The sequence below is a fragment of the Cibotium barometz genome, chromosome 35 (assembly GCF_041138505.1).
Source record: "Cibotium barometz isolate CiBa-2024 chromosome 35, ASM4113850v1, whole genome shotgun sequence".
NCBI classification, from domain to species: domain Eukaryota; kingdom Viridiplantae; phylum Streptophyta; class Polypodiopsida; order Cyatheales; family Cibotiaceae; genus Cibotium; species Cibotium barometz.
Window position 1 is genome coordinate 31162487 of NC_141080.1, and position 72089 is coordinate 31234575.

Consider the following 72089-nt stretch of genomic DNA (forward strand, 5'->3'; position numbering starts at 1 on the left):
CAAAAGAAGGCTACTATTTTAAAAACTTCTATAAATTTTACACAGGATTCGGGAAAAGATAGGTTAGCCTCAGCCTAGAACTTGTTCAACTTTAGGAAAAATATTTTCAAAATTATGGGAGAATGAGAAAAACCTCTTCAAAAATTTTAAGATCTACTTATATTTTGGAGAAAATATAAAGAAAATGCGTGCTCAAAATGATAATTTCTCCCTCAATCAACCATGGGCAAAAAGGATTCATATGTAAGGTTCAATAAAAAGAGTTCCCAAACACTCACACCACAAACATATATATTTTGAAGCTCAATCTAGTTTATAGCTTTTCAATTGAAGGTTAGGGTAGGCCTTCCAATTTTAACCCTATCGTTGAGGGCCCCTAGTTTTGCCATGTTCTTGGTTGGACTTGTTATTAGCTATGCCACATCAGTAAGTCTCTCTTTAACAAAAAGGACTTGTGATCTTTTGGAACCTAGGTGAAGTTTGAAATATGTACCAGTGTGTGTATGTTCAATCATCCTGTACATGTGTGCACATGTTGCAAGTTGCAACGGATTTACCCGAAGCAAAAGAGAGGCATAACCAGTGTTTATTCCTGCAAGTAGGGTATCCTTTTTCTTAGGAAAGATTCTTTCAAATTTGTCCTTCAGTGTTAAGGGCATATTTGTTTCTTTGTCCTTCAAGAGAAGGCCAACATAAAGGTTACCTTTCAAACTCCTTCATAAAACATTTAGAAATGAAATGAAATGAAATTGCTAAGTCATTGACCCATTAAGGCAACAATATGTCATGAAATGAATTGTTAATCTATTGACCCACTACTATCAGATTAGCCCATTGTAATCTTTTTGCTTATGAAGTTTGTTTTTCTCGATCACCATGGTTCTACTATTAAAGCTACATCGGCTTTCTCAATAAGCTATCAACGAATATCTTTAAAAAAAGAAAAAATTAATATGCGATGTGTAGCCAATCTAACTTAGAACTCCATTTTGATAAGATTTCAAGTAAGCTTAAACAAGTTTGATTAATCTTTAGTACTGTGGTAAGCGTAAACAAGTTTGATTGATCTTTATTACTGTGGTAACCTTAAACATCAAGTTTGATTAATCTTTATTATTAGTATTTATTTATGTTCAAATACATCTATTCAAGCCAATGTATCGAAAGAAGCTAGAGATTCGAGAAGACGAAATGGTACACGCTGCACAATGCAGGCGATCATAGCGCTCTGTGCTAGTCTATAGTTGGTGGGCTGCGGGCAAGGGCCGCAGGCTTGCAAGATTCAATGATGCAGCCGACGGAGAGTTGCAGGTTCCCGGTACACGATCACGAGTTCGGCGTCGATCGAGAATCTCCGGAGCAAGGAGAGTTGCAGGTTCCGTGTACACGATCACAAGTCTCAAGGAGGTCTGAGGCTCAGTCTTTGACATGTGCGCTGTGACCGTCCAGTGAGAGGATTTGACGACCATCTGCCCATCCATTGTCCTCTGACACAAGGCACTTTTGTTCATTCCCTATATAGTGAACTTTACCATATATGGGAAATGTTGAGAGATTTCTTGGTTATGTTGATGGAAATTGGTTATGTTGATGGAAATTTCCTATATATATCTAGACAATCCTATTCCCCATTTACTCAATCCTCTATATGTAGGAAATATGGGCTTATATCTAGGTAATTCAATTTCATATATAAGAAATATGGACTAGTATCTAGGTAATTAAATTTCCTATATAGAGAGTATGAGCCAATATCTAGGTAATTCAATTTCATATATAGGAAATATGGACTAGTATCTAGGTAATTAAATTTCCTATGTAGAGAGTATGAGCCAATATCTAGATAATTCAATTTACTATATACACAATATGGCCAATATCTAGGTAATTCAATTTCCTATATAGAGAATGAATAAGAAATATAGGCTATTATCTAGATAATACAATTTCCTAGAGAATGAATTGCATATGTGGGAATTGAACCACAAATGAGTAAATGGTTATTTAAAAAATTAGTTATTTTTAAAAATTAGTTACTTTAAAACTTTTATACTTAATTATTCAAACATCAATATTATTACAAATTGAAATACTTAAATTCTTCTTCTTCTTCTTCTTCTTCTTCTTCTTCTCTCTCTCTCTCTCTCTCTCTCTCTCTCTCTCTCTCTCTCACCTTTCTATCACCCAATGTGTGGTAGATTGGTTAGCTCATATATGGAGTTGTTATTCAACACGTCTTGTGTTCGAATCTCACTCCCGTCGGATAGATCATATTTCGTCTCTTGGGATTGTTCCTACGATGTTAAAAGAGCTTCTTCTTCTTCTTCTTCTTCTTCTTCTTCTCTCTCTCTCTCTCTCTCTCTCACACACACACACACACACACACACACAAAAACTCAATGTAACATACGTTAAAATGTAGGTATGTCCTCTCATCTTATATCAAAAAGTAAGAGAATTATTTTACCAATACTAGCATGCCCATATTCAAGCTAAACGACCACCTATCTTAAAAACTAAGGTTTTCTCTCTCCTCATCAAACAGACAGATATTCTCTCTCTCTCTCTCTCCCTCTCATACGTAATCCAAAACCTTAGATCATTATCTCTCTCTAATGTGTCGCAGTAGTAATTAATGATTATAGTAAGGTTTTACACCTTAGTGAAAATGTCTCCCTCTCTCCCCCTCTTAGTGTGTTCATATCCATCTCTTTTTCTCACTTTGTGTCAAACGTCTCTTTGAATGTAAATTGAAATTAAAAAAACATATACAATAGCCTTTATCTCTCTTTCACTAGGTCATTGCCCGACAAGAAAATACTACACACAATGTATTTAAAGCCTCTCTCCGAACTCTCCAAAATATAAAAACCTCTAGAGCTCCGAACCTCCAGCCTTCCACACGTCAAGATTTCATCTCTAAGGATCTCTAAGGTTAGCTCTCACCACTTCAAATTGATTAATCGAAAAATAAATTGAGAAACCATACTAAGCTAGTTGCACTAAGTTAAAATATATACAAATAGGACAAAAGAATTGTATTGATATTGCGAAACAATGGGAAAGAACATTTTGCATGGGAATGGTGAGAAAGAGTGAGTGTTTTGTTAGAAGCTACGTACATAGCTTTCAAAGTGTAGCTATAGAACCTCTTAAGATCTCATAATACCATATCCATGAGTTCATGATCTTTCTTAAGATCTCATAATTTATGTAAGATCTCATATAATTTCATAAAATCTTGTTAGAGATCTAATGAGATCATAAGATCCATAAGACTTCCTCTATGAGCCCATAGGATCACATAAGGGTTGAGAAGGGCTCATCAAACTTAGCCTGGTCCTACTGTTTATAATATTTTAAGATGATCAAAGCTAAGTTCCCTAGGAATGTACCCAGACAACAAATTTTCTCCTAGTCTTAGGTATACTAGCTGTGAGAGAAACATTAAGAGAGTGATGCTAGTGTCCCACTCATTAGATTGCTACTTTGTGGAGATACAATGTTTCTTGTGTCATCTAAACCAATCACCAACCCAATCTCAAAACTAGGAATCTTTGGCACTAACATAGGAGATGCCAAGATAGGAGAGCAAGAGATAGACACTAGCGCTACACTAGCGTAACTATAGCCATGATAAATTAATCCGCCAAAACCAGTGCAGCTATAGCTCTAATAGTGATATTTTTTTGCCCCCAATTGTCAATGACTCCGTGTCACTTAGATGAGAATAAGTTTTTAGCATTCAAAAAAACGTTATTATGCTACCCAAGTCAAACCTTACAAAAACACATATGCAAGTGACAAGTTAAAGAAGCAAGGAAGTTGCTAGGAAATAGAATTATATTTAAAGACTTGAGTCTTAAAGTAAAGATATCATGCCATGAGTGCTTGGCCCATAAATAATTATAATAGTTCAAAATAAAAGTGGACACAATAGTTGCTTTATGCTCATAAGAGAAGTAAAAGTGGACACAAGAGTTGCTTTATGCTCATAAGAGTTCTTTAAACTTAATATACATTTGCCATTGTGCTTCTTCCTTTCCATATTAAGGCGGTAGTCATAAACATGATTTTTCTTGCATGACTAGGAATCATTTGAGAAGTAAAAGTGAACAAAAGAGTTACTTTATGCTCATAAGAGTTCTTTGAACTTAATATACATTTGCCACTATGCTTCTCCCTTTCCATGTTGAGGTGGTAATCTTTACCATGATTTTGCTTGCATGTATACAATTTAGATTAATGTGATCACCTTATAATGTCTAAGGTTGGATTTTATGACCACATAGTGTATGGTAGAAGCTCTTAAGATCTCATAAGACCATATATGAGGTCATGAAATTTCCTAGATCAATGTGATCATCCTTTAATATCTAGATTAGCTTTTATGACCACAGTGTGTATGGTAGAAGCTCTCAAGATCTCATAAGACCATACACGAGCTCATAATATTTCTTAAGATCTCATAATTTATGTAAGAGCTCATATAATTCATGTAAGAGCTAATATAATTTCAAAAAATCTTGTTAGAGATTGAATGAGATCATAAGGACCCATAAGACTTCCTACGAGCACATAAGTTCACATAAGGGTTGAGAAGAGCTCATAGAACTTATCTTGGTCCTTTCACTTATAGAATCTTGAGATGATAAAAGCTAAGGTCACTAGAAATGACTAGGTTTCTTCTTTAATATCTTGCTATCATAGTCTTTCACGATTTCTAATCTATTGGAAACACTGCATTGTTTTTTCTAAAAGCTTTGTTCTTATGATTCCTTGGGATCTCCCTTATCTGATTTAAATCAAGACTTAGGACAGGGTTACCAAATAAGGATAGAACTTGTGAATATTTCTCTATGGCTTTGGCACTTTCTAGTGGTCTAGCTAAGGGTTTGATTCACTACATGTTTTATATCCATTCATGCTCTCCTTGTTTCAGCAACATGAGCCCTCATGTGCTTTCAGGTTGTCATCTCAGAGAGGGTAATCACAATAATGGCATCTAAAACAGGCTCGTCTCATTTTGGGTACCTCCATTTCTTGGGCTTCCCATGCTAAGGCGATATTATCACACAAAGCACGATTTTCATACCGATCATGGGCTTAGCTTTGAAGGGGCCAACCTGAGGCAATTGATGGATGCAAACATACTAGTCAAATCCTCACCTCTATTCAAAAATGGTGACCTTGCATTATAAGGTGTACCACCGAGAGCCCATCAATCATGAGCTTTTGATTGCCTTCGCTCGTGGTTTTGTTTATGAGCATAGCACAACAGCCCCCTTTACTACTGTTGACATAAAAAAGTATAGGGTTGCATGGGCTGAGTTTGCAGAGTCTGTTGATGCAAATGTTAAATAGACTCCACATGAATGAAATATCACCAAGTGCTTTGATGGCCATGGTCACAAGTTGAATTTGTCGTTTGATTTGAGTGGTTCAAACAATCAACATATTCATATTCTAGAATTCTAATCATATCAATGTAAGATTATCTATCAGGCTCATGATTTAAGGCCTAAGATGATTAATACTAAGATATTGTATGATCATACCTAAAACATTACCTCTTTTGATCTAATATTTAGGGATTGGAAGATTTCACATAAGACTAGTTATATAAAGAGCTCTTATGAGCTATCATACTTTATAGCTTTTAAAAAGATCAATAGTATGCTCCAATATCAATTTGATAATCTATCTTGTGAGCTATATGAATTATATAATATGAGCTATATTTAAATTTTAGTATCTTTAATTACAACACTTTTTACTCCTTTATTATATAATATAAGCTATATTACAACACTTTTTACTCCTTTATTTTGTTTTACACCTCCACTAACGTATATGGTGGTGTATCAATATCACTCTTAGCATAGGCTAGAGGTAAGGCCATCATCGATCTTCCATATAAACAACACACAACCAAAAAAGGACCCTTTCAAACCAAAGAACCAAAAAAAAAACCCTAGCCAGTAAATCTCGGTCGCCTTCTTCGATGACCAGCTATCTCCCGCCTCTGGCCATGGCCGTCCCCTGCTCAGCCTTGCGACCGGCATGTGAAGCCTGTTGCCGTTGGAGCTCGATGGCGGAGGTCCAACGTTGCTTGCTGCTGCTGCCGGATCAAATTCACGGCAATTCCCAGCTTCGATCCGTTGGCAAACCGGTCGTGAAGCCTAGGTATTCTTTTTGATGTTGTTTTTATGGTTTGGGTGTTGGTGCTTTTATGGTCTTCTGTTGCGTATGAATCAGAGGGTAAGAGGGAATTGTGAGGACGAGGGAGTATGCTGAATTCTGGATACGCAAGAACTAGGGTCATGGATTTTGTGTTGAGACCCATGTGTAGACATCTCTCTTGCTTGAGAAGCCCATGGCTTATGTGTATGTTTGCTTCTCCTGCACAAGACCATATGTACCCTATGTAGGACTGTAAGCATGCAGCCTACAGTCACATAGAATAGGCATGTGTGTGGAGGATCAGGTAGGTGCACAAGAGAGCCACGGAAACCTACATAGGAGGTGGCAGTTTAGCTTTAGTCGGCAGAGAGAGGGAGAAGATGGTGTGCTGTTTTTTCTTCAAACCTGTGTTTTTTATTCATTGTTCAATCAGCTGATCGTTTTTTAAAACAAAAAAGCACATGGCCTGAATAACGTGCTGTTTTTGACCAAAAAGGCTGGGGAGGCCATTAAAAAAAAGCATATCAGTAGAAGTTTTTTTTTTTTCTAATGAAACTCAAAAGTAAGAAAGCTTTAGAAACAAAAAAAAACAAAAGCATACTCAGCCTACATATAAAGAGCAAGTTTATTCTTCTCTCCATCATCATGCATAGCAAGCGTTAGCAACCTGCAATTCTCCATAGTTTTTGGGAGATTTGGACACTTTTACTTGACTAGGACAGCATACTACCTTCTTTTTTGTGCAATTACAGATGCTCTATGCTTTGTTGATGATGTGTTAGATCATGAGGATGACCACCTTGTGGAAGAGGGCCATGCACCGGAAAGGGGAGATGACTTTGAACAGGAGGCCAACACATATCTTGACCGCCAGTTAACCAATATTTGGGCACAGATCCTGGCTGTGAGGGAGACGCTCTCTCTCTCCTGCAGAAGGCGGTGTCGTGAAGTGTGCGGTACAGCCAGGAAAGTACGAAACTTCTAGCTGTGAGAGTGAATGTCAAATCCAACAAGGAATCTCACGCACAAAATTTCCCAAGGAGTATTGAACATCATTATTTCCAGTGACAAATACATGTGTCAACTTGCCTCAATACATCCTTGAATTCATCCAGATGATTGCACAGAATTGCATGAAATCCTTTGAACCATTCACATGTGTGCATAACAAAGCCTTCCAATTTTTCCAATATACATGTGATCAATTTCATCCTTTACATCCAGTGCCATCAAGACCATTATATCATGATGCTCTTTTTCACCTGAAAAACCTACCTTAATATTCTAACATTTCACAAGCAAAAGATAGAATACGGCATAGCTATTTCATGTACATAATTTCCAAATCTCAGTTAAGCAGAAACAAGGCCATCTTCCGTGGTTTTACAAAACTCCAAGTTCCCCAAAATTCTATCATATTCACAAGCTTTTTCCCATATATTCCAATTTTTTTTTAAAGGGCTTATATGTCATGCCCTTTTTCTAAGGTAAATAAAGTAGTTTAAAGATTAAACTTATCTGAATGATTCAGCGAGTGAGCACTTCGATTTATTTATTTTTGGTAATCCATAAGGGTCGCTTCGGCGCTGATAACATGATGGAGAAAGAAATGGCGAAACAGTCGCCTCTGCGCCGACTGTAAACTCTGATTTTCCAAAAAGCACATCATTGTATAGCACTTAAATTTCCCTTCATTTCTAGCACCTAAAAGCTATGCGCAGAAGGTAGGGTCTTCAAATGAAATCCTCTGGTCGCCATCGACACTGTTCCCTTAACTCTGCAAATTTTCTCCCACACACTGGTTTCGCCGTGAGCCTCCGGTGCCTTTTGCATTTTTCCCGCGGTGAACTCGGCGCTCCCACTCACCACCTTTTGCCAGCTATACATGCCATTAAAAAAAAAGCTGCGCATTTCGTTTCCACGCTTTCTAGAAAAATCCCAAATAAGCTTTGTTAACCTTAGCACTAAGGTTACAAGGCATAACCTTAGCATTAAGGTTATGCCACTCATTATATGTTTCTTCTAACCTTAGCATTAAGGTTAGAAGTCTCATTGTAAGACATAACCTTATATTCCCTTCTTTTTAACGGTCACAACAATTCCCTCAAGCACTTCAACATGGATCTTTGTATTTTTGTTGCTTCCAGAGGGTGTATATAAAAAAATTTCTTGTCTGGCCTCCACATGACATACATTCACCCATAAGGCATTTTAGCCAATGATACTTTGAATTCTCTGCTTTGGCACAAACACAAGATTCCCAAGGCATTCTCACACCTATGAAGACACAAGCCCCATGTTTTTTATCTCCATATTTTCCCCATATTCAATGAACTCCTCGGCACTGTGATACTCATTAAATCTCCATTTCTCTTGATACCTTCATAGTTTATAAATCATCATGTCGGCCCATATGATTTATAGAATCCCCAATTGCTCATTCAAGTATTTCTCCATGCCTTCATAAATGCATTCCTTTGTGCATTGGTATGCCCTCATGCCATCATATATAACTGGATGCTTCTAATCTGCCCATGAGCTCTGAGTAACAGCAAAAACATCATCCTCCATACTCATATACAAAAAACTCCTAAATCTGACTCAGCCTCAGCTTGTCTTATTGAACCTCATATACAATATGAACATATGTACATGGCATCATATAATGACTCGTCATGGCACTTAACCCATGCATCTGGATGTGTATTTGATGAGCTCACATGCACGGTTTCACATCATAGACGTGCCATGGCACGACATCCACCCCCTCTAAACCTGCACATCGTCTGGTATGTGCCAAATCATCATCAAGGTCCACATATAGCTGAATGTCGTCTTCATCTTCAGCAGTTCCAGGAAGATTATCTTCTTCCTCTTCAATCATATCCATACTACCACTGTCAAACCTCTCATCCTGAATCTCTTGTGAATCAAAAGGATCACCATCATGCCTTCTTTTAAATATCTTGATTCTTTTGCCAGCCACAAGATTCTTTACTTCTGTTCCATCAAGTTCACACAGAGTATACGTAGCATTCCCATGCACATGCTTAACAATGTAAGGGCCAAACCATCTTTTTGCAAATTTTCTTTGAACAGTGAATTGGTTGTCAAGGCTACTATCATACATTAGAACCCAATCACCTTCTTCAATAGGTTTTGGCCGGAGTCTGTGTCTACTATCAAATCTTTCTTTATTTTTCAGCCTTGCATCTTTCAAGCGAGCTTTAGCAAGCTCTACATCTTCAGGCCTCCTCTCTAACTGTCTTATTCGCAATGCAAGGAGGTCATCTCTGCTCAATCCTTCCACCCAGGGCAATACATTCCAAGTTAGAATTACTTCTTCAACTGGCATCACTGGCTTCTGACCATACATTAATTCTGCAGGCATGTATCCTGTCACTGAGCTATGAGTTGTACGGTCAGCCCACAAGGCATATGGTAGCAGCTTTGGCCACTCTCTCATCCTTTCTCTGCATGCCTTAGCCAAAGCTTTAATGATTGGAGGATGTCCTCGCTCACTTTTCCCATTGCCCTCAGGATTGTAAGCACATGTTAGAGACAGTTTGATACCAATTCTAGAGAAGAATTCCCTTGCTTCTTCAACATCTAGCTCTCCCCTATCAGTTGTTATTTTCCCAACACAACCATATCGGCAGATCACATCTTCCAAGAGAAATTTGCATACTGTTTCCGTACTCTTTGTTCTAAGAGCACGCCCTTCTACCTGATTTGTCAAATCTTCTCTTGCAAGTGCTATATACCGCATGTGCCAAATTCCCAAAGGCATTGTAACTAGATCTACTACCCATTTGTAGTGCATGGCAGGTGGGTAGGTTGGTTGCAAGCCATCACGATGCCTCACATTCGAGTACATTTGGCATACTATGCATGTTTCCACATATTGGGAAATATCCTTGTACATTCCTCTCCACCAATATTTTTCCTTTATTTTGGTAAAGGTGGCCCACACACTTCTATGCCCAGCCCAGAGACTCTCATGGAATTCTTTCACAAGCTTTCCTTGAGTCTCTTTATCACATATGACTCTCTGTGGCATAGCATTCCTCTGTTTAGGATGCTTCCAGAGATACCCATCCTTTAGAAAGTAACCATATGCTTTTCTGCGGATCCTCTTAAATTCTGAGTCAGACCAATTTTGTTGCCTTGTTAGAGTGCTCAAATATTGACCAATAAGCAACCAGTCTCCTTCATATATTTCCTCAATAAAAGACTCGAGTGCATTTGATAGGCAAATATGATCCCCTTTTGCATATGCTGTAGTATAGAACTTTGTACCCACATCATCAATGTCACTAATCATCTCTTCCTCATCTTCATACCTGGCTCGTGATAGCATATCTGCAACTGGATTATCTTTTCCCGCAATATGCTCAAACTCAGGATTTAGTGACTTGATATAAGCAATCCACCTAAGCATAGAAATATCTGGAGTGGTACAACTTGCTATCATCCCAAGAAGTGGCAAGCAATCAGTCTCCACAAGTACAGATGCCCCAATAAGATATTCTTTTTCACATTTTAGAGCAGTGACTATCCCCCATAATTCTCTCTTGATCTGTGGATACTTTCGCTGCCGAAAGCTTAATACCTTTGCTCCAAATCTAATTACATACCTATGATCATCCTCATCATCTTGCCCTACTGCCCATCCTATCCCAGTAGGACTAGTATCAACTGTAACAATCACAGGCCTGCCACACTCATAATCTGCCTTTCTCAAAATGGGTGATGATTGGAGCAAATATTTCAGCTTCCGCATAGCTTTAATATGTACTGCACTCCACAAAAATTTTTGATTTTTCCTCAAAAGCTGATAAAGAGGATCTGCTACATGTGCATAATGTGGGATCCAAATAACATAAAAGACACATGCTCCAAGAAATCTCCTCAGCTCTGTAACATTAATGCATGTCTCTTTCATTCTTTGTATTGCATCTATTTTGGCTGGACAAGGACGGCATCCACTAGTACTACAAAGATGTCCCACTATTAGCACTTCACCAACCCCAAACACTGATTTCTGCCCAGATAAAGTAAGATTCACTTCTTCAAGCCTGGATAGAATCATGTCACAATCCTTTATATGATCTGCCACAAACTTGCGGCACCCTTTTGAATCCAAATTCCCATCTTTGTCTTTCTCATCATAGCCCTTTATTGGCACATCATCCAAAAATGGCATAGTTTTTTGTGGTATGAAGTCCCGTAAGACTTTATTCATTCCATTCATCATATGTGCCACTGAGTTAGTGGCTCCCTGTGGTAAGGTACACATCCTTACTAATCCCAAAGGAGTTCTCATTGTGGTCAAGTCCCTGCTTTGTATATCCAGCTGGAACTGATCATATCCCGAATACAGATCACCCATAGAGTATATAGCTTTCCCTGCAAATGCTTCTGCAAACTCATCCACAATTGGACCTGCTCCAACATTCCTGATTGTGACTTTGTTTACAGGTTGCATGTCTTGAATAAAGCGCAATGTCCCATTTTTCTTTGGTACAGTAAACCATCTGTTGGAATATGGGGCACATGAAGGCTCCAAGATTCCCATCCTGATCTTTTCCTTTAGTAATTCCATCAACTTTGGCAAGAGAGCCTTTGGCACTGGAATTGGCCGCAGGTTCCAGGGCACATGTGGAACAGTAAAGATCACCATTGGTGCTGTTACACTTGGATCAACACAACCTATCTCATGCGGCTGAAAGGCAAAAGCTTTCCCATGTTTTACAAGCATCTCCTCAAAGCATTTCCTTTCAACTGGCAACAGAAAATCCTTCTCACCAATCTTCAGCTCTTTCAGAGTTTCTTGAGTAAATTTATGCCCAATTTTCTTCGGATCTCTAAGATTTGGCTGCATAGAAGCTTCATCTATCTTCTCCTTGCTTCCTGGTGGCAAGGGCAAGGCAACTGGTTTCACCTTCTTTGCAACCGTTTTGTACTTTGTATCAACATGAGCATCCATCTCACAATTCATGTTTTTACATTCCACCCCCTCAAATTCCTGGATTATATCATACATCTCCACAGATGACACCCTTATCATTTCATTTCCACCCTGTAAGCATGCTCTTCTCATATCAAAAAGCACATCCATAGTATCTATAAATGACACCTCATCAAGCACCCCTGAAATAAATTCATTCTTCTCCAAAAGACCACACTGCTCAAAACTTTTTTGTTCATTTTGTATATGTTTTTGCATGCCACGCTTTAAATCCTTGCTTTTTACAAAAACCAGTGACCCATAGCTGGAGAATCCCTGAAAATTTGCTGAAAAACTATTTACATTGATTGAGTCCTGCGAGAACTCATTCCCCCTTGTACCATTGGAATCCCGCTTTACAATGGCACCTGGCCAAAATCCCTCATCTCCCTGTAATTCATGAACTCTCTGTTTATCTTTGGGAGTGACTGTGCCCGAAGAGATTCACGATTCCTTTCATGATTAATGCAAACTGTCAAAAACTGAACAGCTTTTTTACCATCTTTACTCCTTATTCTTGCATAAGCTGAACCATCATCCAAAACCTTTGTTTCCATCCTTACAGCTGTAATGTAGGGTTGCCCAAGAATGAGGGGATATGATGACATCTCCTGAACAAAGAAATTCTGATCATCCTTCACATCCCCTATAGTTACCCTTACATTTGGACATGCTGCATAAAGCTCTCCAGATGAATTATTAGCTGCTTTAATCATCCACCCATGATCCACATCCATTGGCCACTTACATTTGTTGTAGAGATTTTTAGCCATAAGATTTATTTTAGACCCATGATCAATTAGAGCGACATATGGCTCTTCCAAATCACCTATCTTGACAAGGGTTTCAGTGGTTGCTCTTGCCCAATGACTCCTGGAGTAATGACTCTTTGTAAGAACTTCTTTTTCATCATCCTCTTCCACAAAACGCACTTGTCGTGACCCATCAGCAGAGTGATTACATTCCACCACATTTTCTCTCTCTTCCTTTTTCTGTACCTGTACACCATGAGTCTTGGAAGTGCTTGCTTCCCCTTGTGATGGAATAGATTCAATTATGGACTGCCTTTTTCTTCGTATAATATCAATTATCTCATCATGAAATTCTTTCTTTGCAATCCCCAAGACTTCCCCTAGTGTGAATTCCACCCTGCTGTTTAGAATTCTCTCTTCAAGCACCTTTTTGAGATCTGTTGCAACTTCAATATCAGATTGAAGCTTGTAGAGTGGACTTTTCCCTTTACCCTTCTCCTTCATTTTTGCTGGCACTTCTTCCATTGAAACATCATGTGGAGGTCTGCTATGCTGTGGAGGCATATGTGATGGCCCAGGATCCTTCTTTTCACTTCCACGTGTAACTCTTTTTGATGGCCCTCCTTCCTCATTTTCCCTTTTACGTTTCTCCTCTACCTGTGCCTCATTATTTTGGCATTTGGCAATATAGGCATGAATGGATAAAGAATCCACAGGCTCCTCCCAACCAGTCTCAAGACGTATACAATCACCTGCCTCATGCAAAGCTTGCTTTGACACTTTCTTTGATGCAATTAATTCCATTGTTGACGGCCAAAAATTCTCATTCTCATAATCCTTATCATTCTCAAATCCCTGCTTTTGTTGACCAACCTTTAATCCATAGGTTGCTGCCTCAACCATAGAAATGGCATGACTAGCAGCCATATCCTCTACCAGCTTTTTCATCCCTCCTTTCCCAAAGTTTGTACTCAATGGAAGTCCAGTCTCTGTAAGATGGATTTTCCCATCTTTGAAGAACACAAGTTGATTTTTAAGAGCTTCTTTATAACTGGTACAATCCTTCTTTGCATGCTCTGGGTCATCACACCATATGCATCTATATGTAAACCCTTCTTTGGTTTGAGGCCTTTGCATAGAAGCCTGCCCCAATGGTAGACCTTTTTCTTCAATCCTGGACATCTTCAATTTTAAATCACGCATACCCTTGATAAGCTCATCCATCGGCCCATCTATCTTAGGAATTGTAGCAGCTGGCTTGGATAAATTCTCAGGGGTAACAGCAGCTATGGGGGTTGCAGAGCCCATCACCATTTTATCCCTCCTCCGCTGCCGCTTTGCTAACATAGTGACTGCATCCTCAACATCATTCCAATCACTCTTTAATCCCTGTTCTGTATTCTTATCCTCAAGGAGGATTTCCAATTTCTCCTGGAGATCTTTCCCAGCTGCTTGCAAGAAGAGCTCTGTCTTTTCTCTGTCCAAAGTTGCACGCTCTATTCTTGACAACTGGGCATAACGCTTCTCAAACTCCCTTAGCAATTCTGTGGCAGAAATTCCCATTTTAGGTTTTGTGACCCATTCCAAAAAAGTTCGTTTGGTCACTCGCTCAGAATCCTCCATGAAGTATTCATCCTTTAAAGCAAGCTTGAACTCTTCCCAATTTCTGCCACCCTGTGCTGTCTGCAATCCTTTTATACGCTCTCTTATTTCAGGAACGCATACCAGCTCGAAACTTCGAACCATATCCTCTTCAGTCACCCTGTTTAGCTCCATCTCCTTTATATAATTGCGCAGATACTTTGTAATGTCCTTCCCATCAAATTGATCCACCTTTTTCACAATTGATTGTAAGGCTTTGGTCGTGGAAATCTGTCCCCTCTCAGCAGCTTGTTGCTGTTGCATGTACATGGTAAACATTTGGAACATCTGCATAACTCCGGGGTCAAAATGAACCCCCTGGCCCTCAGAATTCTCAGCCATAGCTTCCCTGTATATTTCACCACACTCTCACCCCAGCAGTTTCACGTCGGGTTCACCAAAAGAATGTCGTGAAGTGTGCGGTACAGCCAGGAAAGTACGAAACTTCTAGCTGTGAGAGTGAATGTCAAATCCAACAAGGAATCTCACGCACAAAATTTCCCAAGGAGTATTGAACATCATTATTTCCAGTGACAAATACATGTGTCAACTTGCCTCAATACATCCTTGAATTCATCCAGATGATTGCACAGAATTGCATGAAATCCTTTGAACCATTCACATGTGTGCATAACAAAGCCTTCCAATTTTTCCAATATACATGTGATCAATTTCATCCTTTACATCCAGTGCCATCAAGACCATTATATCATGATGCTCTTTTTCACCTAAAAAACCTGCCTTAATATTCTAACATTTCACAAGCAAAAGATAGAATACGGCATAGCTATTTCATGTACATAATTTCCAAATCTCAGTTAAGCAGAAACAAGGCCATCTTCCGTGGTTTTACAAAACTCCAAGTTCCCCAAAATTCTATCATATTCACAAGCTTTTTCCCATATATTCCAAATTTTTTTTAAAGGGCTTATATGTCATGCCCTTTTTCTAAGGTAAATAAAGTAGTTTAAAGATTAAACTTATCTGAATGATTCAGCGAGTGAGCACTTCGATTTATTTATTTTTGGTAATCCATAAGGGTCGCTTCGGCGCCGATAACATGATGGAGAAAGAAATGGCGAAACAGTCGCCTCTGCGCCGACTGTAAACTCTGATTTTCCAAAAAGCACATCATTGTATAGCACTTAAATTTCCCTTCATTTCTAGCACCTAAAAGCTATGCGCAGAAGGTAGGGTCTTCAAATGAAATCCTCTGGTCGCCATCGACACTGTTCCCTTAACTCTGCGAATTTTCTCCCACACACTGGTTTCGCCGTGAGCCTCCGGTGCCTTTTGCATTTTCCCCGCGGTGAACTCGGCGCTCCCACTCACCACCTTTTGCCAGCTATACATGCCATTAAAAAAAAAGCTGCGCATTTCGTTTCCACGCTTTCTAGAAAAATCCCAAATAAGCTTTGTTAACCTTAGCACTAAGGTTACAAGGCATAACCTTAGCATTAAGGTTATGCCACTCATTATATGTTTCTTCTAACCTTAGCATTAAGGTTAGAAGTCTCATTGTAAGACATAACCTTATATTCCCTTCTTTTTAACGGTCACAACAATTCCCTCAAGCACTTCAACATGGATCTTTGTATTTTTGTTGCTTCCAGAGGGTGTATATAAAAAAATTTCTTGTCTGGCCTCCACATGACATACATTCACCCATAAGGCATTTTAGCCAATGATACTTTGAATTCTCTGCTTTGGCACAAACACAAGATTCCCAAGGCATTCTCACACCTATGAAGACACAAGCCCCATGTTTTTTATCTCCATATTTTCCCCATATTCAATGAACTCCTCGGCACTGTGATACTCATTAAATCTCCATTTCTCTTGATACCTTCATAGTTTATAAATCATCATGTCGGCCCATATGATTTATAGAATCCCCAATTGCTCATTCAAGTATTTCTCCATGCCTTCATAAATGCATTCCTTTGTGCATTGGTATGCCCTCATGCCATCATATATAACTGGATGCTTCTAATCTGCCCATGAGCTCTGAGTAACAGCAAAAACATCATCCTCCATACTCATATACAAAAAACTCCTAAATCTGACTCAGCCTCAGCTTGTCTTATTGAACCTCATATACAATATGAACATATGTACATGGCATCATATAATGACTCGTCATGGCACTTAACCCATGCATCTGGATGTGTATTTGATGAACTCACATGCACGGTTTCACATCATAGACGTGCCATGGCACGACAGCGGTTGTTGGTACTACTTCAACATCAGTGTCAACACAGCGTCCTCTTTCACCCCGGATGTCTTTGGGGGGGGGAGAAGAAGAAGGAGCGGACTCAGGAGGTTGTTGACTCCTTGCTGAACCGATGGAATGTTCACTTTGAGTTTCATCCTTTTCTAGATGCCCGGAAGATCCAGATGGTTTGGTTCGAGGTCTCTTTAAGGAGAAGGCTTTGACTTGGTGGTGGGTGGCGGAAGTTGCAAAACAAACGTAGTACTTGGGCAGATTTCGAGAGACAGTTTAAGAAGAGTTCCTTCAGGCGGAGGATGAATTTTGATGTAGTGGCCAAGTTTGGTAGATAGAGTTTATGCAAGATTTTGACAAGGAAATTGGATGGGGTTGCTAGGATTGGGTGGGTGAATCTTTCGCCCAGTTTTAGTGTTGACTCGGATGATTCCCTGAGAGGGCTATGCCAGGTTGATGGGCATTTCATTTGGTATGGTAGTAGGTCTAGGCCGGAGGCTCCATTGATTTAGACCAAGACTGAGGGATCATTCCACCTACTAGAGTGGGAGGTAGTCAGTACCACATTCGAAACCATTTGTTGTTCCGGGATGGTATAGTCTATGCACTGGATTGTGCTGGGATTAGGAGAGGAATACATTATGATTGTTGCAATGCTCCTACAACAGGTCATCCGGAGATTTGACTGATGTGTTTTTTTTATCAATCTGATGGGCAGATAGGAGGTTTGGAGGTTATGCATTGTGCATACGGCTCCAGGTAACCGTTTGTAGGGAGAGGTACATCACTTTGGTCTCATAGGCCCATTGGGTCTTTAGTAGACGCTTGATATATCTTCCTTCCTTTCTCTCTCTTTTAGACACACACACACACACACACACACACACACACACACACACATTCACAAGATTTTGTATTGCATAAGTCCCACTAGACTATATTTTGGTCGTTTAAGCTCCCACCATAGTCTGTGCGTGTGTGTGCATGCATTTATGCCTCATATCAGTCATATTTTTGTAAAGTGTAAAGCTTACGACTAGTAGAACCTTACATGAAATTTTAGCAATACTTGTACATGTGCAATTAAATTGAAACTATAAAGCCTAAGTATTGTATATGTTTTTCTGTACTCTAGGAGGAACTATATGCACAATGTGCTATATTCAATGAAAGAATCAGTCAGAAAATGGAAGCATTTTATGGAGATAAGGCGCACAAAGGGAATGAATAAAGACGTAGTGGTGAAATTCTGGACAAAGTTCTGGCTGAAAACTGCAATAGAAGGATGGAGGATAGTTCTGCAGAAAGGAAAGCTTAAAAGGAAGCTGCTGCTATTACCCAAACAGATGTGGAATAAAGAGAGGAAAACCAGAGCATTATGCTAGAGAAACTAGCATTATTAGCTTGGACCCAGGTGCATGCTGTCCAACAGGAGCAGACCAAGCAAGAGTTGTTGAACATGCAACAACTCAAAAGATGGTGGGTTTTAACAATGCTGTTCTATTGGAAAACAGTAGCCCATAAATACATTCAAGAAAAAGGAAAGCTGTATCAAAACAGACGCTTGATATATGAAAAGGAAGATGAAGATATCCTCCAAAATAAAGGAACAGTTGCACATAGGTCAGTTCAAACTTGTCGCCATTCTTGAAAGTCTTTGGCTAGTGTCATCATCGCAAAAAGAGTAGCATCATGGGGGATCCTGTATGCCTACATTTTGGGCTTGAATTTACACTTAACTCGCTTTTTGGGTTGTTTGCAGAATGAAGCAAGAAATTCAGATTTGAGGCAAAGGAGTAGACATGTAAATCAAGGCCAGGTTAAGAAGAGGACATGATGTCTCTGTGGCATTCAATCCTGATACCTTAAGACTCAATTCTTTTCGATATCTCTGTAGCATTTAGTCCATTGTTTTGGACATATCATGTATGTATTTATAAATTGCTTGCTTAGTATGCACAAATGTATGAATTAATTGCTTCCTTAGTATGCATGCATATGTGTGAGTGGGTGGGTGGGTATTTCTACATGCGTATGTGGTAGGTAGATATTTATGTGTGTATATATGCATGTTTTTCATGGGCAGCATGCACAGGTGGGTACCTTGGAGTGCAGCATGAGCAAGGCTTGTGGGCATAATAGAGGGGTTGTCTCAACAAGAAAAGCTGGGTTTGCTTAGGAAGGAAGAGTGCTGCAAGCAAATAGCTTTAGTAGGAGCAGCCTCTTCACAAACCTCAATGCAGCAGATAGGAGCCATTCTATAAAAACAAGGCCCAAGTACTCTTTCTATGGCCGCCTCCAAGCCCATAATGGGCCTGCGCTTGTGTGCACAATAGCAGCAGCTCTTTGACTATGCTTTAGTGGCTCTATGGGCCTAGCCACAAGGACTGGCTGGGGTTGGCTTAGCTGCCTTGGCTAGGCCCACCTACTAGTTCTCCCTCTCTATTTCCTCTTTATGGGTACCATGGCTGTCCCTTTGTTACACACATAGACTGCCATCACTCGATCGTTCTCTATTGAGATAAAAAGCCTATGGGTACCTTATCTCACGAATATAATATTGATAAAAGCACAATTTGTGCATGTGGTAGCCATCAATGTGAGCACATAGAAAACCATGCCTACCTGATGGAATATGTGAAGAGCCAAGATCAAGAGGGTGGAAATGATGGCATCTTGGCTGATGTGTGTCAAACTATTAGTGTAACTAGGCAAAGGTTGAGAGAAAACTATCTTGCATAGACGAGAATACCCAAACAAGTAGCTACACAGTTGGAGATATGCTACTCTATTCTTAGCATATGGAGACAATGTATTCACTATATAATTTCTTGGGTACAAAGAAGGATATCTAGGGAAAGTGCAAACTAGGGAAAATAGAACACTTTCCTAGATAGACTAACTAGGGAACGTAACGCATAGATTTTCCTACATAGAATTTTTTCCCTATGTAGGCAAATTTTCCTTTCTCTGTATAGGGAAATTTTCCTACATAGGAAAATATCTCTATGTAGGAAAATTTTCCTATATAGAGAAATCTATGCACTATATTTCCTAGTTAACCTATCTAGTAAAGTGTTTCATTTTCTCTAGTTTGCACTTTTCCTAGATATGTTCATTTATATCTAGGGAATTATATGGTGAAGTCTTTTTTTTTCCTATATAGGGAATGAACAAAAGTGCCTTGTGTATAACCCATCACATGAAAGCCAAGTTAATATGGAAAATTTCATTTGAAAAGCTAAAATGCTATCAGACAATAGGTTGTGTTACATCATCTTGAAAATTGATTAGGTTCACAAACAAAGTTTAAACCTCTTGGTTTGTTAGGAGGAAAAGCATATCCCCCCTAAAAGTCTCGAGAATAGAACTAGCCTTGGAAATGGTTAGCAAGGAACCATCTAGTTTTTCCATGAGCAGTCGAACGATAGGCATGCTACCATATAGGCCTAACCAAGAAACATGTGGAATTTTTAAAACTATAATGCATATCACATCGTTCTCTTCTGGGCTAGGTATGGCTCACCATATGATGAAATCATACCCAATCTAAGATTTTGTTTTACTTTTTTGCTCCAACACTGAAGATTTTGCCTCATTGTGCCTACATCTAATAGCTTGAGCCACTGTTCCCATTCACTCTGCTACCCATTATGCAAGAGATATGATATTAGTGTGGAAAGCATGCTGAGTCAGAGTTGACAATGCAAAGCTTTGCTCAAGAGTTCTATCGAACATAAGTGGCTTGGCCTCTAAAAGCTACAATGCTTTCTCAACTTTGCATATGCAAGGGGTTTAACCCTAATGCTGGTATTGACAAGGCAAGGTGCAACAAGACTGTGATGTGGTGGACCATGTTGATAAAAGATTTCAAGACATTCAGCTTGTAGGGATATATTTTGTAGGTGTCTGTGTACAGAGGGTATTGATTCATAGCTGAACATATGTAAAAGTCATCGGATGCTTATCCAATATATATATATATTTCCAAAAAAAAAGACTAACACGGCAAGTCTAAATTTATCAAAAATCCGAAGTAGGAGATAGTGCAAACTTCAAAGTATAGTTCAATTTCCTAGGCGGTATTTGAGTCGTTCAAAGCAACACACACACATTCTCCGTGTCCGATCCGATATATTATGCGGGGCGTTAGCAAGGTTGTAGCATCATGCGCTTCAACAGGCCGCAGTCTGAGTAAATCTGGTGCAATATGGAGAGATGCGGAGAAGGCAATTGTGGGGAGCCAGGCCGAGTCTGAGCATGACGCCTCTACAACACTCGTTTTGTTATTTTAGAAGGTGGTGAGGGTATTATTAGCGATGGTGGGAGGCTCCATGCACTGCCTCTTCCCTGGCTCTCCACACTCTACCCCCTCTGCATCTCTCCACGCTGCAGTAGCAGCTCTCGGCCAGGAGTACAGTAAAGCTACGTAAGTACTTCTCACATTGATTAATTTTCTACTGATATGTTGCTGCTGCTTATTCACGATCAGCTTAGAGCTTTTGATTTTTGCTACGTCTACCGTAAGCGGCCAAGACCAACTTTAGCCAACCCCCACCTTCTTTCCTCCATAGATTTAATCCAAGGCCATTCGGGTCAACCGGGACACCACCTCATCCCGCTCCAAGAAAGCTCCCAACACGCCTGCAAAAAACACGGCCTGCAGCACCCTCTCTCTCTAACACGACCTGCAGCACCCACTCCAGAGAGAGAGAGAGAGAGAGAGACCCTAAACACGAGAAAGCATTAGCCCCCTCGGACCTGGACCATCACGGACAGAGAAAAGAGGGAGAGAATCGGCCTGAAGTGCTGGGGTCAAGGCCGCAGAAACCCGAGTGCGATAAGATACACACAAGTGCAAAGAGGCCGCAAGCGGAGAGAGAGAGAGAGAGGTGAAGGCCGCAGAAACCCTAGTGCGATACGATGCACACAAGCGCAGAGACAGACAGAGAGAGAGAGAAAGAGAGAGAGACAGAGAGAAACAGAGCGCGTCGTTAAAGCCGCAAGCGCAAAGAGAGACTCGTCAAAGCGGTAGAAGAGAGGTTTACATCTTGCAAAATTTTGCAGTGAAGATTTTTTTTTAAGTGCTTTATTGTAGAATTATTTTTTTCATGTAGCTTCTTCAATTCAAGTGTGCTAGAGGGTCAAGAATGGTTCAACATGCAACACCCAACATGTAGCTTCTCGAACTCGACGGGTCTACAAAGGACAGCCCACTTGGTTTTCATTAATAAAAAATTTGGTGTTAGCCGGTTTTATAACTAAATATATAAAAATTTCATAGGTTTTCTTAAGGATTTATAACTAAATATGTAAAAATTTCACCGGTTTTCTTAAGGATAAAGTTAAATTCTTGTTGAGAAATTTGAATTTCAGCCGGTTGAATATATACTAAAGGCTAGTTTTCCGTGAGCACTGGTGTGAGATATTCCTTATATTTATTATGCACATTGAAGTAACTCTATTAGTTTCGGTGTGATAAGTTGTCAATTTAGTTTGACCATTTTTCAAAGTCGCTTGTTGATGTTTTATAAATATTGCATTTGATATTCCAATTTGGCTTTCAAGAGTTTTGCCACATGGTTACATAATGTTCTTTTTTCTAGAAGTTGCCTTCATATGTTAGATTTGTGTCTGAAAGACATTTACGTCTTCACACAATAGAGAGTTGATTTTTCATTAGGATTTTTTGGGGGATATGCAATCAAACATGGAGCTTTCTTTTCAAGGATTCTTCTTGAAGTATTTCCTTGTCCCTTGTAATAAAAATGTTCATGTGATCTCACCGATCACACCTTTTTTTTTAGCTTACACATAAGTCGGAACTCAGGCATGCTCGATTTTCAAACAAGGGGAGTCTTTTGATGTAGCTTACTCAATTTGTTGGCATTGTTTAAACCCTCCACACACACACACATACTCATGCATGCATGTATGCTCACAAGTATGAAAGGATAAGAGAGTTATTGGGTATCATCCCCATAATGATGGGGAAAACAAAAAGAGAAAGATTGCACTCATAATGGAGTACCATATGCACCCATCATGGAGTACCACATGCACTCAAGCTGGAGTACCACATGCACTCAAAGGCGTACCACCATAGCCATAGAAGCATGGAGCTCCAAGAAGTATGATTTCATTACTAAAAGTATGTTATGCCCCTAGTTACAATATTCACTTATATACTTGCCCACCTTTTCACACTCATTAATGTTGGGCCTCCATACTTGCCCGGCCATATCTATGCTCATGGGCTCTCTTTGAGTCTAACTCCAAGACCCCTTCATTATTACAAACCATCCCCACCCAAAGGTTTCATCCTCGAGACCATGTATAGAGCAATGTATGGGCTGTTGGGAATCTTCTTGACTTCCCTCATGAATGCGGAAGTACATTTGTTGCAACTCCAAAAGTGCCTCACACAAAAGAACTTCACATAGAGCTATCCACTTATTTGATGTACATATGGACTGCTCTCTATGATACCCATAAGCCCACGGAGTTTTGTTGAGCATTGATTGATGAGTGGTGAAGTAAACCAATGGGCATGGCTGTCCATACAGTAAATTTGCAGCAATCACACCTTTCATGCCATCATCTCATTCCATGTATGTAGCTGTCCAAAGACACCATACAGTTGTACTTATTTCATGAAGACTCAAGCATAAGGTAATAGGTGACCCACACCAAGTCCCCGTCAATAAGGTTGACTTCCAAAAATGCCCAATTCAAAAGGAAACCCGTTCACTTCAAATGGCAATGCATAGTATTCACCCGGGTCATATGGAAATCCATCCTCCAAGTGGCAATGCATGCTATCCACCCGGATCATATGGAAATAAATCCACATCAAGAATCTTTCCATGTACACCAAGATCAAAAGGGTATGAAATATCATGGTTGGAAGTGTCATCACCAACCAATGATCCATCATCAAAGTCCACCCATGAATCACTTCCATAAACCAAAGCATCATCATCATCATCATTACCCAAAGTATTTTTCTCATAAATGTCATCATAAAGGATCACAAATCAACCACATTATTACTTTCATCCACACCATGAATCACTTCCATAAACCAAAGCATCATCATCATCATTACCCAAAGTATTTTCCTCATAAATGTCATCATAAGGATCACAACAATCAACCACATTATTAGTTTCATCCACACCATCATTTTGTGAATCCACATCATGTGCCACATCTTCATGGTTGGCAACCACAAATCCCTCATGCAATGCAACACCACACGAAGATCTTCGTAAGAGTTATCTCCCTCATCAAGAAGAGTTTCATTGCATTCATCTTTATCCATACAATTCTCTCCAAGAAGAGATCCATGCATTTTCTCTTCATCTTCCCCATCAACACTTGCATCTTCATGGCTGTCCACTGGTTCATTTTCAGCCATCCATACATGCATTGAAGCCACTTGACATAAATCATTAACATCGCCTTCATCACTTGAAGTGTCCCCATAGCAATGGCTTCCAATAAGAGATGTGGACTGAAGTGAACTCCTAGTAGAAAGCCCATGTAGTATAGACGAGGTAGGCTTATAGAAGAGCTCCACTAACAACATGATCTCATTAAGAGCTCCACTAACAACATGATCTCATTAAGAGCAATGTCATTGTCAATATCCATGATGCATTGGACCACTTGCATGAACTCCTTGCCTAATTTTTGCACAAATCCACCTATGATCTCCTTCTCCTCAATGTTAGGTGCAAAGAAGGAAAGGTACCAATATTCCTCAGCATACTTAGGCATTGAATCCACATGTAAAAATGGTATGCGTTTTTCCCTAAAGCTCCATTGCTCTTGAGTAGCCACAAAGTTTTGTACCACTTCATAGGCTAAATTTTTCCAATCCCATTTGTACTCATGCATTACTTGTTTGCAACCACCATTGTCTAGCTTTGCCTCCAAATTTGCATGTCACTTTCTTTACTTTGTCTCCCTCATTGCATGGAAATGCACAAAAGTAGGCATCCCAATTGTTGTGAATCCATTCCTTGAGCTGTATACAAGTGACTCCATCCCCATCAAAAGAGAGCAAAGCTTCTACAATTGATTCACCATGCTTGAACCATAAGCTTCCAATAGGAGTAGAAATCATACGATCCACAAATTCATCCTTTGTCAAGGACTTTGGTAACTTGGAGTGTATGACTTCATCATATAACCGTGCATGTCACTTTCTTCACTTTGTCTCCCTCATTGCATGGAAATGCACAAAAGTAGGCATCCCAATTGTTGTGAATCCATTCCTTGAGCTGTATACAAGTGACTCCATCCCCATCAAAAGAGAGCAAAGCTTCTACAATTGATTCACCATGCTTGAACCATAAGCTTCCAATAGGAGTAGAAATCATACGATCCACAAATTCATCCTTTGTCAAGGACTTTGGTAACTTGGAGTGTATGACCTCATCATATAACCGTGCATACCTATCTTTGTTATCTTCATTGGAAATTATGGCTATTTCCTTTTGTTTTGACTCCATCAAATCTTGCATATGCTTTTCTTCCTTTCCATAGGACTTTGAGAATGGTGATTTAACATGAGAAACATCTTTTGGGTTCTCTTGAAGTGCGATCTTCATACTTTGAGTGTTCCCATTGGAAGTTCCCACCTCAATTTCAACATTTCCATGCCGATTAAGCCCACAAGATGATGGATTTAGAAATGACCGTTGTGGTTGTGACTAGCCTCTTGTCCTATCAAGGGAAGTGTCAATCTTTTCCACACACATTTGCACTTCATTTATCCCATCACACCAAGCTTCTTGAAGCCTTCATTCATAGCATTGAACATTGCTTTGCCGCATATGCTCACTACTTTGCCTCAAATCTCACTGTTTTGGAAACAAATATCCCTTTGTGCATCCTCCATAGCTTTGGTGATAGTAAACTTTAGCATATCCAAAGTAATGTGCTCCAAAGAAACTTGTGCACTTCCACTTGTGTGCCCTGACATGCCCTCATTCACCATGTGATCACTCATGTTATGTAAAGGCATTCCCTCTTGTTCACGGTCACCCATGGTACCAAATTAGGGTTTCTGGTGCTAACAATGTCGAAATTGAAAGATCAAAGGCTTGCCACATTTGTCTAAATGAGAGGAACACTTCTATCACCCTAGATCACCACTTTGAACACCCTTATACCTCTCTGTTTTGACTTTTAGCTGAAAGTCAACTATGAGGGCTTGAGCATCCAAACGGTCATGGAATCAAGAACTTATTGGCTCATCGGGAAGCTCCTTAGTAGTGTTCTTAGACTATGTAAACACCTTCAATTCAGTCCACCTCATTTTTTATTGAATTAGGGTTTTCAGCCTGACAGAACTGTCCACTTTGTACCCTGAGATGGTGTCCGAATCAACCACTTGATGGCTAGTTAGGACCCCCTTAAGACACCCTTTTAGGACTTCCAAAGATCCTTGAGAGATCTTGAGCGAGTTGGGACTGAATTGCACTTCTTTACCCACTGTAGAGTGCAGAAAATCACAAACTTTTTACCATAGTTTCCTCGCAATTTGGCCCAAATCTCAATCAAAATGCAAAAGCAATTGCCCAATATCCACTCATGATATAATGCCCCAAATTATCATCATCAAAAGCATATGCTTGCTCATGTAACCCTTATGCTTTGACCATTAGCAAACATCCATGGCATATCCAATCAAGTGACCAATGTCTTCCATAGCCTTGGCATGCTCGCAATCGATTCTGTGTCGAAGAAGAGCTTTATGCTTGCCGATCTCCCGGACCAAGCCATCCCACCCTCGTACACCTAGTCCGATTCTAGGCACACGTTGGGGCCAAGTCTTCACATCCAAGTACCTAACCCCCTCCTTGTTGCTTTACCAAAAGCACTCATGACAAGGAGAGTTCATGCCATGCTTCTCCCCCAGGCCTCTCCTCCAATGCCCGAGGTACACTCACAAGCATACTAGATACTATAAATTGAAGTGGGATACAAGTGAAGTGTATGTATCTGTAGCTTCAAAAGGATAAGATAGGAGTACTTACAATGTTTTTAACATGACTCATGCTATTTCATTTCATCATTACAAAGAGCATGTACTCATGCTTTCTCCATTCATCCGCAAAGTAGCTCCATCATATCAATCCCACAAAACAACATCCAAATAGCATCCAAAATCATGTGATTCACAAGCACAATTCACTAGTTTGCATAACTTCAACCCATTTGCCTTTACTCCATGGCCCTCATCAATGCACCAAATCAATCAATCATATGGCAAGTTGACTCCAATTGGTTCAATGAACACCAAAAGAGTGATGTTTGCTTGATGCTTAAGCAAATCAAGGGCTCATATGATGCATTCCCAAAATCCTTCTAATGGTAGATGTAATGGCCATGCAAGAGCTTCAAAGTCTCATAAGCATTCCCATCATTGCAATTAGCATACAAGGAGGCAAACTAATGGCATTCCAAGCACTTAAAATGTAGCCATAAGCATCCCCTATAACACAATGATGATGCTTCTTAGCAATGGCATTCAAACATTTAAAATGAAGCTTACTCCATGATTATTGCTTGAATGTTGAAGCCTTGAGACTTGAGATGGTTGAAACATGAAGAGGATGATCAAAGCTTGGTAAGCATCTATCACGTAGGTTGTAACGCCTGTGACCATCGGCAGACCAGATGGCAGCGCTCGGCTGAAGTGTCGAGGCCATCCGGGGTTCAATGGGAGAGGACGCCCGTACGGAGACATGGGCGGCCGGGCTAGTGTGGACGACAGGCCACACACTTTATAGCCCGGGAATGAGGAGGTAATCCTCATTCTCCTCTATGGCTGGGTGGTGAACTAGTCGCCGATCCCTCCGTTGGCACCCGCAGTGGTGCTACATGCACGTCACATTTGTATCAGAGTGAGGTTGAGTGATTCGTGACCATCGCGTACGAAACAGCCCCATGCAGTTGTAAGGTTGTGCTACTCTTTTGCAAAAAGGTGAGTCAACTCCTACTTTGCAATGTTCATCTTCTTCTCCAATTCTGTGTGCTGGAGAAATTGAAAAGCTAAAAAGGTGCACTTCTCTCTCTCTCTCTCTCTCTCTCTCTCTCTCTCTCTCTCTCTCTCTCTCTCTCTCTCTCTCTCTCGTTCCTCCCCCACTCCCTCTCCTTCTTCGTTGTTGTGACACGGGGAGGAAGCGGGCTGTTTTACGGAGGCATACATGGTGTGAGCCTGTTGTGTTTTGCGAGACGCGAAGCACGAGAGGGGGGGAGGGATGCGGCTGTCCCAAAACTTCCAAGAGGGGAGGAGGGCGTTTGTCCCAAATTTCGAAACGAGGAGGGGGGGCGGCTATTTCTGTCCACAAATTTCAGAAAGGGGGGGAGGGGGGTGTGGCGCTGTGTGTGTGGCTGGCGACAGTCCAAAACCAAACGGGGGGGGCCACGGCGGCCAGCCCTTAGGCGGCTAGCCCAACGCGCGGCCAGCCGGGCGCGGCCAGCCAGGCAGCGGGCGGCCAGCCCAACGGCGGCGAGGCCTGGCCACAGTGGGCATATGCCCAGCGGGCGGCCACGGAAGAAGCGGTGCCGGATGGCCCGTCATTTATTATTATTAAAAAAAAAAAAAACACAAAACAACGGTACACCCCACGAAACAAACCCAACACGGTCATCGCGCCGTGTGGCCGTAGCGCCCGTTTCCACGAGAAGACCCACCGCACACGGCGTAGCGCCGCGTGCTAAGAGAGAGACAAATCCCACGGCCGTAGTGCCAAGTCCTTCGAGAGAGAGCCGTTCAACGGCCGTTGTGCCTAGTGAACATTTCTATAGCCGTAGTGCCTAGAGGAAATTTCATCCAGCACGTGTGCACTGCACGTGTGCACCTAGAGGAGAAAACATACGACCGTAGCGCCTGGAAATTCCTAGGCCGTAGTGCCTAGTTGCAGGGGGTGATATATTTTCATTGTTCATTTTTAATAAAATTAAAAATGAAAGTAAAGTAAAACGGATCCTCTCTCTCGGCTCGGCTGGGGAGGGATAATCTCGGCAAGGGATAATCCAATGTTTCTGTTGTGTATTCGTGTTTTATTGCATTGTTTACATTGCAAGTAAATAAAAATGTCTGCCCGTTGTCCCAGTGTGTCCCCACCCACTAGTCCGATAGGTTTTTCAGGACTTCTCTCCTCGGTCTCGCGGGCCTTACCCCGACCGAGTTGGCTGGCCGTAGACGCCAGGCTGTCTCCCGTTCGGAGGGGCGCTCTCTGGGCACGTCTCGTGACCCGCAGGCGCCTTCCACATCTCGTGACCCTGCCCTTGGCATGCCCGTAGAGGTCGCCGACCTGGCTGACCCCGCTCCGGCCAATGAGCTGGATTATATGGACACTGACGTCGCCGAGGGGGACGATGACCTCTTGGTAGACCCCGACTTTGACCAGTACCATACTGACCCTGCCAACATCCTCACGGAGACGGAGCGCTCTAGTAGGATGTTGTTATATGTACATTATGTGTGCTATGTTATATACACATTATGTGTGCATATACTAGGAGGCTAACCCACATTAGGCTTGTGAGCATGGGAGCATGGGAACAAGCTCTAGTGGAGCATGGGTTAGGACTAACCTTAAGGTTTAAGGTTAGGGTCAGGCATCCAAGGGTCACACATGAGGAATGGAAAGTCAAGAGTCACTTGAGGGCCCTCCTATATAATAGGGGCATGGGGCACACTCAAGGGGGCTTGGAAGCTTGGAGGCTTGGAGGCTTATGCTATGGTCTCTTGTGTAGAGGTCCATATCTACTCACCTATCATTTCACACTATAGCTATATGCTATTGGATTGTGTTATATCTCTTGATGGTATGGGACATCAAGGTAGAGGTATGATGTATTTCATTTATTATTCATGTGTGCATCCCTTGGGCTCGGGGGTGGTTGGGTGATTGAGTTTATGCCTGATTTATGCATGTTTATGCATAACAATTATCTAGAGAGATCTTAGGGTTTTAACAGTGGTATCAGAGCAATCTCTATTTAATTGTTGTTGATTTTTTTTAGTAAATTTTAATATTTACTAATAAAATGTTATTTTTTTGTTGATTTGTGTTGATGAATTGCACGTGGATCATCGATTTGGTGATTGGAACGTGTGTAACTACAATTCAATGGACGAATCGACGTTGCGGGGAAATTCCGTAAGTTAATGCTATTTTTTCCTATTTTTTATGGTTAAAATCGAGCATTAATGGAATTTTTTACAAAAATACCATAGAGTTTATGGTGGATATTTTTGAAGAATGGATTCCCTGAATTTCTAGAATTTTTAGAAAATTTTTCCTATTTTTAAAGGAATTTTTTGAGCATTTTTTTGATTTAAAATGTATTTTTATACATTTTTTGCGGGTTTTTTCCACGGGAATACGATCAAATTTCTGTCAATTTCTACTGAAATTCAGTAGGGAACAGCGTGTTGATGCATGAAGTGCTCTCCCGTGTGCGTGGGGTTCTCTCCGCCTCTCAAATCTGATTTTTCTTTCTCTTTTTCGAGTGAAAATTCTCTTAAAAATGAATTTTTTTTAAACATTAATCATAATTAATGTTAATTATGATTAAGGGTTTAATTAAAAAAGTTTAATTAAAGATTAAGCTAATCTCTAATTAACAGAGGGGTGGAGAAAGAGAATGGAAAGGAGATGAAGGAGAGGAAAGAGGGGAGAAGAAGGTGAGGAGGGAGTTTTTCACTCCCTCCATCTTTCTCATGTCCACACGCAGGCGACCGGGGGGGGCTGCGCTGCAGCCGTGCGAAAAAAATCACCCCCCCTTTAAAAAATCAAAATCTAATAAGCTTTAAAAGCTTATTTTCATATATTTTTTTTTAAAAAATAAGATTTAAAAAAAAGCTTTTGGAGATTTTTCAATAAAAAAGCTTGGGAAAAAAGCCTTTAAAAAATCAAAAAAATTGGAATTTGAGGTTAAAAAATCTCTGAAAAATTCTTGGAAATTTTTTGAAAATTTTTTGGCTTTTCATCTTCCGAAAAACCTTTGGCTTTCCGTTTTCCCGAAACCTTTTGGCTTTCCAAATTCCGGAAAAACTTTTGACCTTCCGTATTCCGGAAAAACTTTTGACCTTCCGTACTCCGGAAACCTTTGACCTTTCACATTCCGAATTTTTTTTTTGTCTTTTCATTTTCCCAAAACTTTTGGCTTTCCGTATTCCGGGAAAACCGTTGGAATTCTGAAATTTTTTGACCGTTCGTATTCTAATTGCGTTCGGGGTAATTTAAAAATTTTAAAAAATTCCTGAAAATTAGTGGAAAATTAGACAAAGGTTATTTTAAATTTTGGAAAAATGTGGGGTTGGTGTTTGGCATGTGGTGTGTCCATTCGGGTGCCCGTGACCATTCAAATTCCTTTAAAATTATATTTTTTGACCCAAAAAATTAAAAAAATCCATTAAAATTGAAAATTTTCATTGGATTTGAGAATTGTCGGGCGAAATTGGAAATTTCGTGAACGATGGGATTCTCAGGGAAAATTAAAAAATTTCTAGAAATTATTTTTAAAAATCCTAAAAATTGGTATTTTTTAAATATCAATGGTATTTTGGTAAATTTAATTGCTAAAAATTTTCCGAAAAAATATAGGTTTGGATTGCCATAGGATAGGTTTGGTGGAATTCAAAATTATTATATTTTGAGGCCCTGTAAAATTTGGAAAAATTAGAAAAAAATCATGATAATTCTTTTTCTCGAGAATTTAATATTTTCGAGGGTTATTTAATGTCGAAGTACGTTTCCTCGTGATGACATTAGATAGATGCAGGTTATTCGCATATTATTAATATGATTATATCTCATATTAATGGATATTTATGTTTGGATTAATTCTAAACGATGTATTCATGATTTTTTACCATTGTTTAGCCATTCTTTTTGGACATGTTCCTTAATTTCTTTTGATGGCTATAATTTTCGTTCAAAGTGTGTTTCACCTTTGACATTTTTCCATGATAATTTATTTTGCACTTATTAAAGTGTGGATTGTGCTTAATTTCTTAAGCCTAAGACAAAGTCTATCATGGGTTAGTTGATCGGTTTGTTTTGGTGGATTTTATTGGATGTTTTCCAAGTTTTATATGGACTCATCAGGTTCTGCCTAGATCACTTGTGTCTAGGGGTTTTTTATTGAGTGCTACACACATGTGTTTCACTTTCTTACTTTGGAGTTTTATTTGAACAACACAACGTTCATATACTCTGGATTGATGAGTTGGCCACCAATTTTAATGCTTCTTTTGGCATGATTAAATGTCCATTAGATGGTATGCATTGTTTTTTATGATCAACTATGTTTTTTATGGATTTAAGGAGCTTCTATGCTTTTATCCATGGTTTTATAAGGATTTTTTGATCTTTTGAATAATTACATGTGCTTTGAAGGTAGCATTTGCCTTCGTTTTTTGCACGTAATTTTGGAGTATATTTCTTATACTCTTATATATATTCCAAGTCGGATACCTAGTTGCTTATATATCTAGGTGAGTTATTTTTCTACCCTAACTTTATTGTGTTTTGGGTAGTTATCATTAGAAAGGCGCCAATAATTCAATTTCTTTTCTAATGATGTACTTAGAAGGATTTATTCCTTGATGTAGTCTCAAGTATATAGAGACAGGTTTAGTATGTGAAAGTCTGGATAAGGCCATCTTATTCCTTTTATATAGGATTTTATTCATATTTTCCTAGACGGCATACTAGGGAGTTTCAAATTGTTAAGGTATGTATGGGTGGTATCATGGTGGTATGGGACGCTAGTGATCCCTCACATATATTATCTTATGGGATAATTTGGGCTCAAGATTGTTGCTTTGCTTACATCACTTAGCATGTTGATCTCAACATTCAAAGACAATCTTATTTTCTAAATTCACTAGAAGTTATAGTGTGGGCATTCTCTAGATAAACTTCTTTTATCTATAGCCTGCATGTTTTGATGAGGGTAATCTCGTCGGCATTTTCACTTGTCGAAATCTCTTTCTTTAGAGTTCAAACAAGTTTATCGTGTTGTGTTCGGATAAGGAAATTTGGATTCTTCCTTTGTTGGCATTTCTTTCTCTAGTTCCGTACTTTAGGTGATTTACACAATCAACCTGATAGGTTTACGGATGGACATATGTGACTCGTTGATGACTCTATGTTGATATGGGTAGCTTGAGACATCGATTATTCCATATGCAGATGTGGGTATGTCGGGGCACCCATGAATCCCTGGTTTCTGCTGTTATAATGCCATGCTTTCCTACTTTATTCCGAAAGGTTTACAACGAAAAAGTTACTTTGAATGTGAATTGCTCTGATCATCCACAGTAGTCTGATGGGAAAATAGAGTGTATGAATCAGATTGTAGAGTATATGCTCCATGCATGTCTCTAAAAAATCATCATATTGGAAAATATTTCAATGATGGAATTTGCCTATAACAGTTTTAAATATACGGCTATTGGTTTTTAGTCTATGCATACTTATGTATGGGTATTAACCCTAGGCACCTATTGATGTCGGTCTCTTAAGGACATCGAGCTTGATGCATCGAAGGATTTCTTGCGAGATATGTAGGAAATTCTGACGGAAGCTCGGGATTCTATCAGGAGTGCTCATGATAGGGCACGGTTTTATGCTAATAGGGGACTCTCATCTCGTTTTTGAACCAGGAGCGTTGGTTTATTTTAATGTTCCTAAAGATTCTTAGACTTTGTCAATGGGAAAATGCTCGAATTTATCTCCTAGATATTGTGGTCCATTTCGAGTTTTATATCGGATTGGCACGGTTGTGTATGAACTAAAACTACCTCCAATTGTTAGAGTTCATCCAGTCTTTCATATCGATAGATTGAAAGGGAAACTGGGAGGTGAGGATGACACAGTTACTCCTCAAGAACTCGTTAAAGTCGATGAATTATCTCATGTTCCACATGAACCTAATAAGGTACTTAAATTCAGGGAAAGGAAACTTTGTAGTTGACTAATCCCTGAGGTTAAAATAAGGTGGAAATATAGGAAAATTGAGAATTCGACTTGGGAGTCAGTTGAGCTTGTGGGATTGTTGTCTTGTGGGGTTGTGGGATTTTGGGCTTACTAGAACCTTGTGAACTTGCAATTTGTAGGTTTGTAGGCTTGTGGACTTGTAGGTTTACTGGCTAGTGGGATTGCAGACTTAGCGGACTTGTGGGATTCCTTGTGGACTTTCTTGGAGGCTTGTGGCCTTATCGGCTTACACACTTGTAGGCTTACCATCTTGTGGGCTTATTTCCCTTACCAGCTTGTGGGCTTCTTCACAAGACTTTCCAGCTTACTACATGCTTTGCAGGATTCCATATGATTTAGGGACTTACCAACCTATGGGTTTAATAGGATGTGGGCTTATTAGCTTTACCAGCTTATGGGCTTATATACTTGCTACGTTATAATTGGATTACAGACTTGCGAGATTATGGGCTTACTCACTTATAGACTTATCAGCTTACATACTTGCCAGGTTGTGGACTTGATGGATTTTCGGCATTACGCTTATTTTGGACTAAACAATGGGCCTAAGGAATGCCATGTCATCAAGGCCTATAAAAATGGGGGTCGTGGGGGAGCCTTCTCCACCTTATATCAAAACCCCCTCATATGACATATCACTGAAATCTCTTGATGAGTAGGTTCTCAATATATAATCTCCGATAAATTTAGAGTTGATATGCTCAAGATATACCTTTCCCTCTAAAAAGTAAATTTAAAATCTCCGTAATGGATCTCCCAAGCTCATTGGTTGAGAGAACATATTATTAGAATATTTTAAAACCTTAGGAGACCCATTTTTTTTAGACTCCAAAATAAGCCTAATGCTTACCGGCTTATGGCATCTACGGCTTACGGGCTTATCTGCTTTTACTATCTTGTGGGTTTTCGCACTTGTGACTTGCATGCTTATCACCACCTTCTTGTGGTAGGCTTATAATCTTATCGTATTGTGGAATTTTTTTGACTTGTAGGCTTACCATCTTGTGGGCTTGTGGACTTGCAAACTTATGGGCTTGTGGACTTATCGGTTTACCGGCTTGTAGGCTTGCTAGTTGACATGCTTATTAGCTTATTAACTTACCATACTTTTATGATTACGAGCTTACCATTGATGTACATTGTGTACATATGCCCTTTCTTTTCAGGTAAATAGGTGCCAAAGACATGGATGGACACAGAGTTTGTTAAATAAATCTAAGGTTTGTTTCCCACTGGACTAGTATGGAGATTCCAATGAAGTTATTCTTTAAGATTCCAATGTAGGTATGCCAAGAGTAGAGAAAAAAGGAGGTTAAAAACATTTTAAGAAATCAGAACATGTACAGTTCAGGTACAGTTCAGAAATCAAAACATGTACAGTTCCCAGGTACAGTTCAGAAGTCAAGGGTTTTAAACCAAGATCTTGAACAAATTTCCATTATGATCTTGTAGGCCTCTTCTCCAAAGGTTTGAAAACACTTGTACCAATGTTCATTACATTTAGTCTTCGTTTGAACATACAGATGACCAATTTTCAATTCAGGCCATACAATAAATAGTAGCAAATCTAATCTTATCTAAGGGATTCAAATGGAATTTAAGGAGTTCAACCATCATTAGAAATATCAAGAACTAACACCTTGCAAGGTTAGAACCAAAAATGAATTACGATTGCTAATGTTAGAGGACTGTGCACAATTCAATTTTATATTTTAGATTAAGAAAAAAGCATATATTTTCTTGATTTGTAGGTGAGCATGAAATGTAGGGTTGAGCTAGTATACGTTGTACACATAGGATATGAGCTACCGAAGAAAGAATCCACATCAGATGCCATGTAGGTAGATAGCTAGAATCATGGAGATGATTTTGGCAAGAAGGAGAAATAATAGGAGGCACCCCTTTCTTACCCTTTTGAGAATCGTTTGAAGAGAACTGGCTAAAGACAAGTTCTAGAAGAGGAGAAACATGAGTTTAGACCATTTTGGCAATATGGGCATCACACCTGCAACACCCATGTGTGGATAGAAAATTCTAGAAAGTAAGAAAGCATGCTCTTGTAGGACGAGGAGAGCGGTTCATAAGAGAGGAAGCCATATCTTGATATTGTGAACACATCAACATGTAGTGGTGGGGGAGATCTTCTCTCTGTTTTTCTCTTTTCTTTCAAAATTTTGATCTCTGATCTGAAAGCTGATCCATGAAGTAGATGATATACAATCTCTCCCAATGCTTTCTTGGCCTTGGAGGAAGCTACTGAGCTTGTTTTCATGAGTCTATAGTCTCAAGCTTGTAAACCAAATCATATCTAAATATTATCTTTCTTGAATTTCTATCTACAAGTGTCTAATTTAGTTCTGATTTGACCAATCCTTTTCTTATGATATTATATGAGCTTTGTAAGTGGTGAAGAGAGAGGAGCCACCTTGGATAGGACTTACTTTTCATTTTTAAAAAGGGTTTTTAGTTTGTTTTAATTCAAGTCACCTAGTGTTCACCTACTAGGGTCTCTTTTTGGCACTTGACACACTCAGCTACATCCCTTTTGATACCCTTCTGATTAAATTGACTGAGAGAGACCCAACTTTTTGAAATAGTCTTAATTGATCCAACTATCTCAATTGAAGTAGAATTCTTCACTCACAAGTCCTTTGACCTTCCTAGACTCTTAAGCTGCTCCAATCACAAAGAGACCACACACCAAAGACTCACCACTGACTCCAGCAAGACTACATTCTCATTAGGGAAAAAGGGAACTCATTTTGGGGCCCTGTAAGAAATTCACTATTTTTTGATTTATTTCTCTCCTAAAAGACCTCAAAAATAGTAAAATACGGAAACGTGGCTCAGAACTGTCAGTAAGGACTACAGAACTGTCAGTTCAGAAAGGAATAAGATAATCTTTTGTCTAACTAACACGATTTTGCATTAAATATCTCCTTAGTTTTTTTTTGTTTCCCGAAGATTCCGCATCTCTTTTGACGACGTGTGCAGGCCTCTCATAAAGAATCCATCACTGAACTTGATGATTGCACTTTTTCAAAATATTTACATGGATACTGCCACACTTCCACGATTCATGTTACAAAAAGACTATGAGATTGACAAGCATATTGAAGAAATATTTCATGGTGGTAAAGGAACCACTGTGTATACCCTTGGAACAATATATTTGTAGATCTACAACAACTTCAAAGAAGAATGGTCGAGTTTTATGGAATAACATTTGAGGAGTGCAAAGGAATTTTGAAATTTGTTATCAAACTGGATGAGTGTGAGGTTGTAAAGGAAAAGAAAATGGAAAGGATTACTATTACATTGATGAATGGAGCACTTGATACATCATTGACTGAAGCGAGTTCGAAGTATTTTAGTGTGCAGTCGGAGAAACACATGGTGGTTAGGCTCGTTCCAGGTATGATCATTTTTTTGTTTCGTACTTGATTTTAGTCATTGTTTTCAAATCTTTTATAGTAAAACTTTTGTTTTCTATAATCACAGGTAAAGATAGAAGACCATGAAACACTAGATTGGGTGTTTCACCACACGGAAATACCAAGAATAAATAAAAGACAAGTGCAAGGAGAGAATCTCCATGTTGCAGGAAAAGGTGATTTTCAAGTAGAGTGGCACATGGCGGGGGATCTTAAAACACTTAAGTGCATGTATAACGTTAGTAAAGGAGGCAACTCAAAGTCTCCTTGTCTTTACTGCAAAGAATTAGCTCAAGTAATGGATTCCAAATGGTGGAAGAGAGCACCTAATAGAGATAAAGTTGACCCTGACTTCAAGGTCATTCTTGACATTCCACTATGTAATGTTCACATATGCTCATTGCATGGTCTATGTCGAATTATTGAGAAATTGGTATTTTTGTATATTGGATTTGCTTGGAAACTTCGTCCCGAAAAAATAGAAAGGATGCTCTTCAAGCATTGGAAAAAGTGTTATCTGATATAGGTCTGCATGGAGGTGATGTTCATATCACAAAGGATTTTAAAAAGTCTACCAATGGCAAGGAGGTACCAATCAAGCCCTCTATTGGTGGTGTTAAGGCAAGAAGATTCTTGTCTCGACCCAAACACAGTAGTAAGCAAGTAAGGCAAGGTAGAACAGTTTCAAGGATTAATTATGGATTGTGGAAGCAAGTCCATAATGCCGCGAAAGATCATGAGGCAGATAGAGAAGCACGAAATGTGAAGGCAGAGGTGTGGAGGTCTCTTGATCAACTCTTCATGTTCTGTGACAATGTAACATGGACAAAAAGTGATTACAAGAACTTTGAAGAGGCAATTAAACATTTTGGGAAGTCAATGAAAGATGCATGGACAGCCTGCAAGATAACTCACTACATGGTAAAGTTCTGTCTTCTTCTTTTACTTAAGTGTGATCCTCTTTTTTTTATAACTTACTATGCATTCTTATGTCTCTGTGAAAACATCATATCATCTACAACCACCTTCCCTATTTTGTCAAAAAGTATGGATGCCCAGCAATTTGGTCTACCCAAGGCATGTAGAAGTCTCACTACATGGCACGTAATGCATTTTTCAGACACACACAACACTACGGAGGGAGTCAAAAGGAAAATAGTCTGAAGGAAGTCTTACAATGGTTTTACCGAGGCATACTACGGAGGCTGCATGCTAAAAGAAAAGTTGCTAGCTCCAAAGTCAAGCCTGCTTTTATTCTAGCCCAAAAGCAAAGACGAAGACAAACTTTGGACAGTTCAATGGCAGCAGAGAGACATAGACAATGGAGGGATTCGAAGATATTTAGAAACCATAAATGGACAAGTAAACATGAATAGCAGTTTGTAACTTATTGGTGTTATGTCCACATGTTTTCAAACTCAATCAATAGATTTTTATTTTGTGGAACAAGTGACTCTTGGTTTTATGCCTATATGTTTTGAGACTCCATCAAAAGTATTTCTTTTGTGAAACATGTGATCTATATTAAACAAGCATCAATACATCCATGAGCTACACACAAAAAATTCAATCAATACTACTTAATTATGCTAGACACACTATTGATCCTTACCAATAAGGTACTGAGTGTGTACTGAGTGTCAAACGCTTTTAGAAGCTAGTGTCAAACGCTTTTAGAAGCTACTGAGTGTGGTATTGAAGTGTCGTACGGTGATGGGACAAATGCAAAAGGGAAAGGTAGAGGATCAAAGACTTTGTACAAATCAGTTCAACTTCAACATAATGTTTGTGCTATATTTGATGACTAAATCCTATTACTCCCAGGGCCTACCAATCGGAACTCTCTTTTTGATCTTGATTGGACTCTTTTTCCTGGAGAGTGATATCTAATTCTTGCTCTGCCATTTCTGTTGCCACAGGAACATCCTCTTTTTCCTCTGCTTCAAATGTGTCTTGTTCTTCAGCCTCCTGCCCTTGCTCTTCTAGAGAGTACTGACTAAAGACAATGTACATAAGGAATGCCATGGTCTCCTCAAGCACTCTACACTTTCTGGTGTGCAAGCTACAGTTGAATTTATATTTCTCAGGCAGGTTGTCAAATCTTCTATTCATATGGTACCTCAGCCTGTCAATGGAGACAATATGATTTATATGCACAAAAACCTTTTCACCTTCCACAATTCTTCCTGCCTCTGTCAGTTGTTTGAAGGTATCCCAATGATTTGAAAGAAAATTTCTGTGATGCTCCAGTACAGAGCTCATAGTGAACTCCCTGTTTGAAAATACTGTGGTATATGTGGAAGTTCCTCTGAGCCTTGCATTTGTGAAGAAAGTCAAATAGGAGCAAATCTGGAGATTTGTGCTCTTCTGATTCCTTTTGTTTTGAGAGGGAAGACTCAGCTTTATGCTCCAGTCTCTTCCTTTTGCCTGAACCAAAATTTATATATCATGAATTCTATATGCTGACATATGCAATCAGGGAATGTATAGGATATCACCAAACAACTCTCTTCATGAGCACACATGACTCACCTGGTAATTGTTGTGGTCTAAGTATAGCAGCAGAAAAGTCCAACTTTCTCTTGAAAGGAGGGGCCTGAGAATCAACTGTTCCAAAGCAAAAACTTTTCTCATCATCAAGGAAGAAATCCCAAGGGCCAAAGAAAGCAAAACAATGAGGAAGAAGTGAAAACCAAAAGGGACACAGGAATTTGCAAGAAAACGCGATGTAGGGCCATTTGGAAAATGTCAAGTACTCTCCTCGCATTTTGTTGTGCAAATTTTCCATTTCTATTGCTATCAATCTCCAATCAAATGCTAGGATCACCTCAAAGATTCCTGGACACAGTAGATGATACTAGGAAGAATTCCCCAGGGCCAAAGAAAGCAAAACAATGAGGAAGAAATGAAAACCAAAAGAAATATAGGAATTTGCAGGAAAACGCGATATAGGGCTATTTGGAAAATGTTAAGCACTCTCCTCGCATTTTGTTGCAAACTTCTAGGTTCTATTGATATCCATCTCCAATCAAATAGATAGCTTCCAGGTCAGTAAGACTCTCTATATCCTTGTCTTCTTGTTTAATAGAATAACACACATACTTTTGGGATGTGATGTAGCTTAGATATTAGGATAAATACCACAAGTAGGAAGACTTTTGAATTGGGTTGATTTTAATGACTGAAGGCATGTTCCAGCAGGCTGCCTCATGAATTTGTAGGAAAACGCGAGGAGAAAGCTTTAGGAATTTCAAACAGCCGAAATCACGTTTTGTTGCAAATATAAAACTAGGATGTGGAAATTTGGGATATGGGATGTGGTGGATGGAAATTGCCCAGATATCTGGACATCAAGAATTCTATGGATGGAAGAAATATATATCAAAAGACATTGAAAAGGATATAGAACTCTGACCTTTCTTTTCCTTTTCCATGCTGTTGGAGTTGCCCTGGTGAATTTTCTGCTCTCTCCCAAACTTGAGCTACAGCCTAGGTAACCTGGAGATCTGGCAGTGGTAGTAGTCTTCAGGCAGGTTGCAGTCTGGTGGATGGAGTGTGTTGAGTAGGAAGGGATCAGAGAGGGAAGGAAAAGGATGATGAGAGGGTGCTGGCAAGGATGAAAGACGGGGAGGGAAGAGTGGTTATGGAACTCATTATGAAATCATGATTGGCACAAGTTCCAAGGCAAAAAGTGTCTCATTCACAGTGCCAAGTTTCAAACTCCAAGAGATCTGGGTCCCATCCACACGTGTGAAAAAACGGCTCCATCATTTAGTAGCTGCCTTTTTTGTATTTTGCACTAATCTTTTCCCTCCTGTTTAATCTCTCCTGTCTTGGCCCTCCCCTCAGCTCTCTTGCCTCCCTACCTCCCTACTCTGCACCATCAGTATCCTGACCAGCAGCACAGGTTCATCCCCAACACAGGGTACTCATCAACAAGCACAGCACACCCATAGATAGCTTCCAGGTCAGTAAGACTCTCTATATCATTATCTTCTTGTTTAATAGTATAACACATACTTTTGGGATGTGATGTAGCTTAGATATTAGAATAAATACCACAAGCAGAAAGACTTTTGAATTGGGCTGGTTGAAATGACTGAAGGCATGTTCCAGCAGGTTGCCTCATAAATTTGTAGCAAAACGCGAGGAGAAGGGTTTAGAAATTTCAAACAGCTGAAATCGCGTTTTGTTGCAAATCTCACTTTTGGGCCTTTTTTGGCCGTTTCCGGGCCTCCGGATGTCCGATTCCAGCGTTTCAAGTGTCGTTTTTGGGGTTTTGGGCCGTTCCGGACGCGTTTGCAATGTCAAAATCACCAAATTCTGCACAAAAAAATAAATTTTTTAAAGATTCAAATTGGATCACCTTATTAATGTGACACGCTTCTATGAACATACAGTACTATTTATTTTTCTTATTTTCATCTTCTTTTGTTGAATTTTCAACGTAACGTTGGCCCACTCCTGATTGGTTGAGAGCCTATTTTCTCTCTCTTCTAAAATGCCCCAAAATGAGCTCCCTTTTTTCCTAATGTATTGTATTTAGTTGTAAAGACAGAGAAATCACTATAGGAATGTACCAACATGTTACTTCAAGTATTTGCAGGAAAACGCGAGAGTGAGCTATTAGGAATTTCAAACTGTCAAAATCGCATTTTGTTGCAAATTTATAAATGTTGCTTCATCCACCCCTATCATTGCCTTTTTGTATCATTCCATGTTCTCCATGGCTGTAATCTGTTTCCATTGCTTTGTGTGCAGCTTGTCAGAGTGATGGCTAGAACCAAGTCAACTGCAAGGAGTGCTGGCAAGGGGCCAGGGCTTGCAGCAGACAGCTGGGGCAGGTATCAAGGAATTTAGTGTGCCTCCAAAGAGAAGAGTTGCACATGGCAGGAAGGGAAAGCCAATGAGCCTGCTCCAGCAAAAGGCCAAGAGATTGAAACATGGTGTAGGTGTGCTAAAGGAGATCAGGAAGCAATAGAAAGCTATAGGCTTTGCAATCCCCAAGGCACCTTTTTAGAGACTAGTGAAAGACATATGTGATAGTTGGCACCTTGGTTTCAGGTGGAACAGGACTGCCATTCTTTCCTTACAGGAAATGGCAGAGGATTACTTGGAGAAATATTTTGAAGATGCAATGTATGGCAGGACATCAAGATGAGAGACATATTATTAATTCCACCTACAAGAAAGTTGAAGGTAGATGAGGTTAAGGTTGTTGAAGTAACCCACTCAAAGAACACCAGAGGAAAAGCTACTTATGAGGAGTCACTAAAGTAGCAAATAAAAGAATCCAAATCTGTTATAGATGTGGAGACTGTACAGAGGGAGCTGCAGATACAGAGAAGGTTGCAGGAGCTGGGCCCTAACATAGTTGTCCATATTGAGGATGAAACTTCAGTGAATAATTTTGACTTGACAAAACCATGCTTGGCAGCATTGGCTCATAAGAATGAGTATTGCTCAGATACTATCATTCTTGCAATGCTCTAGTAAGTGTCTTTTATTTTACATTTGTTTGCAAAACAATCCTTCTTGTACCTCCTTTACACCCTACCCTAATTATTGTTTGGTCCAATGCAGCATGATGAGAAGCTGGCTTAACCGCGCTGTACAACATACAGTTCATATTATTGATCCTGCCATTTTCTCCAGGTTAAGAGATGCAAAGGAAACTCCTATGGATATTTTCAATTGTTTCAGACACTGCAATTTTGATGTTATCGATGTTTTGCTTACTTCCATACCATAACAGGTATGTGGGTGACTGCTTCTTTTGGGATTCTTCTTTAAGATTGAGAAATCTTGTAGCCTTTGATTTCTTAATGCTTTTTTCCTTACACAGTGACCACTGGAGCTTTTCTTCTATTGATATCGAGCAGAAGCAATGCTTTATATTCAACTCTCTTAAAAACACACACAGAGAGCTGAAATTGTAAGTGGTGTGTGTGCTATTTTTAACTTTAAACTTTATTATTTTGTTTTAATGCACACTAACTGAATTATATGTATTGCAGTTGTATTAGAAGGTTTCTAGATGCATTGGATCACTGTCCTCCTAATGTCAATCTTTTGGATTCAATAGAGTCAATAAATTTAGAGGTAGAAAGTCGTTTCCCCTACTGATGTCTATTTCATGCTATGCATTTGAACCTATTGAATAATTTTGTTTTGTTCAGATGTTAACAGTTTCTAACATATCTTTCCAACTGTACAGACACCACAACAAGATGATTCAAGTAGCTTCGGGGCTACTAGAGAGTGCTGATCAGTGCCAAATATATACTTTCAAGCTATTTTGAGATAGGACAGCCAGACCTTGTAAGAAAAAATAATTTTCATTTAGCTTCAAAATAATTGATATTGGTACAAAGTGTTCTAAATCATCATATGCCATTGCAGATGAGAGAAGATAGCTTCATCTCAAACTATGTATATAGTTTCAGAGCTGATACAATTTGGAAGTTTTTGAAGTATGCCTCTCCCAAACCTATTGTACCAGCTACTGTCGAGTTGGGTGAGAGCTCTAAAGTCCGAGAAGATGTCATACACCTTGATGACACAGATGATGCTGATGTGGTGCCACAGGAACAAGGACCTAGTGCTGATGAGGAGAAGCCACAGGAACAAGGACCTGCTGCTGCTGATGTTATTGAGGAGAAGATGGAGCAGCACAGCAAACAGATTCTCCAGGGGTGGTAGAGGAGACAATGGGGCAGCACCAAGAGATTGTACAGGACAGGATGGAGTAGCAGAAAACAGATTCTCCAAAAAAAGATGATACGGAGAGCTTGGACCATGTAGAGCAACCTCTGGATCAGGCTGTAGATAAATAGAAAATGGTTGTCAAGAATATGTTCTACATATACAATTAAACACTTCTGTACAAAATTTTACTTTATTGAATATAATACCTTTGTTTATGGAGTCTGTGTTATCTCAATTTTCAAATTTTCAATGTCTTTGCATTTTATTGAACTCTCTCTTCTTTTGAGCACCTGCAAAAAAGCAATATGAATCAATAGGGTAAAGTAAACTAATAGCAGTGCTTAATGAGACTAGGATAAGTCAGATGATCTTGTTTTCTTAACACACCATGTGTGTTAGCATTGTCCAGCCAACTGATAAAAATGATCAGTAAAAAATATACTCGATTGAGCTAGCTCTGTTGCACATTGACCTTGGTATTGTTGTTCTCCTATCGATCCATGCAAAATATCTATAAATCCCAGAATACAATCGATGTTTTGCCATGTCTCATACGATGAAGTGTATAAATCTGAAATAAAATAACACAAGAATGTCAATAAGCAAAGAAAGAAAGCTTCATCTTAAAAATCCATACACCTCATAAAGAACAAAACCACATTAGAAAAATATACAATTAGGCCTGTGTTGCGGAAGATCATTTGGATAGTCTCGCAAGACAAGTTCTTTATGCATGTACACATGCTTAATCAAAACTTCTTTCACCGATATCTTCCCTCTGGTGATTTTAAAATCTCGTACTCTTCCCTTCCATGACGCCAAGAAAATGTTTTTTGTCTGGGGTCTCTTTCTTTTGCTAGGTTGCATGAGCACCCATGCTCCTTTCGAAACACTAAACCTTTCCCAAGTTCCTTCCGTTTTGACTGTACTTGAATTCTCTACCGAAGAAATAGAAGAAGCAGGTCGACGGGGTAATGATGTGTGGTATAATTCTGCCTTCATAGCATTATCATCCACAGAGCGTCTTCCACAAGAACGGCCATAGTTTTTATTCACCATGGAGACCTTGTGAATCTGTAAAAACAGCAAAGTAATGTAAACAAGATAACAAAGTGAAGTTTCAAGAAAGAGAAAGTGGGCAGACAGACAGTTGACAAGAAACATCTTACTCTAAGCCAAACAGGATCAATGGAGCAGTTTTGGAAAAGAAGAGGCTGCTGCACAATGAGGCAGTGGTGTAGAATGGTAGACCTTTCGAAGGAAAGGCAGCACAACATTTCAAAGTTCAAAGGAAGGTGGAAGCGGGAAGGCCCTTGTCAGAGAAAATGTCAGACTAGATTCTATCTTCATGTCCAAAGATCTTGTGAGAATAAAAAACCAATCTCCACATTAATGTAGCACGCTTGTACCTACATAAAGTATTGTTTCTTTTATCTATTTTCTCTTATTTTTGTGAATTTCCAACGTTACGTTGGCCCTCTGTTGATTGGTTGAGAGCTTATTTTTCCAAATCGTAAAAGGCCCCAAAATGAGGTCCCTTTTTTCCTAATGAATAGTTATGTGTAATCCGAGCCAATTGACCCAGCTGAAGCTGAAATTGTCTTCTCTGTGTCCACTAACTCTCTTAAGCCCTCAAGAAACTCAAACCCCACAAGGATCCAACCTTGTGAACACCTAACTGACAACAATTGTTGCTCTTCTAACTTCAGGATACCTTCTCCTTTAATTATGTGTGATTGTTGCTGACGCTAATGGTCAGACTTAACTCAAAGCCTTCCTCTTTAATACAAAGATACTAAAAACTCTTTTTAACACCCATGACTAACCTCTGTTGGGCCTCAGCTAATCTAGGCCGACTGCTTTGTGATTGGTCATAGACTTTAACTAGAACCTAGACCACTAACAATTCTCAACTTGTCAGGTTGACTTTTGACTACTTTTGATTGTCAGGTTGACTTCTGACTACTTTTGATTGTCATACCATACCTCAAAAACGTTTTAGAAGACCAGACCAATACTCTAACAACCTCAGTTGACCTATGCTGACACATAGCTGGTCAAGCTGCCTCTTTTAAAACTTGTTGACTCAAACACAAGCTAACTAACACAGATCTGATTACTTTTGATTGTCATCCCATACCTCAAAAATGTTTTAGAAGACCAGACCAATACTCTAACAACCCAGTTGACCTATGCTGACACATAGCTGGTCAAGCTGTCCCTTTTAAAACTTGTTGACTTAAACACAAGCTAACTAACATAGATCTGATTTAATCGTTAAGTCAACTCATAGGATCTTCTTCACAACAAACTCCATCAAAAATAGCATAACTAAAACCAAAACATAAAATTTCATCAATCTAACATAAACAAACTTCCCTGTGTATGTACAACTGAGCAAATCTCAACATCATTGAGATTTGGGGATAGAACAGATAAGAGATAAGCACCACAAAAACCAAAGGACTTCTTCACAATTATCTCATATCAAAACCTTTTATTCTTGACTTCACAAGGAACCAGAAGCAACCACCATAATATCATTTGGGCATTTTCTTTCTGCACAAAGACACCTATCAATGTCTTCTCTCTCTTTTTCGCTTTTCTTTCATAATTTCGATCTCTGATCTAAAGTTGATCCATGAAGTAGCTGATAAGAAAGCTCTCCTAATGCTCCCTTGGCCCTAGAGGAAGCTAATGAGCTTCTGGTATGTTGAGAACAAATGACATAGGTGATTGTGCAACAATTCAAGAATTTTTAGGTTTTTAGAATCAAAATTTACATTGATGATTTGAGTTGGAGAGTTTTCTTAGAGAGAGATCTTCCTTTTGAGTTGTTTTCACATGAGTCTATAGTGTCAAGCTTATAAATTAGATCATATATGAATATCATCTTTCTTGAATTTTGAATTTCTCTCTGTGAGTATTTGAATTAGTTTCTGATTTGACCAGTCCTTTTCATGTGATATTATATGGGCTTTTAAGTGGTGAAGAGAGAGGAGTTGCCTTGGATAGGGCTTAGCTTTCATTTTTGAAAAGGGTTTCCGATTTGATTTAATCCTAGCCACATAGTGTTAAGCTACTAGGGTCTCTCTCTAGCACTCTGGGAGAGCTACCATGATGAGTTAAAGATGACTTGCCTTACTTGTGGTTTGAGAGGCTTCGGTGACTTGAATATTCGTGCCTAGGGAGGTGTTAGGTTTAGGGCTTGGGCTGCTAGTTAGCTTAGTTAGCTAATGGTTGTTGTTTCCTAGGGCTGTAGAGGCCATCTCTAGAAAAAACTCAACCACAGTGCTGTCTTCCATGCATAGAGCTATACATATAAGCTTATACATAACTCTATACACGGAGCTATACATAGCTCTATAGATATATGTATGAAGATATGAATACCTCTATGTATATAGCTATATATACTTAGCTCTAAGCTTTATGCACACATTTGCATGCATACGACCTATGCATAAGCTTAAGCATGGATCCATATGCATATATAGGTCTAAGTATACATCCATATGCATACAGCTTATGCATAGCTCTATGCATAAGCTCATAAAAAAAGGTACAAAGAAATAAAAACTTTAATTACCCATATTAATAAAGTTAAAATATATAAACTTTAGTGGACTTATCTCAAGGGGATTCGAAGGACAAGAAGCACAAAAGGCACTATTTAGTTAAAAAAGCATGCATAGAGCTATCTATAAGAATAACTCTATGCACAAGCTCTTAAAAAAAGAAGAAATAAAAAGGATTGAGAATTTAATTATCCATATCAAAATATTAAAAAACTATAAAGTTTAGTGGACTTACCTCACGGAGATCCGAAGGACAAGAAGCTACAAAACAATTGAAAAAATAAACACTATTTAGTTTTAAAAACATGGAGTTAGGATTAATTGAGATAAATAAAATGAAAAGGAGCACAACTTTGCATATAGAGGAGGAATGGAAAAACTCACCTTTGTTTGAGGGATAGGAACATAAGAACGAGATAAGACTTAACCTTTAATAAGTTTGATTAAAAGAGGTTTAAGTGTATCTCAAAAATTGAACAAGGGGTGCATATAAACTATAAAAATTAGTTAGGAAAGGCGTTATTTAATTACCCCTTGAACACATAGTTATATGTAGGGTTTAGATAGTGAATGCCCCGAATGAGAGAAGGGGTTAAATCATTTTGATGGAAATGTCCAAAGGGCCTTTTAAAATTGCATCAATGGCATGTGTGCATGAGTTAGCAATTGAGAGAGAGAGAGAGAGTAGATTTCTTTTACTTCCATGCATAGGAGCCATGAATGAGATTTTATCTCTAGTCCATGAGACCTTTTAGGTATCTAAATGTGAATCTATTGAGAGGCTCCATCTAGCAGGATAACATGTATATGCAGCTCATTAAACACAAATCATTATGCATTACACAAAGCACTATGCAAACTATAAAACAGGGCTTCTTTTCCCCAGCCGCGAGGGAGATTTTAAAAAATAACATTTAAAGCGGCAAACGGGCTTCTTTTCCCCAGCTGTTGAGGGAGACTTGACAAATATTTAAAAAAGCGTCAAACGGGCTTCTTTTCCCCAGCCGTTGAGGGAGACTTGACAAATATTTAAAAAAGCGTCAAACGGACTTCTTTTCCCCAGCCGTTGAGGGAGATTTTAAAAATAACTCATACATTAGCTTATCTCCTCTCCATACAAAATTAACTCGAATTTGAATAAGGATGGAGAGAGAAGCTATCTCTATTCATAAATAGCTATTTATAAAGGCCTTATGCAAAAATCTAAATGCATAGTATAAGTATAAGCTTGCATAATAAGGCTGCAAGACTTATGCATAAGCTCTATGCATAAGCCAATTGCATAAGTCTTATGCATAAGCCAACTGCATAAGCCTTATCATGCATAAGCTCTATGCATAAGCCATATGCATAAGTCTTATGCATAAGCTCTATGCATAAGCCTTATGCATACGCTCTATGCATAAGCCATATGCATAAGTCTTATGCACACGCTCTATGCATAAGCCATATGCATACGCTCTATGCATAAGCCATATGCATAAGTCTTATGCACACGCTCTATGCATAAGTCTTATGCATACGCTCTATGCATAAGCTCTATGCATAAGCCATATGCATAAGTCTTATGCACACGCTCTATGCATAAGCCATATGCATAAGTCTTATGCACACGCTCTATGCATAAGTCTTATGCACACGCTCTATGCATAAGCCTTATGCATACGCTCTATGCATAAGTCTTATGCACACGCTCTATGCATAAGCCTTATGCATAAGCTCTATGCATAAGCCATATGCATACGCTCTATGCATAAGCTCTATGCATAAGCCATATGCATAAGTCTTATGCATACGCTCTATGCATAAGCCATATGCATAAGTCTTATGCACACGCTCTATGCATAAGCCTTATGCATAAGCTCTATGCATAAGCCATATGCATACGCTCTATGCATAAGCCATATACATAAGTCTTATGCATACGCTCTATGCATAAGTCTTATGCATAAGCTCTATGCAAGACTCGGGGGGTTCACCTTTAAAAAATGTTGCATATCACGTGCGTTCAAGAGGTAATAAAAAAACCCCTCTACTTACATGTCACAGGCTAATAAAATGACCCCTCTTTCTTAAGAAACTTACAACTTTTTTTCAAAATTGGATAAAAAAGCCCCTCCTGTATATGTAAACCTGTAACTTTTTGGAATTTAAATACCCCTCTTAGATGAACTGACGTGCTACACTTACATACTTTTAGGTGAACCCCCCGGGATGCAAGACCTATGCATAAGCTCTATGCTATAAGCCTTATGCACTATGCTAACCCTTAATCCCATCACCCAATGGTGTAATAAACATGATCTTGTTTTACATGGATAATAGATCTTACCTTGATAACATATATAAACTCTATGAATAAAGAGAATACCTTATGCATAGAAAAACATCGCATAGGACTTATATGTTATATGTATAAGAGAGTATAAACATTCAAAAAGCTTATGCTTTCCATCCATGCGAGGCACTCTACATCAAAAAAAGGTTTATGCAAAAAAACATAACGCATGTGAAGCCTTATGCATAGAGCTCATCCATAAGATTTATACATAAAACATTGTGTATTAAGCTTTATGCATAGATCTTAATTCATGCATTCAGCTAGATTCATATAGCTCTATGCATAAACTCTATGTATAGAGCTTGCATAAGCTTACAAGCCCTATGTATAGAGCTTTCATAATCTTACAACCTCTATGTATAAAGCCTATACATAGAGCATATGCATTGAGCTTTTACAAGAAGGCTATGCATAGAGCTTTCAACAAGAAGGCTACGCAAGCTCTATGTACAATGTCCATGCAAGCTTTCAAGAAACCTATGCATAGAGATTTTATAAGCTTGTAAGAAACCTATGCATAGAGATTTTATAAGCTTGCAAACTCTATGCATAAAGCCTATGCAAAGAGCTTATGCATAGAGATTTCACAAGCTCGCAAGCTCTATGAATAAAGCTTATGCATAAAGCTTGCAAGAAGGCTATGCATAGAGATTGCAAGCTTATGATAGGTTTTATGCATAGATATTAAATTAATCCTATGTATAAGCTTACAAGAACCCAAAACTAACACTAAACCATAAAAGAGGGATGCAATAATTCATAGAAAATAGCATAAACAAGAAAAATCAAAAGAGGATCTACCTCTTTTTTGCAAAGCTGAAGGAGAGGATTGGTGAAAGATTGGTGAGGTGAAAGAGCTGCAAAACAAAATATTAAACAAAATAATTAGTAAATTAACCACAAGAATAAGAACTAATACAAAACCCTAAAATCTCTATGCATGCATTAGGAGATCTATGCATACATAGAGAGCTCTCAACATGCATAGAGAGCCAAAAAAATACAAAACCCTAAACATTCTAATTCTTAAATTAAAAAGTAAAAGCAATTGCAAGAACATATTAGGAGAAGGAGAAGAGGAGAAAAGAAGAAAGAAAGAGAAAAGAGGAGAGAGGAAAAAAGAGGAGAGGGAGAGAAAGAGACCTTCTCTATTGTGCGCCGTTCTTTGCGAAAAAACCAAAAAATAGGCTCTCGGCTGTAAAAAACTTACGAGCGTCGGTATATGTTACGGAATATGCGACGGTATATGCGTCAGAATATTCTACGGAATGTGCGTCGGTATAAGCGTCGGTATAGGTGTCGGTATAAGCGTCGGTATAGGCATCGGCAAACGAAAATTTGAAAATACCCCGCCCGACTTGTCTCCTCCAACATTACGACGGACATACCGACGTTCGACATTTGCGTCGGTATTTTAGCGTCAGTATGCCCTCAAGCTCTTGTAGTGAAAGGTACCAATATTGTGTTCCACCATTTTGTATACTTCACATGACCCTAATATGATAAGTCCTTAACCTCAGGCCATTAAATATATTGGTATGTAGTTTGCCATCCAATTCCTTGAGCTGGTAGCTTCCATTGGAGAAGGCTTGATGTATCACATAGGGCCCTTCCCATCTAATCCTGAACTTAGTCTGAAAAGTGATGTCCAAAGCACTGTTATACCTTAGAATCAACATGCCCTCTGTCAAACCCTTGTTTCCCAGTTTTTCATTGAATCTCTCTATCCTTTTTTAACTTACCTAGGCTTCATACCATTCGAGTGTTCAACGAAAGAGCATGGAGCTTGGCCCATCTATTCCTCGCTTGCTCCTCTTGTTCTACACCATGTTGCAGAATGAAATTCAGAGATGGCAACATGACATTGACACATAAAATACAATCCTCCCCATAAACCAAATGAAAGGGTGTGAACCCTATTGCATGCTTCTCTGAAACCTTGTAAGCCCACAATGCTCTATCTAGATATAGATCCCAGTCTCTAGGGTGATCCTCTGCAAGATTTAATAGTAGCTTTTTTAAAACCCTATTGAAGCTCTATACCAATCCATTACATTGAGGGTGATAAGATGCAGTGAAACTATGTTTGATATGTAGCAACTTGGTTAAATCCTGGATCAAATTTTCTCTAAACTCCCTTCCCTCATTTGTCACCAACTCTAGGGGAACCCTAAATCTACAACAAACCATCTCATAAAGAGATTCACTTACCTTGAGTTGGATGTCAGTTGAGGTCAGGAGAGGCTCTTAAGTGAATGTTCAGAGGTTTTGGAGGTGAGTGTTGACCTAGGAGGATAGGTGGAAGAGGCATCTGAGACAGATTGGGAGGTTGGGAGGGTTTTAAGGTATCCCCTAGAGTCAGTTGGAGGGCTGGGGATAGTTGTTGAGCTGATGGGTGCCATTGGAGCTAGGATTCTAGTGTCTTCCAGTTTTGATCATCCCACCGTGTCTTCTTCTTGTGAACCTGTTGGTGGTATATAGGGGCCATCACCCAGTCACCACACGTGTGTAGTTCGATCACATCCCAAGGATAAAATCATTTTTTAAAATTGCACATAACTCGACTAAGTTACCAAAAAAAATATTTTTTAAATTAAAAAATGATTTTTTTTTGTTCCAAAATATTTTTATGTAACTCGGTTGAGTGACCAAAAAATCATTTAAAAAATCAATTTTCTTTTTTAACAATTTGATTTTTTTGTTCCAAATTTTTTTACGTAACTCAGTTGAGTTACAATTTTTTTTCCCAAAATAATTTTTGATTTTTTTTTTGCATACCTAGACTAGCATCCTTATATTGTAGTTCCACAATTTGTCTTGTGTATTATTCTCTTATATTTATACGTCATCCCATATTAGTACCATAGAAGTGTTTCATTTATCCCTCTTTACATACACACACACACACACACATGTACCTTTATAACGCACATGCATTTACACATATGCACTCACATGCACTAAGGCACTCACACGCATTTACACACATGAACTGACATGCATCTACATAATACACACAAGCAGTCACATGCACACACATGCACAAACATATCCAAATATATCCTTTTCTTTCACTAATGTGTTGTCTCTTTTGGTCTCTATTTGATTAGTGGCACTTTGGCCTATACATTGTAACCAAATGCGCTCTGATGGTAACTAAACTACGCCAGAGTGAGGGTGGGTCCACATATACACACTTGCAAAGTTTGGTCACCATCGGAGTACATTTGGTTGTTACAATAGATACCTAGTTTTCAATGTGTCGTGGCCTTAGAGAGGCTCCTCGAAATTGGGCCTTTGGCTCACACATTACAACAACATGTACTTCAATGGTGACCAAACTTTCCAAGAGTGAGGGTGGACCCTGGGTCCACAAATACACACTTTTAAAGTTTTGTCACCATCATCGGAGTACATTTGGTTGCAATGTGCATGCCTGACGTGTCGTGGCCTTAGAGAGTCTCCTCCTCAAAATGAGGGCCTTTGGCCTACATATTATCACCAAATGTGCTTTGGTGATAATATGAGGGCCTTTGGTCCGCATATTATCACCAAATGTGCTTTGATGGATGGCCAAAATTTGCCATAGTGAGGGCGGGGTCTACATATACACACTTACAAAGTTTGGTTACCATTGAAGCACATTTAGCATGCCATTTGCCCGATTTTCAATGTGTCGTGGCCTTAGAGAGTCCTATCGCAATTAGGCCTTCATCTCACACATTGCATCCAAGAGTACTTCTACGGTGGTGATAAAGTTTGCAAGAATGAAGGTCGGGTCCACATATACACACTTGCAAAGTTTGGTTATCACCATCGCAGTATATTTGATTGCAATATGTGTTCTTCCATTTGCCTGGTTTTCAATGTGTCTTGACCTTACAGAGTCAACTCAAAATTGAGCCTTTGGTTTGCACTTTACAACTAAATGTGCTTTGATAGTAGTGACCAAACTTTGTAAGAGTGAGGGTGTCATCCACATATATACACTTGCAAAGATTGGTCCCCATTGGAGCATATTCAAATGCAATGTCCATGCCATTTTCTCAGTTTTCAATGTGTCATGGCTTTAGAGAGCTTCTCAAAATTAGGCCTTTGGCCCACACATTACATTCAAATATGCTATCACCAAACTTGGCAAGAGTGAGGTTGGGGTCCACATATACACACTTGCAAAGTTAGGTCACCATCAGAGCACATTTAGTAGTAATGTGCATACTATTTGTCTGATTTCAAAGGTGTTGTAACGTTAGAGAGCCCACTCAAAATTGGTTGGGCCCTTGGCCTACACTTTGCAACGAAATGTACTCCGATGGTGGCCAAAATTCGAAAGTGTGAGGGTGGAAACCACATATATACACTTGCAAGGAGAGTTGTAGGTTCCGTGTACACGATCACAAGTCTCAAGGAGGTCTGAGGCTCAGTCTTTGACATGTGCTGTGACCGTCCAGTGAGAGGATTTGACGGCCATCTGCCCATCCCCATTATCCTCTAACCCATCACATGAAAGCCAAGTTAATATGGAAAATTTCATTTGAAAAGCTAAAATGCTATCAGACAATAGGTTGTGTTACATCATCTTGAAAATTGATTAGGTTCACAAACAAAGTTTAAACCTCTTGGTTTGTTAGGAGGAAAAGCATATCCCCCCTAAAAGTCTCGAGAATAGAACTAGCCTTGGAAATGGTTAGCAAGGAACCATCTAGTTTTTCCATGAGCAGTCGAACGATAGGCATGCTACCATATAGGCCTAACCAAGAAACATGTGGAATTTTTAAAACTATAATGCATATCACATCGTTCTCTTCTGGGCTAGGTATGGCTCACCATATGATGAAATCATACCCAATCTAAGATTTTGTTTTACTTTTTTGCTCCAACACTGAAGATTTTGCCTCATTGTGCCTACATCTAATAGCTTGAGCCACTGTTCCCATTCACTCTGCTACCCATTATGCAAGAGATATGATATTAGTGTGGAAAGCATGCTGAGTCAGAGTTGACAATGCAAAGCTTTGCTCAAGAGTTCTATCGAACATAAGTGGCTTGGCCTCTAAAAGCTACAATGCTTTCTCAACTTTGCATATGCAAGGGGTTTAACCCTAATGCTGGTATTGACAAGGCAAGGTGCAACAAGACTGTGATGTGGTGGACCATGTTGATAAAAGATTTCAAGACATTCAGCTTGTAGGGATATATTTTGTAGGTGTCTGTGTACAGAGGGTATTGATTCATAGCTGAACATATGTAAAAGTCATCGGATGTTTATCCAATATATATATATATTTCCAAAAAAAAAGACTAACACGGCAAGTCTAAATTTATCAAAAATCCGAAGTAGGAGATAGTGCAAACTTCAAAGTATAGTTCAATTTCCTAGGCGGTATTTGAGTCGTTCAAAGCAACACACACACATTCTCCGTGTCCGATCCGATATATTATGCGGGGCGTTAGCAAGGTTGTAGCATCATGCGCTTCAACAGGCCGCAGTCTGAGTAAATCTGGTGCAATATGGAGAGATGCGGAGAAGGCAATTGTGGGGAGCCAGGCCGAGTCTGAGCAGGACGCCTCTACAACACTCGTTTTGTTATTTTAGAAGGTGGTGAGGGTATTATTAGCGATGGTGGGAGGCTCCATGCACTGCCTCTTCCCTGGCTCTCCACACTCTACCCCCTCTGCATCTCTCCACGCTGCAGTAGCAGCTCTCGGCCAGGAGTACAGTAAAGCTACGTAAGTACTTCTCACATTGATTAATTTTCTACTGATATGTTGCTGCTGCTTATTCACGATCAGCTTAGAGCTTTTGATTTTTGCTACGTCTACCGTAAGCGGCCAAGACCAACTTTAGCCAACCCCCACCTTCTTTCCTCCATAGATTTAATCCAAGGCCATTCGGGTCAACCGGGACACCACCTCATCCCGCTCCAAGAAAGCTCCCAACACGCCTGCAAAAAACACGGCCTGCAGCACCCTCTCTCTCTAACACGACCTGCAGCACCCACTCCAGAGAGAGAGAGAGAGAGAGAGACCCTAAACACGAGAAAGCATTAGCCCCCTCGGACCTGGACCATCACGGACAGAGAAAAGAGGGAGAGAATCGGCCTGAAGTGCTGGGGTCAAGGCCGCAGAAACCCGAGTGCGATAAGATACACACAAGTGCAAAGAGGCCGCAAGCGGAGAGAGAGAGAGAGAGGTGAAGGCCGCAGAAACCCTAGTGCGATACGATGCACACAAGCGCAGAAACAGACAGAGAGAGAGAGAAAGAGAGAGAGACAGAGAGAAACAGAGCGCGTCGTTAAAGCCGCAAGCGCAAAGAGAGACAGAGAGAGAGAGAAAGAGAGAGAGACAGAGAGAAACAGAGCGCGTCGTTAAAGCCGCAAGCGCAAAGAGAGACTGTCGTCAAAGCGGTAGAAGAGAGGTTTACATCTTGCAAAATTTTGCAGTGAAGATTTTTTTTTACGTGCTTTATTGTAGAATTATTTTTTTCATGTAGCTTCTTCAATTCAAGTGTGCTAGAGGGTCAAGAATGGTTCAACATGCAACACCCAACATGCTATACCCAATGATTGGCATTCAGTTCTCGAACTCGCGGGTCTACAAAGGACAAGGTTGAAGCCCACTTGGTTTTCATTAATAAAAAATTTGGTGTTAGCCGGTTTTATAACTAAATATATAAAAATTTCATAGGTTTTCTTAAGGATTTATAACTAAATATGTAAAAATTTCACCGGTTTTCTTAAGGATAAAGTTAAATTCTTGTTGAGAAATTTGAATTTCAGCCGGTTGAATATATACTAAAGGCTAGTTTTCCGTGAGCACTGGTGTGAGATATTCCTTATATTTATTATGCACATTGAAGTACCTCTATTAGTTTCGGTGTGATAAGTTGTCAATTTAGTTTGACCATTTTTCAAAGTCGCTTGTTGATGTTTTATAAATATTGCATTTGATATTCCAATTTGGCTTTCAAGAGTTTTGCCACATGGTTACATAATGTTCTTTTTTCTAGATGTTGCCTTCATATGTAAGATTTGTGTCTGAAAGACATTTACGTCTTCATACAATAGAGAGTTGATTTTTCATTAGGATTTTTTGGGGGATATGCAATCAAACATGGAGCTTTCTTTTCAAGGATTCTTCTTGAAGTATTTCCTTGTCCCTTGTAATAAAAATGTTCATGTGATCTCACCGATCCCCACCGTTTTTTTTAGCTTACACATAAGTCGGAACTCAGGCATGCTCGATTTTCAAACAAGGGGAGTCTTTTGATGTAGCTTACTCAATTTGTTGGCATTGTTTAAACCCTCCACACACACACACATACTCATGCATGCATGTATGCTCACAAGTATGAAAGGATAAGAGAGTTATTGGGTATCATCCCCATAATGATGGGAAAAACAAAAAGAGAAAGATTGCACTCATAATGGAGTACCATATGCACCCATCATGGAGTACCACATGCACTCAAGATGGAGTACCACATGCACTCAAAGGAGTACCACCATAGCCATAGAAGCATGGAGCTCCAAGAAGTATGATTTCATTACTAAAAGTATGTTATGCCCCTAGTTACAATATTCACTTATATACTTGCCCACCTTTTCACACTCATTAATGTTGGGCCTCCATACTTGCCCGGCCATATCTATGCTCATGAGCTCTCTTTGAGTCTAACTCCAAGCCCCCTTCATTATTACAAACCATCCCCACCCACCAAAGGTTTCATCCTCGAGACCATGTATAGAGCAATGTATGGGCTGTTGGGAATCTTCTTGACTTCCCTCATGAATGCGGAAGTACATTTGTTGCAACTCCAAAAGTGCCTCACACAAAAGAACTTCACATAGAGCTATCCACTTATTTGATGTACATATGGACTGCTCTCTATGATACCCATAAGCCCACGGAGTTTTGTTGAGCATTGATTGATGAGTGGTGAAGTAAACCAATGGCCATGGCTGTCCATACAGTAAATTTGCAGCAATCACACCTTTCATGCCATCATCTCATTCCATGTATGTAGCTGTCCAAAGACACCATACAGTTGTACTTATTTCATGAAGACTCAAGCATAAGGTAATAGGTGACCCACACCAAGTCCCCGTCAATAAGGTTGACTTCCAAAAATGCCCAATTCAAAAGGAAACCCGTTCACTTCAAATGGCAATGCATAGTATTCACCCGGGTCATATGGAAATCCATCCTCCAAGTGGCAATGCATGCTATCCACCCGGATCATATGGAAATAAATCCACATCAAGAATCTTTCCATGTACACCAGGATCAAAAGGGTATGAAATATCATGGTTGGAAGTGTCATCACCAACCAATGATCCATCATCAAAGTTCACCCATGAATCACTTCCATAAACCAAAGCATCATCATCATCATTACCCAAAGTATTTTTCTCATAAATGTCATCATAAAGGATCACAAATCAACCACATTATTACTTTCATCCACACCATGAATCACTTCCATAAACCAAAGCATCATCATCATCATTACCCAAAGTATTTTCCTCATAAATGTCATCATAAGGATCACAACAATCAACCACATTATTAGTTTCATCCACACCATCATTTTGTGAATCCACATCATGTGCCACATCTTCATGGTCGGCAACCACAAATCCCTCATGCAATGCAACACCACACGAAGATCTTCGTAAGAGTTATCTCCCTCATCAAGAAGAGTTTCATTGCATTCATCTTTATCCATACAATTCTCTCCAAGAAGAGATCCATGCATTTTCTCTTCATCTTCCCCATCAACACTTGCATCTTCATGGCTGTCCACTGGTTCATTTTCAGCCATCCATACATGCATTGAAGCCACTTGACATAAATCATTAACATCGCCTTCATCACTTGAAGTGTCCCCATAGCAATGGCTTCCAATAAGAGATGTGGACTGAAGTGAACTCCTAGTAGAAAGCCCATGTAGTATAGACGAGGTAGGCTTATAGAAGAGCTCCACTAACAACATGATCTCATTAAGAGCTCCACTAACAACATGATCTCATTAAGAGCAATGTCATTGTCAATATCCATGATGCATTGGACCACTTGCATGAACTCCTTGCCTAATTTTTGCACAAATCCACCTATGATCTCCTTCTCCTCAATGTTAGGTGCAAAGAAGGAAAGGTACCAATATTCCTCAGCATACTTAGGCATTGAATCCACATGTAAAAATGGTATGCGTTTTTCCCTAAAGCTCCATTGCTCTTGAGTAGCCACAAAGTTTTGTACCACTTCATAGGCTAAATTTTTCCAATCCCATTTGTACTCATGCATTACTTGTTTGCAACCACCATTGTCTAGCTTTGCCTCCAAATTTGCATGTCACTTTCTTTACTTTGTCTCCCTCATTGCATGGAAATGCACAAAAGTAGGCATCCCAATTGTTGTGAATCCATTCCTTGAGCTGTATACAAGTGACTCCATCCCCATCAAAAGAGAGCAAAGCTTCTACAATTGATTCACCATGCTTGAACCATAAGCTTCCAATAGGAGTAGAAATCATACGATCCACAAATTCATCCTTTGTCAAGGACTTTGGTAACTTGGAGTGTATGACTTCATCATATAACCGTGCATGTCACTTTCTTCACTTTGTCTCCCTCATTGCATGGAAATGCACAAAAGTAGGCATCCCAATTGTTGTGAATCCATTCCTTAAGCTGTATACAAGTGACTCCATCCCCATCAAAAGAGAGCAAAGCTTCTACAATTGATTCACCATGCTTGAACCATAAGCTTCCAATAGGAGTAGAAATCATACGATCCACAAATTCATCCTTTGTCAAGGACTTTGGTAACTTGGAGTGTATGACCTCATCATATAACCGTGCATACCTATCTTTGTTATCTTCATTGGAAATTATGGCTATTTCCTTTTGTTTTGACTCCATCAAATCTTGCCTATGCTTTTCTTCCTTTCCATAGGACTTTGACAATGGTGATTTAACATGAGAAACATCTTTTGGGTTCTCTTGAAGTGCGATCTTCATACTTTGAGTGTTCCCATTGGAAGTTCCCACCTCAATTTCAACATTTCCATGCCGATTAAGCCCACAAGATGATGGATTTAGAAATGACCGTTGTGGTTGTGACTAGCCTCTTGTCCTATCAAGGGAAGTGTCAATCTTTTACACACACATTTGCACTTCATTTATCCCATCACACCAAGCTTCTTGAAGCCTTCATTCATAGCATTGAACATTGCTTTGCCGCATATGCTCACTACTTTGCCTCAAATCTCACTGTTTTGGAAACAAATATCCCTTTGTGCATCCTCCATAGCTTTGGTGATAGTAAACTTTAGCATATCCAAAGTAATGTGCTCCAAAGAAACTTGTGCACTTCCACTTGTGTGCCCTGACATGCCCTCATTCACCATGTGATCACTCATGTTATGTAAAGGCATTCCCTCTTGTTCACGGTCACCCATGGTACCAAATTAGGGTTTTTGGTGCTAACAATGTTGAAATTGAAAGATCAAAGGCTTGCCACATTTGTCTAAATGAGAGGAACACTTCTATCACCCTAGATCACCACTTTGAACACCCTTATACCTCTCTGTTTTGACTTTTAGCTGAAAGTCAACTATGAGGGCTTGAGCATCCAAACGGTCATGGAATCAAGAACTTATTGGCTCATCGGGAAGCTCCTTAGTAGTGTTCTTAGACTATGTAAACACCTTCAATTCAGTCCACCTCATTTTTTATTGAATTAGGGTTTTCAGCCTGACAGAACTGTCCACTTTGTACCCTGAGATGGTGTCCGAATCAACCACTTGATGGCTAGTTAGGACCCCCTTAAGACACCCTTTTAGGACTTCCAAAGATCCTTGAGAGATCTTGAGCGAGTTGGGACTGAATTGCACTTCTTTACCCACTGTAGAGTGCAGAAAATCACAAACTTTTTACCATAGTTTCCTCGCAATTTGGCCCAATTCTCAATCAAAATGCAAAAGCAATTGCCCAATATCCACTCATGATATAATGCCCCAAATTATCATCATCAAAAGCATATGCTTGCTCATGTAACCCTTATGCTTTGACCATTAGCAAACATCCATGGCATATCCAATCAAGTGACCAATGTCTTCCATAGCCTTGGCATGCTTGCAATCGATTCTGTGTCGAAGAAGAGCTTTATGCTTGCCGATCTCCCGGACCAAGCCATCCCACCCTCGTACACCTAGTCCGATTCTAGGCACACGTTGGGGCCAAGTCTTCACATCCAAGTACCTAACCCCCTCCTTGTTGCTTTACCAAAAGCACTCATGACAAGGAGAGTTCATGCCATGCTTCTCCCCCAGGCCTCTCCTCCAATGCCCGAGGTACCCTCACAAGCATACTAGATACTATAAATTGAAGTGGGATACAAGTGAAGTGTATGTATCTGTAGCTTCAAAAGGATAAGATAGGAGTACTTACAATGTTTTTAACATGACTCATGCTATTTCATTTCATCATTACAAAGAGCATGTACTCATGCTTTCTCCATTCATCCCCAAAGTAGCTCCATCACATCAATCCCACAAAACAACATCCAAATAGCATCCAAAATCATGTGATTCACAAGCACAATTCACTAGTTTGCATAACTTCAACCCATTTGCCTTTACTCCATGGCCCTCATCAATGCACCAAATCAATCAATCATATGGCAAGTTGACTCCAATTGGTTCAATGAACACCAAAAGAGTGATGTTTGCTTAATGCTTAAGCAAATCAAGGGCTCATATGATGCATTCCCAAAATCCTTCTAATGGTAGATGTAATGGCCATGCAAGAGCTTCAAAGTCTCATAAGCATTCCCATCATTGCAATTAGCATACAAGGAGGCAAACTAATGGCATTCCAAGCACTTAAAATGTAGCCATAAGCATCCCCTATAACACAATGATGATGCTTCTTAGCAATGGCATTCAAACATTTAAAATGAAGCTTACTCCATGATTATTGCTTGAATGTTGAAGCCTTGAGACTTGAGATGGTTGAAACATGAAGAGGATGATCAAAGCTTGGTAAGCATCTGTCACGTAGGTTGTAACGCCTGTGACCATCGGCAGACCAGATGGCAGCGCTCGGCTGAAGTGTCGAGGCCATCCGGGGTTCAATGGGAGAGGACGCCCGTGCGGAGACATGGGCGGCCGGGCTAGTGTGGACGACAGGCCACACACTTTATAGCCCGGGAATGAGGAGGTAATCCTCATTCTCCTCTATGGCTGGGTGGTGAACTAGTCGCCGATCCCTCCGTTGGCACCCGCAGTGGTGCTACATGCACGTCACATTTGTATCAGAGCGAGGTTGAGTGATTCGTGACCATCGCGTACGAAACAGCCCCATGTAGTTGTAAGGTTGTGCTACTCTTTTGCAAAAAGGTGAGTCAACTCCTACTTTGCACTGTTCATCTTCTTCTCCAATTCTGTGTGCTGGAGAAATTGAAAATCTAAAAAGGTGCACTTCTCTCTCTCTCTCTCTCTCTCTCTCTCTCTCTCTCTCTCTCTCTCTCTCTCTCTCTCTCTCTCTCTCTCGTTCCTCCCCCACTCCCTCTCCTTCTTCGTTGTTGTGACACGGGGAGGAAGCGGGCTGTTTTACGGAGGCATACATGGTGTGAGCCTGTTGTGTTTTGCGAGACGCGAAGCACGAGAGGGGGGGAGGGAGGCGGCTGTCCCAAAACTTCCAAGAGGGGAGGAGGGCGGCAGTCCCAAATTTCGAAACGAGGAGGGGGGGCGGCTATTTCTGTCCACAAATTTCAGAAAGGGGGGAGGGGGGTGTGGCGCTGTGTGTGTGGCTGGCGACAGTCCAGAACCAAACGGGGGGGGCCACGGCGGCCAACCCTTAGGCGGCTAGCCCAACGGGCGGCCAGCCAGAACTGGGCGCGGCCAGCCAGGCAGCGGGCGGCCAGCCCAACGGCGGCGAGGCCTGGCCACAGTGGGCATATGCCCAGCGGGCGGCCACAGAAGAAGCGGTGCCGGACGGCCCGTCATTTATTATTATTTTTTTTAAAAAAAAAACACAAAACAACGGTACACCCCACGAAACAAACCCAACACGGTCGTCGTGCCGTGTGGCCGTAGCGCCCGTTTCCACGAGAAGACCCACCGCATACGACGTAGCGCCACGTGCTAAGAGAGAGACAAATCCCACGGCCGTAGTGCCGAGTCCTTCGAGAGAGAGCCGTTCAACGGCCGTTGTGCCTAGTGAACATTTCTATAGCCGTAGTGCCTAGAGGAAATTTCATCCAGCACGTGTGCACCTAGAGGAGAAAACATACGACCGTAGCGCCTGGAAATTCCTAGGCCGTAGTGCCTAGTTGCAGGGGGTGATATATTTTCATTGTTCATTTTTTATAAAATTAAAAATGAAAGTAAAGTAAAACGGATCCTCTCTCTCGGCTCGGCTGGGGAGGGATAATCCCGGCAAGGGATAATCCGATGTTTCTGTTGTGTATTCGTGTTTTATTGCATTGTTTACATTGCAAGTAAATAAAAATGTCTGCCCGTTGTCCCAGTGTGTCCCCACCCACTAGTCCGATAGGTTTTTCAGGACTTCTCTCCTCGGTCGTGGGCCTTACCCCGACCGAGTTGGCTGGCCGTAGACGCCAGGCTGTCTCCCGTTCGGAGGGGTGCTCTCCGGGCACGTCTCGTGACCCGCAGGCGCCTTCCACATCTCGTGACCCTGCCCTTGGCATGCCCGTAGAGGTCGCCGACCTGGCTGACCCCGCTCCGGCCAATGAGCTGGATTATATGGACACTGACGTCGCCGAGGGGGACGATGACCTCTTGGTAGACCCCGACTTTGACCAGTACCTTACTGACCCTGCCAACATCCTCACGGAGACGGAGCGCTCTAGTAGGATGTTGTTATATGTACATTATGTGTGCTATGTTATATACACATTATGTGTGCATATACTAGGAGGCTAACCCACATTAGGCTTGTGAGCATGGGAGCATGGGAACAAGCTCTAGTGGAGCATGGGTTAGGACTAACCTTAAGGTTTAAGGTTAGGGTCAGGCATCCAAGGGTCACACATGAGGAATGGAAAGTCAAGAGTCACTTGAGGGCCCTCCTATATAATAGGGGCATGGGGCACACTCAAGGGGGCTTGGAAGCTTGGAGGCTTGGAGGCTTATGCTATGGTCTCTTGTGTAGAGGTCCATATCTACTCACCTATCATTTCACACTATAGCTATATGCTATTGGATTGTGTTATATCTCTTGATGGTATGGGACATCAAGGTAGAGGTATGATGTATTTCATTTATTATTCATGTGTGCATCCCTTGGGCTCGGGGGTGGTTGGGTGATTGAGTTTATGCCTGATTTATGCATGTTTATGCATAACAATTATCTAGAGAGATCTTAGGGTTTTAACAGTGGTATCAGAGCAATCTCTATTTAATTGTTGTTGATTTTTTTTAGTAAATTTTAATATTTACTAATAAAATGTTATTTTTTTGTTGATTTGTGTTGATGAATTGCACGTGGATCATCGATTTGGTGATTGGAACGTGTGTAACTACAATTCAATGGACGAATCGACGTTGCGGGGAAATTCCGTAAGTTAATGCTATTTTTTCCTATTTTTATGGTTAAAATCGAGCATTAATGGAATTTTTTACAAAAATACCATAGAGTTTATGGTGGATATTTTTGAAGAATGGATTCCTTGAATTTCTAGAATTTTTAGAAAATTTTTCCTATTTTTTTAGGAAATTTTTGAGCATTTTTTTGATTTAAAATATATTTTTATACATTTTTTGCGGGTTTTTCCACGGGAATGCGATCAAATTTCTGTCAATTTCTACTGAAATTCAGTAGGGGACAGCGTGTTGATGCATGAAGTGCTCTCCCGTGTGCGTGGGGTTCTCTCCGCCTCTCAAATCTGATTTTTCTTTCTCTTTTTCGAGTGAAAATTCTCTTAAAAATGAATTTTTTTAAACATTAATCATAATTAATGTTAATTATGATTAAGGATTTAATTAAAAAAGTTTAATTAAAGATTAAGCTAATCTTTGATTAACAGAGGGGTGGAGAAAGAGAATGGAAAGGAGATGAAGGAGAGGAAAGAGGGGAGAAGAAGGTGAGGAGGGAGTTTTTCACTCCCTCCATCTTTCTCATGTCCACACGCAGGCGACCGGGGGGGAGGCTGCGCTGCAGCCATGCGAAAAAAATCACCCCCCCCCTTTAAAAAATCAAAATCTAATAAGCTTTAAAAGCTTATTTTCATATATTTTTTTTAAAAAAATAAGATTAAAAAAAAGCTTTTGGAGATTTTTCAATAAAAAAGCTTGGGAAAAAAGCCTTTAAAAAATCAGAAAAATTGGAATTTGAGGTTAAAAAATCTCTGAAAAATTCTTGGAAATTTTTTGAAAATTTTTTGGCTTTTTATCTTTCGCAAAACCTTTGGCTTTCCGTTTTCCCGAAACCTTTTGGCTTTCCAAATTCCGGAAAAACTTTTGACCTTCCGTATTCCGAAAAAACTTTTGACCTTCCGTATTCCGGAAACCTTTGACCTTTCACATTCCGAATTTTTTTTTTGTCTTTTCATTTTCCCAAAACTTTTGGCTTTCCGTATTCCGGGAAAACCGTTGGAATTCTGAAATTTTTTGACCGTTCGTATTCTAATTGCGTTCGGGGTAATTTAAAAATTTCAAAACATTCCTGAAAATTAGTGGAAAATTAGACAAAGGTTATTTTAAATTTTGGAAAAATGTGGGGTTGGTGTTTGGCATGTGGTGTGTCCATTCGGGTGCCCGTGACCATTCAAATTCCTTTAAAATTATATTTTTTGACCTAGAAAATTAAAAAAATCCATTAAAATTGAAAATTTTCATTGGATTTGAGAATTGTCGGGCGATATTGGAAATTTCGTGAACGATGGGATTCTCAGGGAAAATTAAAAAATTTCAAGAAATTATTTTTAAAAATCCTAAAAATTGGTATTTTTTAAATATCAATGGTATTTTGGTAAATTTAATTGCTAAAAATTTTCTGGAAAAATATAGGTTTGGACTGCCATAGGATAGGTTTGGTGGAATTCAAAATTATTATATTTTGAGGCCCTGTAAAATTTGGGAAAATTAGAAAAAAATCATGATAATTCTTTTTCTCAAGAATTTAATATTTTCGAGGGTTATTGAATGTTGAAGTACGTTTCCTCGTGATGACATTAGATAGATGCAGGTTATTCGCATATTATTAATATGATTATATCTCATATTAATGGATATTTATGTTTGGATTAATTCTAAACGATGTATTCATGATTTTTTACCATTGTTTAGCCATTCTTTTTGGACATGTTCCTTAATTTCTTTTGATGGCTATAATTTTCGTTCAAAGTGTGTTTCACCTTTGACATTTTTCCATGATAATTTATTTTGCACTTATTAAAGTGTGGATTGTGCTTAATTTCTTAAGCCTAAGACAAAGTCTATCATGGGTTAGTTGATCGGTTTGTTTTGGTGGATTTTATTGGATGTTTTCCAAGTTTTATATGGACTCATCAGGTTCTGCCTAGATCACTTGTGTCTAGGGGTTTTTTATTGAGTGCTACACACATGTGTTTCACTTTCTTACTTTGGAGTTTTATTTGAACAACACAACGTTCATATACTCTGGATTGATGAGTTGGCCACCAATTTTAATGCTTCTTTTGGCATGATTAAATGTCCATTAGATGGTATGCATTGTTTTTTACGATCAACTATGTTTTTTATGGATTTAAGGAGCTTCTATGCTTTTATCCATGGTTTTATAAGGATCTTTTGATCTTTTGAATAATTACATGTGCTTTGAAGGTAGCATTTGCCTTCGTTTTTTGCACGTAATTTTGGAGTATATTTCTTATACTCTTATATATATTCCAACTCGGATACCTAGTTGCTTATATATCTAGGTGAGTTATTTTTCTACCCTAACTTTATTGTGTTTTGGGTAGTTATCATTAGAAAGGCGCCAATAATTCAATTTCTTTTCTAATGATGTACTTAGAAGGATTTATTCCTTGATGTAGTCTCAAGTATATAGAGACAGGTTTAGTATGTGAAAGTCTGGATAAGGCCATCTTATTCCTTTTATATAGAATTTTATTCATATTTTCCTAGACGGCATACTAGGGAGTTTCAAATTGTTAAGGTATGTATGGGTGGTATCATGGTGGTATGGGACGCTAGTGATCCCTCACATATATTATCTTATGGGATAATTTGGGCTCAAGATTGTTGCTTTGCTTACATCACTTAGCATGTTGATCTCAACATTCAAAGACAATCTTATTTTCTAAATTCACTAGAAGTTATAGTGTGGGCATTCTCTAGATAAACTTCTTTTATCTATAGCCTGCATGTTTTGATGAGGGTAATCTCGTCGGCATTTTCACTTGTCGAAATCTTTTTCTTTAGAGTTCAAACAAGTTTATCTTGTTGTGTTCGGATAAGGAAATTTGGATTCTTCCTTTGTTGGCATTTCTTTCTCTAGTTTCGTACTTTAGGTGATTTACACAATCAACCTGGTAGGTTTACGGATGGACATATGTGACTCGTTGATGACTCTATGTTGATATGGGTAGCTTGAGACATCGATTATTCCATATGCAGATGTGGGTATGTCGGGGCACCGATGAATCCCTGGTTTCTGCTGTTATAATGCCATGCTTTCCTATTTTATTCCGAAAGGTTTACAACGAAAAAGTTACTTTGAATGTGAATTGCTCTGATCATCCACAGTAGTCTGATGGGCAAACAAAGTGTATGAATCAGATTGTAGAGTACATGCTCCGTGCATGTCTCTAAAAAATCATCATATTGGAAAATATTTCAATGATGGAATTTGCCTATAACAGTTTTAAATATACGGCTATTGGTTTTTAGTCCGTGCATACTTATGTATGGGTATTAACCCTAGGCACCTATTGATGTCGGTCTCTTAAGGACATCGAGCTTGATGCATCGAAGGATTTCTTGCGAGATATGTAGGAAATTCTGACCGAAGCTCGGGATTCTATCAGGAGTGCTCATGATAGGGCACGGTTTTATGCTAATAGGGGACGCTCATCTCGGTCTTTTGAACCAGGAGCGTTGGTTTATTTTAATGTTCCTAAAGATTCTTAGACTTTGTCAATGGGAAAATGCTCGAATTTATCTCCTAGATATTGTGGTCCATTTCGAGTTTTATATCGGATTGGCACGGTTGTGTATGAACTAAAACTACCTCCAATTGTTAGAGTTCATCCAGTCTTTCATATCAATAGATTGAAAGGGAAACTGGGAGGTGAGGATGACACAGTTACTCCTCAAGAACTCGTTAAAGTCGATGAATTATCTCATGTTCCACATGAACCTAATAAGGTACTTAAATTCAGGGAAAGGAAACTTTGTAGTTGACTAATCCCTGAGGTTAAAATAAGGTGGAAATATAGGGAAATTGAGAATTCGACTTGGGAGTCGGTTGAGCTTGTGGGATTGTTGTCTTGTGGGGTTGTGGGATTTTGGGCTTACTAGAACCTTGTGAACTTGCAATTTGTAGGTTTGTAGGCTTGTGGACTTGTAGGTTTACTGGCTAGTGGGATTGCAGACTTAGCAGACTTGTGGGATTCCTTGTGGACTTTCTTGGAGGCTTGTGGCCTTATCGGCTTACACACTTGTAGGCTTACCATCTTGTGGGCTTATTTCCCTTACCAGCTTGTGGGCTTCTTCACAAGACTTTCCAGCTTACTACATGCTTTGCAGGATTCCATATGATTTAGGGACTTACCAACCTATGGGTTTAATAGGATGTGGGCTTATTAGCTTTACCAGCTTATGGGCTTATATACTTGCTACGTTATAATTGGATTACAGACTTGCGAGATTATGGGCTTACTCACTTATAGTCTTATCAGCTTACATACTTGCCAGGTTGTGGACTTGATGGATTTTCGGCATTACGCTTATTTTGGACTAAACAATGGGCCTAAGGAATGCCATGTCATCAAGGCCTATAAAAATGGGGGTCGTGGGGGAGCCTTCTCCACCTTATATCAAAACCCCCTCATATGACATATCACTGAAATCTCTTGATGAGTAGGTTCTCAATATATAATCTCCGATAAATTTAGAGTTGATATGCTCAAGATATACCTTTCCCTCTAAAAAGTAAATTTAAAATCTCCATAATGGATCTCCCAAGCTCATTGGTTGAGAGAACATATTATTAGAATATTTTAAAACCTTAGGAGACCCATTTTTTTTAGAGTCCAAAATAAGCCTAATGCTTACCGGCTTATGGCATCTACGGCTTACGGGCTTATCTGCTTTTACTATCTTGTGGGTTTTCGCACTTGTCAGACTTGCATGCTTATCACCACCTTCTTGTGGTAGGCTTATAATCTTATCGTATTGTGGAATTTTTTTGACTTGTAGGCTTACCATCTTGTGGGCTTGTGGACTTGCAAACTTATGGGCTTGTGGACTTATCGGTTTACCGGCTTGTAGGCTTGCTAGTTGACATGCTTATTAGCTTATTAACTTACCATACTTTTATGATTACGAGCTTACCATTGATGTACATTGTGTACATATGCCCTTTCTTTTCAGGTAAATAGGTGCCAAAGACATGGATGGACACAGAGTTTGTTAAATAAATCTAAGGTTTGTTTCCCACTGGACTAGTATGGAGATTCCAATGAAGTTATTCTTTAAGATTCCAATGTAGGTATGCCAAGAGTAGAGAAAAAAGGAGGTTAAAAACATTTTAAGAAATCAGAACATGTACAGTTCAGGTACAGTTCAGAAATCAAAACATGTACAATTTCCAGGTACAGTTCAGAAGTCAAGGGTTTTAAACCAAGATCTTGAACAAAATTCCATTATGATCTTGTAGGCCTCTTCTCCAAAGGTTTGAAAACACTTGTACCAATGTTCATTCCATTTAGTCTTCGTTTGAACATACAGATGACCAATTTTCAATTCAGGCCATACAATAAATAGCAAATCTAATCTTATCTAAGGGATTCAAATGGAATTTAAGGAGTTCAACCATCATTAGAAATATCAAGAACTAACACCTTGCAAGGTTAGAACCAAAAATGAATTAGGATTGCTAATGTTAGAGGACTGTGCACAATTCAATTTTATATTTTAGATTAAGGAAAAAGCATATATTTTCTTGATTTGTAGGTGAGCATGAAATGTAGGGTTGAGCTAGTATACGTTGTACACATAGGATATGAGCTACCGAAGAAAGAATCCACATCAGATGCCATGTAGGTAGATAGCTAGAATCATGGAGATGATTTTGGCAAGAAGGAGAAATAATAGGAGGCACCCCTTTCTTACCCTTTTGAGAATCGTTTGAAGAGAACTGGCTAAAGACAAGTTCTAGAAGAGGAGAAACATGAGTTTAGACCATTTTGGCAATATGGGCATCACACCTGACATGTGTACAACACCCATGTGTGGATAGAAAATTCTAGAAAGTAAGAAAGCATGCTCTTGTAGGACGAGGAGAGCGGTTCATAAGAGAGGAAGGCATATCTTGATATTGTGAACACATCAACATGTAGTGGTGGGGGAGATCTTCTCTCTGTTTTTCTCTTTTCTTTCAAAATTTTGATCTCTGATCTGAAAGCTGATCCATGAAGTAGATGATATACAATCTCTCCCAATGCTTTCTTGGCCTTGGAGGAAGCTACTGAGCTTGTTTTCATGAGTCTATAGTCTCAAGCTTGTAAACCAAATCATATCTAAATATTATCTTTCTTGAATTTCTATCTACAAGTGTCTAATTTAGTTCTGATTTGACCAATCCTTTTCTTATGATATTATATGAGCTTTGTAAGTGGTGAAGAGAGAGGAGCCACCTTGGATAGGAATTACTTTTCATTTTTAAAAAGGGTTTTTAGTTTGTTTTAATTCAAGTCACCTAGTGTTCGCCTACTAGGGTCTCTTTTTGGCACTTGACACACTCAGCTACCTCCCTTTTGATACCCTTCTGATTAAATTGACTGAGAGAGACCCAACTTTTTGAAATAGTCTTAATTGATCCAACTATCTCAATTGAAGTAGAATTCTTCACTCACAAGTCCTTTGACCTTCCTAGACTCTTAAGCTGCTCCAATCACAAAGAGACCACACACCAAAGACTCACCGCTGACTCCAGCAAGACTACATTCTAATAGTTATGTGTAATCCGAGCCAATTGACCCAGCTGAAGCTGAAATTGTCTTCTTTGTGTCCACTAACTCTCTTAAGCCCTCAAGAAACTCAAACCCCACAAGGATCCAACCTTGTGAACACCTAACTGACAACAATTGTTGCTCTTCTAACTTCGGGATACCTTCTCCTTTAATTATGTGTGATTGTTGCTGACGCTAACGGTCAGACTTAACTCAAAGCCTTCCTCTTTAATACAAAGATACTAAAAACTCTTTTTAACACCCATGACTAACCTCTGTTGGGCCTCAGCTAATCCAGGCCGACTGCTTTCTGATTGGTCATAGACTTTAACTAGAACCTAGACCACTAACAATTCTCAACTTGTCAGGTTGACTTCTGACTACTTTTGATTGTCAGGTTGACTTCTGACTACTTTTGATTGTCATACCATACCTCAAAAATGTTTTAGAAGACTAGACCAATACTCTAACAACCTCAGTTGACCTATGCTGACACATAGCTGGTCAAGCTGCCTCTTTTAAAACTTGTTGACTCAAACACAAGCTAACTAACACAGATCTGATTACTTTTGATTGTCATCCCATACCTCAAAAATGTTTTAGAAGACCAGACCAATACTCTAACAACCTCAGTTGACCTATGCTGACACATAGCTGGTCAAGCTGTCCCTTTTAAAACTTGTTGACTTAAACACAAGCTAACTAACATAGATCTGATTTAATCGTTAAGTCAACTCATAGGATCTTCTTCATAACAAACTCCATCAAAAATAGCATAACTAAAACCAAAACATAAAATTTCATCAATCTAACATAAACAAACTTCCCTGTGTATGTACAACTGAGCAAATCTCAACATCATTGAGATTTGGGGATAGAACAGATAAGAGATAAGCACCACAAAAACCAAAGGACTTCTTCACAATTATCTCATATCAAAACCTTTTATTCTTGACTTCACAAGGAACCAGAAGCAACCACCATAATATCATT

General features: G+C 39.5%; 1 long non-coding RNA gene across 1 annotated transcript; it reads left to right on the top strand.

The window, feature by feature from the left end:
* The first annotated feature begins 5944 nt into the window (after positions 1-5944).
* Positions 5945-18765, top strand: LOC147618323 (uncharacterized). Its single transcript, XR_015262154.1, has 3 exons — positions 5945-6186; positions 17949-18436; positions 18576-18765. It is a non-coding gene; the product is annotated as an uncharacterized LOC147618323 (long non-coding RNA).
* Positions 18766-72089: the final 53324 nt, after the last annotated feature.